The sequence below is a fragment of the Choristoneura fumiferana genome, chromosome 11 (genome assembly GCF_025370935.1).
Source record: "Choristoneura fumiferana chromosome 11, NRCan_CFum_1, whole genome shotgun sequence".
Classification (NCBI taxonomy): domain Eukaryota; kingdom Metazoa; phylum Arthropoda; class Insecta; order Lepidoptera; family Tortricidae; genus Choristoneura; species Choristoneura fumiferana.
Genome location: NC_133482.1, coordinates 7,538,196 through 7,610,284, shown reverse-complemented (window position 1 = coordinate 7,610,284; position 72,089 = coordinate 7,538,196). Strand labels below are relative to the sequence as shown.

General features: G+C 36.7%; 1 long non-coding RNA gene across 1 annotated transcript; it reads left to right on the top strand.

Annotated features, from left to right (window-relative positions):
• The first annotated feature begins 40,055 nt into the window (after window positions 1-40,055).
• Window positions 40,056-64,423, top strand: LOC141432649 (uncharacterized). Its single transcript, XR_012451847.1, has 3 exons — window positions 40,056-40,261; window positions 47,734-47,771; window positions 64,357-64,423. It is a non-coding gene; the product is annotated as an uncharacterized lncRNA (long non-coding RNA).
• Window positions 64,424-72,089: the final 7,666 nt, after the last annotated feature.

The following is a 72,089-nucleotide window of genomic DNA, read 5'->3' as shown; positions in this document are numbered from 1 at the left end:
GGAGTATAATGCTAATTACAAAAAATCAAATGTATAATATAATGTATGTATGTATAATCAAATGTGTAATGTAAATGTATTAAAATCATTTATTGAATCAGGCGTTACTTTGCGGAGGTCCATATCAATGAACTAAAATAATTTCCTTGCTTAATTTTCTTGCTTGGGTGAGCAAGGAAATTATTTTAGTTCATTAATTAACATCAGCTGAACTGAATGCTTGTTTGTCGGGTTTTAAATGTATTGGTTTTTCTCAAGTTTTTCGACGTTCTTTGTGGACCCTCTCAGCACGAAGTTTTGAAAGATAAAACTAATCCAAATCTAAATTCAAAGTATTATACATAAACACACTTTTGGCTGATTTTTTTAGATTTCGTAGGTATGATTCTTGATAGAGTCCACCCACGAACTTAGTTACCTGCATACTAGGAGCAGAAAGTACGATAATCAGCAGCAGAGGTTGAGGATGAGCTGTTCTAGAGCGCAAAATTTACATAATATGATTCTACTGCCAAGGTAATATTGTATATGTAGATCTTTTCGAGGTCGACAAGCTGTCATTAACTTCTGTGTGAAAAAAAAAACCACTGCTGAAGACGTAAGATATATTTACAAGTCCTAATTTTACGCTTAAAACCATTTGTTTTTTTACTTCAGCGGTTTAAGCTCGTAAAAATCACATAAATTTATTTTCACATCTAAAATAATAAGTAAGAATAAGGATAGGTAATATAAATGTACAAGTACAATACAACAGAGTTCAATTATATTTCTCATTTCCCTCAAACATCGATCTGGAGCAACGCGGATGGAATTTATTTTAAAAACTCATTTCTCGAAGTCACGTAAGTACCTAACACTATCTATATCTGACATGTCGGCACAGTAAGTCATATAGAGAATATAAATAGAAAACGACAGGATTAGCCTGGCAGGTCTCTTGCATAGTCAATGATGGAAAATGCAGTCTCATACGACATTTAATTTCATTTAGTTCGTACTTAATCTAATCAGAATTTAAAACAAACTCTGTTTTCCTCCACACTACATACCTTCATAAATATGTTTATAAATATCTTGGTCTAAATTTGAGTGCATGATAGACTTAAATCAAAAAAGAACTTAACCTATTCATTATTATACCTGACATTTTAGGACCTAAAATTTAGGTCGATACATCGCGTTTCATACAATTCCATATAAGTACTCGGATCAGAATTAAATTTGGAGCTAAATGGTCTGCATGAAACTTTGATCTAAAACTCGGCCAGCTAAAGACAATCGCTTGGCAAATGTGAGTAAATACACCATAAAGTAGATCTTCGCCAGAACAGCCAACAACTGTTTTGTAAAAGATTCACCTTATACATTCAAGTTTAGTGACTAAAGTTGACTAAACTTTAAAGTTATGAGTTTGTAGTCTTAGATCCGATTTCTGCTGAAAAGGTATGAGAGCTCTTTGTTAGGAATGACGTACCTACATACCCGGAGCATTAAGTTTCAAGTCTTAAGTGTCGTTAGAATGACTTTTACTTATACACTTTTAGGTTCTTTTAGATACTTTGTGATCTTTGGTTTTGATGGTTTTGTGGATTGCGATTGCATTGTTGACGACCGGATCGCCAAGTGGTTAGAGAACCTGACTACGAAGCTTGACGTCCCGGGTTCGATTCCCAGTCGGGGCAGATATTTGTATGAATAATACGAATGTTTGTTCTTGGGTCTTGGATGTTTAATATGTATTTATCTATTTAAGTATGTTTATCCGTTGCCTAGTGTTGAACTGAAGCGTCTTGTAGTTCTTCTAGTCTAGTAGATGACGCACGGTGGAGGTTTGCTGGAATTTAGAAGTCCTTTTTTGAATTTACATGCATTTAATACTTTAAACAGTAATACAAAAATATTTCGTGCATCCGATGCAGTTGACGGTATAAGATGATTGATGGGTGGGGGTCGCTGCTGTAATTTTCAACGTAATTCGCGAGGTGAGCGTGTGTGAGTGCTGCACACATACGCTACGCGTCAACACCTAGTATCCATAATACAAGGGTTGCTTAGTTCAGGACTAGGTCAATTGGTGTCAAGTGTCCCACGATATATTTAATATTATAATTATTATCGTACCAGTCTGTCCGTAAAGGCCGATTGTATCAGGTATGCAGCGTAACGTTATTTAACCAGACGTTGGTTTTAGTGCTGTGAAGCGACATTGCAATAAATTGTTATTTTGTTTTTTTTTTGCGAGGACTATACTTCGGGTTTTTTAGCATTAGAAAAAGGGTAAACAATCTTGACGAGTCTTTTATATTGAAAACCGTTTTAATACAAAAACAGTAACGTAAACTTATGATACCAAAAGCATGGAAATGATCATAGTGTCCTTGCTAAATTGTTACATATTTTCTGTGACTTTTTTTTCAAAAGCTTTTTCATCAAAAAAAGCGAGTGTAATGTATATTGCGTACAATAATTAGACACGAGGAAGCGGATCTGGCAACTGTCACGTCAGCAAGAGCGACAGTTCAAATAAAAACAAAATAGTAATTATGTCGATTCATTACCTACATGCTATTTTTTTTAAATAAAACATATGAGTGTGTTTCAGGACCATAACTAAATACCTTTAAAGTTTGTGGTTATAACTTATGGTAGCTAAACTGTTTTTTCTTTACCAAAAATATACGCAGTATTTGTTATGTAAGATCCACATTTTTTTCGAGCCGGAATCATTAATGAGGAGATGCAGTATAATAGTTCCATTTCCTATCTAATGAACAATATGGTTAAGGTCGCCTAGTACGCGTGGATTTACGAGGTCAACGGCCTTTGTTATGATGTAGAAAGGAGACATCGGATAAGATTATAAAAAATATCTATTACTTATAATATAATAATAAGTAACGCGGTAACGTTTCGTGTGTTCTGCCTGCCCCATTTCGGAATACAGGCGTGATCTTTGTGTGTGTGTGTGTGTGTGTGTGTGTGTGTGTGTGTGTGTGTGTGTGTGTGTGTGTGTGTGTGTGTAATAGGTATTCAGTATGGAGGTCCTCAGATTAAAAGCTAGAAGTATATATACCATCATCCCTGTACAAACTGGAAAGAAGTAAAACGTTTAAAGAATACGTTTTCAATACTCAGTGACTTATGATTTGAAATCTAATAGAAAATCAGTAAATAAGACTTAAACTTTGTGTTTTCGAAGCAGCAAAATATTGCCAGTTGGCTGTTTGTGAAATCGTAAATTGCTTATAAAGGGAAAGAAAAGAGCCACACGGCTACTTTGCTGTTGACGACGAATTACGATCCAAACACGCTCGTTTTGAGGGAACTTTCCACCTGTTTCGTGATTTAAGCTTGCATACCATAATAACGGTAGCCATTTTTCACGTCAAAGGCAAAGAATGAGGCATGTTTGTTTCGATCTATTGTAATGGTGCGCGTTAATAGTGATAAAACAGGGATTTAAATCTTAGTTCGGTAAAGTCGCGTGTTTACACGAAAAAATATATCACACTTATTATTTTTTTTGTGATTCTTCATTTAATGATATCTTCTATTAAAGTCTTTGTCATTAGGTAGAGCCTCAAGTCTGCATCTCACTCTTGCACATCCAGAAAGTTGATCATACATTATTATGGCAGATGGACGCAGTCTCAGTAAAATGTTAATTTATTTGTAACAAGACGTAAATGTACCTATGTTATCGGTAATAATGTTGATTAATTGTTAATCCAGGTTAAAAAATATCTGCGTGCCAAATTTCATCCACAGCCATTATTGAGTGATTAAGTAACAAACATTCGAAAATTCAAACATCCTTAAAAACTTACGATAATTACGATAGTATATTAAATAAAATAATACAATACAATACAATACACCAGAAATAGTAAGCGATACAGGAAACAGGTACACAGAGAAAATTACAAAGTAAGCAATAGGCGGCCTTATCGCTTAAGAGCGATCTCTTCCAGGCAACCTTTTTACAGAAAGACGGAATAATATTATTTAATTACTTTGTAGTTGAATACCAAATCTTGTAGTGGCACGCAAGAGTTGGTAGCTCGTTTGTCGTTCAGTGCATCCTTTACTGACCTACAAACCATAATCAACGGGATGTACTCAGAGATAAGAGAAAATGATGCGTATGCTTGCCGTGCAGGTGTTTACTACTATTGTGGCATTAGTCCTCCTCCATTAGATCTATCTATCTATCTGTGTGATTAGATTAGTTCTGTCCTTCGCACAGAATCGTGTACATTTCAGAGAGTTTGCTTATTTACGCCACGCTACCTCGTTTTCCGGTACGTACCGGATACACGCTGACCCGTTAGTTTTGCTTTGTCACTGAAATCTATAATTCCTCTTTCAAATAGTTAGTAGTAACACACACACACACACACACACACACATAAGAGCTAACACATATACCCACCTTTCAAACGTCGTAGAGACGACAAAGCAAACCACGTTGTCATAATCTTCAAACGTAAAAACATTGTCCTTAACATACTCAATAAAGTGAACATCAAAAGTTCTTTTTAGGATATTAAAACGTAAAAAGGTAATAAAAACAAAGTAACGTTAAAGGAACACGTTACTTTGACCCCAAATTAGGGTATCGCTGTCAGAATCACAAGCTACAAAGGACGAATTAAACCGGGATAAAAACATTTCTAGTTCCGTATCCAAATGGTGTTTAGGTATATTTTATACTTTAGGCTGCTATTTACTCATAAACTACTAATAATTCTCAAGCAAACTGAGCCGTTATAGTTTTCCTTGTAAGTTTAATATACTTACTACCATACTCGCTCGATATTAATGAAAATTTGCACTTTGAAGTTGAATATTTCGCAAAAAAATCACTGAATCTAAAAATCGTCTTAGCAAACCCTTAATGGTTTTAAGACCTATCCAACGATACCCCACACTATAGGGTTGGATGAGAAAAAAAAATCACCCCCACTTTACGTCTAATTTTTTTAAAGTTTTTTATTGTACCATATTGTCGGCATGGTTTACATATATATCCGTGCAAAAGTACAGTTTTCTAGCATTGATAGTCCCTGAGCAAAGACGCGGACGGACGGACAGACAGACAGACAGACATGGCGAAACTATAACGGTTCCGTTTTTGCTGTTTTGGCTCCGGAACCCTAAAATGTAGCAAAATTATAAAAGAAACTTAATCAGTTGGCGTAGCCTACGGCCGCTGCTGTGATATTTCTGAAACATCGAGCTTCAGTCATGAATATTTAAAACAATATAAATTTACAAAATAATAATATTCTAATTTGCCGTTGCTACATATAGCAGTAATATTTTTTCATATTTTAATTATAATTTTCAATGAGTAGAAACGCCAAAAACAGAAATGATAGTAATGGACGTTTTCCGTGGGGAGCTGAGAGATTTATCGGTGCTTAGTAACTCATTTGCCGAGAAGGCCCAAATAAAAAGCAACTCAACAGCTGGAAAAAATAATATTATTTCAGTAAATGTGAATCGCAGTTCGAGCCGGAGTATGACAAGTCGGTTCTGTGGTTTCAGAAAGAGGTTTAAAACACACTTAAAATTTTAATATGTTTCCCAATAATTTTCAATGTTTATTTATCTTACCACGAGCTTTGCGGTGAAGGAAAACATCGTGAGGAAACCTGCACAAACCTGCGAAGCAATTCAATGGTGCGTGTGAAGTTCCCAATCCGCACTGGGCCCGCGTGGGAACTATGGCCCAAGCCCTCTTGTTCTGAGAGGAGGCCTGAGCCCAGCAGTGGGACGTATATAGGCTGGGATGATGATGATGATGATTTATCTTAACACACAATTTCTTTCGAAAGTAAAGTTTCTTGAATATTGTAAAGCTTAATTATTATTTTTTTGGATACACAAGAAGAACATTCAAATTCTATATTTGTTTTGACACAGCTTTGTTTGTTTTACAAACTTTTTAGGGTTCCGTAGTCAACTAGGAACCCTTATAGTTTCGCCATGTCTGTCCGTCTGTCCGTCCGCGGGTAAGCTCAGAGACCGTTAGTACTAGAAAGCTGTAATTTGACATGAATATACATATCAGTCACGCCGACAAAGTGGTACAATAAAAAAAAAGTAAAAAATATTTTTTTGGATATCCCATAGAAAGTGGGGGTGATTTTTTTTTCTCTACTAACCCTTTATTTTGGGGTATCGTTGGATAGGTCTTTTAAAACCATTGAGGGGTTGATAAGACAATTTTTCTATTCAGTGATCTGTTTGCGAAATATTCAACTTTATAGTGCAAAAGTTCTAAAATCTAAACTTTTGAGTGGAAAAATTTAAAAAAAATTCAGAATGGTAGTAAATATATCAAATTTACAAGGAAAATTATAGCGGCTAAGATTGCTTGAGAATTATAAGTAGTTTAATAGTAAATAGCAGCCTAAGGTATAAATTATACCCAAGCTTGGAAGATTCAGTACCTACACAATACGAAATCCTTAGAAAAATATTATTAGATTTTTTCGTAATGACTACGGAACCCTATCCTGGGCGTGTACGACACGATCTTGGCCGGTTTTTTTTTACTTGCATCGAATGAAAATTATGTATGTGTACTACCCCTCGTTTTTAAGGGTCCGTCGTCAACTAGGAACCCTTATACATAGTTTCTCCATGTTTGTCCGTCCGTCTGTCTGTCTGTATATCAGTCACGCCATCAAAGTGATTAAAAAAAAATTAGTGTCTCCCATACGCGTACTAAAGTGGGGATGATTTTTTTTTCACTTCCAACCTATGTTGTATAGGTATTTGAAAATGAATAGGGGTTTGCATAAACTATTTTTTGATGAATTTCATATTTTCGGAGATATTCACTCCGAAAGTTCAAAAAAAATGTGTCCCTCTCAATATTTTTTGAACCACACGTCAATAAATTATTTACAGCTTAATTAGTTGAGTAGTTTTCAAGTTTTTGTAAAATATGATTTCTTAACTATGATTGTAATTTAACCGCCACTGCTTCGCACTGTTAAGATTTTTCCTGAGTTAATGGGTCGGGACGGTTATGCTAGATGTTAGGTCAAATAAATCTCTTTTTCAGTCTTGCGTTGGCAGTCTTTGGACTTTATCTAGTTGTCTTTCGTTCGTGGGTACTGACCGTTGAGTTGTCATGTGTTCTGGGAAATTGGGATTAAAACAAATTGTATTATGGGTAAAACTTTAGTTATTTTGGGAAAAAAAGAAAAAAATTCGTAGTTTCGTAATAGCTACTGAACCCTATCTTGGGCGTGTCCAACACGCTCTTGGCCAGTTTTTTTAAATTGACGTCATAAAAGAGGATTTCTCTATTTAGTCTGTAATTAGAGAATTACTTTTTTTTATTTGGAACGGTAAATATTTACAGTTTGGTAAATAGGTTTAAATAAATTTAAAGATAAAATTCCTCTTGAGGAAGCTCTTTTAAGTACTTTTTTGTGTACTAAATATTTTGTCCACCATTAGTTAGTCCACCGGCCTGTTTGCCTGCGTAACCCTGCAAAGCTCCCTAATGTGCGACGTAAACCCGCTCGCTGCTGGTTGCGAATTCTCTTCGACCCAACCAAATTATGTATATTTTAGATTAGGTACCATGATGAGAAATATTCATTTGAAAATTATACTTTGAAATGCTCATGTCTTGATGAAATTCTATTAACGCGTTTGGCGGAAAGAATAGGCAGGCATGAATTAGTCTACGACTATTGGATAAACTTAGGGTTTTCTTGTAACTAAGGCCAGCAACGCACCAGCAGCACAGTCCAATGGTACTACGGCATGGGTCTATAGTCTATAGCCTCCTAACGCCGTTAGTCCTTTATAAATAAATTATGGTAATTAAAACATCAAACTCTATCATAATATATCTCTAGCTTGAGGTCCCGGGTTCGATTCCCGGCCAGGGCAGATATTTGTATAAATAATACGAATGTTTGTTCTCGGGTCTTAGATGTTTAATATGTATTTAAGTATGTATTTATCTATATAAGTATGTTTATCCGTTTCCTAGTATCCACAGTGCAAGCTTTGCTTAGTTTGGGACTAGGTCAATTGGTGTCAAGTGTCCCATGGTTTTTTTTTTTGGTTTTTTTTTAATGACATAAAGTTTGATCTTCATAAATCATAAATTTGACTTGGGCGTTAGGAGTATAATGCTAATTAAATAATTAACATCAGCTGAACTGAATGCTTGTTTGTCGGGTTTTAAATGTATTGGTTTTTCTCAAGTTTTTCGACGTTCTTTGTGGACCCTCTCAGCACGAAGTTTTGAAAGATAAAACTAATCCAAATCTAAATTCAAAGTATTATATATAAACACACTTTTGGCTGATTTTTTTTAGATTTGGTAGGTATGATTCTTGATAGAGTCCACCCACGAACTTAGTTACCTGTATAGTAGGAGCAGAAAGTACGATAATCAGCAGCAGAGGTTGAGGATGAGCTGTTCTAGAGCGCAAAATTTACATAATATGATTCTACTGCCAAGGTAATATTGTATATGTAGATCTTTTCGAGGTCGACAAGCTGTCATTAACTTCTGTGTGAAAAAAAAACCACTGCTGAAGACGTAAGATATATTTACAAGTCCTAATTTTACGCTTAAAACCATTTGTTTTTTTACTTCAGCGGTTTAAGCTCGTAAAAATCACACAAATTTATTTTCACATCTAAAATAATAAGTAAGAATAAGGATAGGTAATATAAATGTACAAGTACAATACAACAGAGTTCAATTATATTTCTCATTTCGCTCAAACATCGATCTGGAGCAACGCGGATGGAATTTATTTTAAAAACTCATTTCTCGAAGTCACGTAAGTACCTAACACTATCTATATCTGACATGTCGGCACAGTAAGTCATATAGAGAATATAAATAGAAAACGACAGGATTAGCCTGGCAGGTCTCTTGCATAGTCAATGATGGAAAATGCAGTCTCATACGACATTTAATTTCATTTAGTTCGTACTTAATCTAATCAGAATTTAAAACAAACTCTGTTTTCCTCCACACTACATACCTTCATAAATATGTTTATAAATATCTTGGTCTAAATTTGAGTGCATGATAGACTTAAATCAAAAAAGAACTTAACCTATTCATTATTACCTTAACAACAATCAAATACTTGTACGACATTTTAGGACCTAAAATTTAGGTCGATACATCGCGTTTCATACAATTCCATATAAGTACTCGGATCAGAATTAAATTTGGAGCTAAATGGTCTGCATGAAACTTTGATCTAAAACTCGGCCAGCTAAAGACAATCGCTTGGCAAATGTGAGTAAATACACCATAAAGTAGATCTTCGCCAGAACAGCCAACAACTGTTTTGTAAAAGATTCACCTTATACATTCAAGTTTAGTGACTAAAGTTGACTAAACTTTAAAGTTATGAGTTTGTAGTCTTAGATCCGATTTCTGCTGAAAAGGTATGAGAGCTCTTTGTTAGGAATGACGTACCTACATACCCGGAGCATGAAGTTTCAAGTCTTAAGTGTCGTTAGAATGACTTTTACTTATACACTTTTAGGTTCTTTTAGATACTTTGTGATCTTTGGTTTTGATGGTTTTGTGGATTGCGATTGCATTGTTGACGACCGGATCGCCAAGTGGTTAGAGAACCTGACTACGAAGCTTGACGTCCCGGGTTCGATTCCCGGTCGGGGCAGATATTTGTATGAATAATACGAATGTTTGTTCTTGGGTCTTGGATGTTTAATATGTATTTATCTATTTAAGTATGTTTATCCGTTGCCTAGTGTTGAACTGAAGCGTCTTGTAGTTCTTCTAGTCTAGTAGATGACGCACGGTGGAGGTTTGCTGGAATTTAGAAGTCCTTTTTTGAATTTACATGCATTTAATACTTTAAACAGTAATACAAAAATATTTCGTGCATCCGATGCAGTTGACGGTATAAGATGATTGATGGGTGGGGGTCGCTGCTGTAATTTTCAACGTAATTCGCGAGGTGAGCGTGTGTGAGTGCTGCACACATACGCTACGCGTCAACACCTAGTATCCATAATACAAGGGTTGCTTAGTTCAGGACTAGGTCAATTGGTGTCAAGTGTCCCACGATATATTTAATATTATAATTATTATCGTACCAGTCTGTCCGTAAAGGCCGATTGTATCAGGTATGCAGCGTAACGTTATTTAACCAGACGTTGGTTTTAGTGCTGTGAAGCGACATTGCAATAAATTGTTTTTTTGTTTTTTTTTTTGCGAGGATTATACTTCGGGTTTTAGAAAAAGGGTAAACAATCTTGATGAGTCTTTTATATTGAAAAACGTTTTAACACAAAAACAGTAACATAAACTTATGATACCAAAAGCATGGAAATGATCATAGTGTCCTTGCTAAATTGTTACATATTTTCTGTGACTTTTTTTTCAAAAGTTTTTTCATCAAAAAAAGCGAGTGTAATGTATATTGCGTACAATAATTAGACACGAGGAAGCGGATCTGGCAACTGTCACGTCAGCAAGAGCGACAGTTCAAATAAAAACAAAATAGTAATTATGTCGATTCATTACCTACATGCTAATTTTTTTAAATAAAACATATGAGAGTGTGTGTTCAGGACCATAACTAAATACCTTTAAAGTTTGTGGTTATAACTTATGGTAGCTAAACTGTTTTTTCTTTACCAAAAATATACGCAGTATTTGTTATGTAAGATCCACATTTTTTTCGAGCCGGAATCATTAATGAGGAGATGCAGTATAGTTCCATTTCCTATCTAATGAACAATATGGTTAAGGTCGCCTAGTACGCGTGGATTTACGAGGTCAACGGCCTTTGTTATGATGTAGAAAGGAGACATCGGATAAGATTATAAAAAATATCTATTACTTATAATATAATAATAAGTAACGCGGTAACGTTTCGTGTGCTCTGCCTGCCCCATTTCGGAATACAGGCGTGATCTTGTGTGTGTGTGTGTGTGTGTGTGTGTGTGTGTGTGTGTGTGTGTGTGTGTGTGTGTGTGTGTGTGTAATAGGTATTCAGTATGGAGGTCCTCAGATTAAAAGCTAGAAGTATATACCATCATCCCTGTACAAACTGGAAAGAAGTAAAACGTTTAAAGAATACGTTTTCAATACTCAGTGACTTATGATTTGAAATCTAATAGAAAGTCAGTAAATAAGACTTAAACTTTGTGTTTTTGAAGCAGGAAAATATTGCCAGTTGGCTGTTTGTGAAATCGTAAATTGCTTATAAAGGGAAAGAAAAGAGCCACTCGGCTACTTTGTTGTTGACGACGAATTACGATCCAAACACGCTTGTTTGGAGGGAACTTTCCACCTGTTTCGTGATTTAAGCTTGCATACCATAATAACGGTAGCCATTTTTCACGTCAAAGGCAAAGAATGAGGCATGTTTGTTTCGATCTTCTTATTGTGATGGTGCGCGTTAATAGTGTTAAAAAACAGGGATTTAAATCTTAGTTCGATAAAGTCGCGTGTTTACACGAAAAAATATATCACACTTTTTTTTTGTGATTCTTCATTTAATGATATCTTCTATTAAAGTCTTTGTCATTAGGTAGAGCCTCAAGTCTGCATCTCACTCTTGCACATCCAGAAAGTTGATCATACATTATTATGGCAGATGGACGCAGTCTCAGTAAAATGTTAATTTATTTGTAACAAGACATAAATGTACCTATGTTATCGGTAATAATGTTGATTAATTGTTAATCCAGGTTAAAAAATATCTGCGTGCCAAATTTCATCCACAGCCATTATTGAGTGATTAAGTAACAAACATTCGAAAATTCAAACATCCTTAAAAACTTACGATAATTACGATAGTATATTAAATAAAATAATACAATACAATACAATACACCAGAAATAGTAAGCGATACAGGAAACAGGTACACAGAGAAAATTACAAAGTAAGCAATAGGCGGCCTTATCGCTTAAGAGCGATCTCTTCCAGGCAACCTTTTTACAGAAAGACGGAATAATATTATTTAATTACTTTGTAGTTGAATACCAAATCTTGTAGTGGCACGCAAGAGTTGGTAGCTCGTTTGTCGTTCAGTGCATCCTTTACTGACCTACAAACCATAATCAACGGGATGTACTCAGAGATAAGAGAAAATGATGCGTATGCCGTGCAGGTGTTTACTACTATTGTGGCATTAGTCCTCCTCCATTAGATCTATCTATCTATGTGTGTGATTAGATTAGTTCTGTCCTTCGCACAGAATCGTGTACATTTCAGAGAGTTTGCTTATTTACGCCACGCTACCTCGTTTTCCGGTACGTACCGGATACACGCTGACCCGTTAGTTTTGCTTTGTCACTGAAATCTATAATTCCTCTTTCAAATAGTTAGTAGTAACAGTAACACACACACACACACACACACACATAAGAGCTAACACATATACCCACCTTTCAAACGTCGTAGAGACGACAAAGCAAACCACGTTGTCATAATCTTCAAACGTAAAAACATTGTCCGTAACATACTCAATAAAGTGAACATCAAAAGTTCTTTTTAGGATATTAAAACGTAAAAAGGTAATAAAAACAAAGTAACGTTAAAGGAACACGTTACTTTGACCCCAAATTAGGGTATCGCTGTCAGAATCACAAGCTACAAAGGACGAATTAAACCGGGATAAAAACATTTCTAGTTCCGTATCCAAATGGTGGTTTAGGTATATTTTATACTTTAGGCTGCTTTTACTCATAAACTACTAATAATTCTCAAGCAAACTGAGCCGTTATAGTTTCCTTGTAAGTTTAATATACTTACTACCATACTCGCTCGATATTAATGAAAATTTGCACTTTAAAGTTGAATATTTCGCAAAAAATCACTGAATCTAAAATCGTCTTAGCAAACCCTTAATGGTTTTAAGACCTATCCAACGATACCCCACACTATAGGGTTGGATGAGAAAAAAAAATCACCCCCACTTTACGTCTAATTTTTTTAAAGTTTTTTATTGTACCATATTGTCGGCATGGTTTACATATATATCCGTGCAAAAGTACAGTTTTCTAGCATTGATAGTCCCTGAGCAAAGACGCGGACGGACGGACAGACAGACAGACAGACATGGTGAAACTATAACGGTTCCGTTTTGCTGTTTTGGCTCCGGAACCCTAAAAATGTAGCAAAATTATAAAAGAAACTTAATCAGTTGGCGTAGCCTACGGCCGCTGCTGTGATATTTCTGAACATCGAGCTTCAGTCATGAATATTTAAAACAATATAAATTTACAAAATAATAATATTCTAATTTTCCGTTGCTACGTATAGCAGTAATACAGTAGTTAATTATAATTTTCAATGAGTAGAAACGCCAAAAACAGAAATGATAGTAATGGACGTTTTCCGTGGGAGCTGAGAGATTTATCGGTGCTTAGTAACTCATTTGCCGAGAAGGCCCCAATAAAAAAGCAACTCAACAGCTGGAAAAAATAATATTATTTCAGTAAATGTGAATCGCAGTTCGAGCCGGAGTATGACAAGTCGGTTCTGTGGTTTCAGAAAGAGGTTTAAAACACACTTAAAATTTTAATATGTTTCTCAATAATTTTCAATGTTTATTTATCTTACACGAGCTTTGCGGTGAAGGAAAACATCGTGAGGAGCTACAACTGTTTTTTTCTTTACAAAAATATACGCAGTATTTGTTATGTAAGATCCACATTTTTTTCGAGCCGGAATCATTAATGAGGAGATGCAGTATATAGTCCATTTCCTATCTAATGAACAATATGGTTAAGGTCGCCTAGTACGCGTGGATTTACGAGGTCAACGGCCTTTGTTATGATGTAGAAAGGAGACATCGGATAAGATTATAAAAATATCTATTACTTATAATATAATAATAAGTAACGCGGTAACGTTTCGTGTGTTCTGCCTGCCCCATTTCGGAATACAGGCGTGATCTTTGTGTGTGTGTGTGTGTGTGTGTGTGTGTAATAGGTATTCAGTATGGAGGTCCTCAGATTAAAAGCTAGAAGTATATATACCATCATCCCTGTACAAACTGGAAAGAAGTAAAACGTTTAAAGAATACGTTTTCAATACTCAGTGACTTATGATTTGAAATCTAATAGAAAATCAGTAAATAAGACTTAAACTTTGTGTTTTCGAAGCAGCAAAATATTGCCAGTTGGCTGTTTGTGAAATCGTAAATTGCTTATAAAGGGAAAGAAAAGAGCCACTCGGCTACTTTGCTGTTGACGACGAATTACGATCCAAACACGCTCGTTTTGAGGGAACTTTCCACCTGTTTCGTGATTTAAGCTTGCATACCATAATAACGGTAGCCATTTTTCACGTCAAAGGCAAAGAATGAGGCATGTTTGTTTCGATCTATTGTGATGGTGCGCGTTAATAGTGTTAAAACAGGGATTTAAATCTTAGTTCGATAAAGTCGCGTGTTTACACGAAAAAATATATCACACTTATTATTTTTTTTGTGATTCTTCATTTAATGATATCTTCTATTAAAGTCTTTGTCATTAGGTAGAGCCTCAAGTCTGCATCTCACTCTTGCACATCCAGAAAGTTGATCATACATTATTATGGCAGATGGACGCAGTCTCAGTAAAATGTTAATTTATTTGTAACAAGACATAAATGTACCTATGTTATCGGTAATAATGTTGATTAATTGTTAATCCAGGTTAAAAAATATCTGCGTGCCAAATTTCATCCACAGCCATTATTGAGTGATTAAGTAACAAACATTCGAAAATTCAAACATCCTTAAAAACTTACGATAATTACGATAGTATATTAAATAAAATAATACAATACAATACAATACACCAGAAATAGTAAGCGATACAGGAAACAGGTACACAGAGAAAATTACAAAGTAAGCAATAGGCGGCCTTATCGCTTAAGAGCGATCTCTTCCAGGCAACCTTTTTACAGAAAGACGGAATAATATTATTTAATTACTTTGTAGTTGAATACCAAATCTTGTAGTGGCACGCAAGAGTTGGTAGCTCGTTTGTCGTTCAGTGCATCCTTTACTGACCTACAAACCATAATCAACGGGATGTACTCAGAGATAAGAGAAAATGATGCGTATGCTTGCCGTGCAGGTGTTTACTACTATTGTGGCATTAGTCCTCCTCCATTAGATCTATCTATCTATGTGTGTGATTAGATTAGTTCTGTCCTTCGCACAGAATCGTGTACATTTCAGAGAGTTTGCTTATTTACGCCACGCTACCTCGTTTTCCGGTACGTACCGGATACACGCTGACCCGTTAGTTTTGCTTTGTCACTGAAATCTATAATTCCTCTTTCAAATAGTTAGTAGTAACACACACACACACACACACACACACACACACACACATAAGAGCTAATACATATACCCACCTTTCAAACGTCGTAGAGACGACAAAGCAAACCACATTGTCATAATCTTCAAACGTAAAAACATTGTCCGTAACATACTCAATAAAGTGAACATCAAAAGTTCTTTTTAGGATATTAAAACGTAAAAAGGTAATAAAAACAAAGTAACGTTAAAGGAACACGTTACTTTGACCCCAAATTAGGGTATCGCTGTCAGAATCACAAGCTACAAAGGACGAATTAAACCGGGATAAAAACATTTCTAGTTCCGTATCCAAATGGTGCCGGTGGGATCTATATTTACTAACGCTCAGTGCATCTGTCTGTCTTTCACGGAGTTGTATACCTACTCTACAATGCAATGCATTGATCTTTATTGTTATTATGAACAGTTCAGAACAACAGTACATTAACAGAATTTATACGATAAGCAATGAGCAGTCTTATCTCTACAGAGCGGTCTCGTCCAGGCAAACTTTATAACATATATTGTCTTTATTACTTTTTGTGATACTACATACATTGAATATCATCACGGCTAATGAACTACTAATATTATTTCCACTTCTCATGCTCGTAAAGTTGGTATTTATGCTGGATCGAGGCGACATTAAATTTCATTTTATGCTCTAGTGCATAAAGTAAAATCTTCGTCTAAGACCAAGGTAATAAGGTGTCAACCGCCACAATAAAAAAAAACTAAGTATATATTTTTTTTTAGTAATTTTTATTTTATGTTAAACTAAAAACCAATCGAAGCCATCAAAGAAGTTAAGAAATTAGCTTCCAAGACCAAGATCATTCCTGCAAGTACGCCATCTTGACGCTGCTGTTCGACGCGGCGACACGGCGCTGCTTTTTTGAGTCGCAGGAAATTCAAAATAGGGTCCAGGTTTATCGCTGGAAGCGAGCGTCGAGCGACTTGCATGTGGCCGCACCTTTAAATAGGTACCTAAAGGAAACAGGAGATGCAACACGACGGCTTACACCCAGCCGGTAGTAGACTGCACTAATGAGCACTATCGATGTGAATGCCCGTCTTGTGTAGCATGTGACACGTTGTGCGGTGTGTGACACCGTGACTGAATATTGTTTTACTAGGGTATAGACAACCGATTCTTTAAGTTTCGGATTAATCTACGAGTATTTGATCGATTTCTGAAATAACACCTGAAAGAACACCGTTTGAAAATGGTGGAGGGTTGAAGGTTAGCTACGAATAGCTAGACGATACAGACGAAGAAGGAGACGGAGTAACGATATGTGCCCACTGTGTGCCGCCATAGCAACTCATTTCTTATTCGGCTGTCTAATTCTTTTACGTGGCGCCATTTAATTATATGCCAAGTAGGTAGGTATGCCAACGATTATGTACCTACACTAAGGGCCTGTTTCACTACTTGTCGACTAACTTTAAGTGTCAGATAAAACTAATGCCGTCTTTGTTTATTCGGACAAAACAAACAGAGACGGTATCACTGATATCCGTCACTTAAAGTTAGTCGACAAGTGGTGAAACAGGTCCTAACTGCGCGAAGACACTATGTGGGTACTAGGTATTTAACACACGCTTTCCTCACTCTCCGGGTTGGTTCTTAAATACTAATACTATTGTTATATTAAGGGCCTATTTCACCACTTGTCGACTAACTTTAAGTGTCAGTTAAAAGTAATGCCGTTTTTGTATATTCAGACAAAACAAATAGAGACGGCATCGCTGATATCCGTCACTTAAAAGTTAGTCGACTAGTGGTGAAACAGGCCCTAAGTGTTTGAAAATTGTTTCACAAAAGTTTAAATACTGATTTAAAATTGCATGAAGGATAAAATTTCTACAAATTTAATGTAGTGAATAATGTTTTGCCTTTGTAAGTATTTTTAACCGACTTCAAAAAAGGAGGAGGTTCTATGTTCCAATTTTTTTTTATGTATGTCAATTGTGGACCGATTTTCAAAATTATTTTTTTAATCGAAAAAGTATTCTTCTGAGGTAGTCTCATTGTCACCAAGTCAAGATCTGATGATGGAATCCTAGGGAAATCGAGGGCAAACCTCAAATTTTATAGGCACACCTATAGCGATTTTGTCATTTTTAGCATAAAAATGAGCATTTACATTCAGAAAGTATCATTTGGTAACCTGGACCTGATGAAGAAGACCGTGATGACTAATGGAACTCATCAAAGCTAAGTAATGCTCGCTCGTCTATAACGATCATGATTAATATACCTAGATAAGCGACTAAGAAGAAGCTTTAAGTTAATGATTCTTTCGAACTGATCTGATGCTGAAGCCAGAAGGTAGGCAACGGAACTCTGTTATAAAACAAAGCAACTAAGTCGTGTTTGGGCTTAATGGAATCGTTATGAGATGTACTTTGGCTACAAATCACTAAAAAGTGAGAAATAAAGAAAATTTTTAACAAAAAAGTAAAACCAACTCCAAAAAAATAATAAAATAACAAAAAATGGTACCGAACCGACTACAAAACCCTTGGAAATATTTTTGAGGCACCGAGTTCGAGCTAGTACGTACCTAGCAAAATATTTTCAAGGGTTTTGTAGTCGGTACCATTTTTTGTTATTTTTTTGGAGTCTGTTGTACTTTTTGTATTCTCAACTAGCTTACGTACTACTGAAGTTAACTGAAGCTAGTTGAGCAAGTAAGATAAATACGAACTTATCCGGACAAAATACGACGGCAAAATATTATTCAATAGTATCTTAATTTTCTAGTAGCAAACAAGAAAATTTTGGTAGCAGAGATATTTCTATTTTTTTAAATAATGCTACGAACCTTCGTTAAGTAACGTCTGAATAATCTCAATCAATTACTTAAATATCTTTAATTAGATTGTAGGTATTTTGATATTTAATTAGCTTTACGATCATGGAATAATATGGTAACAATACGGGGTGTTCCAAGAATACTATATAAATAATTGAAATTCATAGTCAGTGATTCGGTAAAAAATGTTACTGCTAGAGTTTAATTAAAACTGCAGGAGTGCAGTAAGTATTTATTATGAAGTATAGGCGAAGGAGGCCATGAGGAGGCTAGCTCTTTGAAGTTCTCCAGAACGTTGTCCAAATGAATAGCAGGGGCGTTTTACGATTTTAAAGGACTAATCCAAATACACATAGTAAAGTGGATTGTTTTTTTTTTTTGAATCTTTTTGTACTTTTTATTTCAATTCCAAATTTGGACTAGCAGTGGTGTAGCGGTATAGCACGCGGTACGGAATACCGAGGACCTGGGTTCGATTCCCAGTGCTGGTCTTATTTTTCTGGTTTTTCTGTGCATCTATATTTCAGTTTGTATTTTCAATTTATAGTAAAGTGGGTTTACTGACTGGAGGATTATCGATAGATTGTTTGAGATTAGTTCATAACAAAATGAACCAACCTCAAACAAGACTAACATCGAACAGACCTCTTGTCAATTTGTTGCCCAGGGTCGTGCGGCTCAGCCAGGTTGTTTAATCGAAAGTTTAAATACTCGTAAACTTGTACTACATAATTTCTAGTCCTAACTGACGGAAAACAATCCGGGATTTCGGGAGAATTCTCAAAGGATTACATCAATTACGTAGCATGAAAGTGCAAAGTCATGATTTTACACTTAACAGTTAAAATTAATTGTATGTGCACACAGGTGCATACCGAATTTCATTCAAAGCCATTCAGCCTGTTAAGTACCTATGAACTAACACACACACACACACACACACACACACACACACACACACACACACACAAACTTTCAAGGATATATCAGAACGCTTCCGCGTGTGAGTTGTACCTCCCGGCGGGTTCTTCAGTATTCGTTATTTGCCCGCGGAAGCCGGTGAACAAATTGTAATTTACTCCGCAGGCTAGCTTTCAACCACTTACACTTATAGCTCAATTATTTTTCGCCCAGAAATCCCCTAATTAAGGTTTATTTAGAAGTTCAAAAGTTTTGAGCGAATCGGTGAGAGTTGGTTTATTCTTGCACAACATAATGTAATTTGGTAGTTCAAATACTGAGGACGTGTAACGAAAATAATTTATTTTTTAACATGGGGGCCGCTTAGATGAGAAAATGTTTGTTAAAATCTTGAACATATTTTCTTTTTTTAGAACCACGATCCTCTGCTTAAAAGGCCAGAGGTCAAACCACTAGGCCACCTGCTTAGATAACCAATATTCAAAAAGTATACTCTGACAAATAAAATTATTCATAGCGATTTATTTACCGCTGCGTTTAATATCATAAATCGTCGAATGTGGGTTATCGGTACACAGCGCCCCTCAAACTGGTGGCGCAGCGATTTTAGATTCCGCCCTGACTCGGCGGGCGGGCGGCTTCAAACGCGAATTATGGGATTAGGAGCGTCGTTTTATTGGGATGTAAACAATATTGTAAACGTGAAGGAGCTTAAAACGTATTATCGATAGGCATTACCGAATGATATTAAGCCAACTTAAGGTACAGTCAAGTAAGATGCGGTCCAAGTTACAAAAATATGGTACCTATTTATACACGTCCTTCAGCCTTGTAAATATGTTTTTGGAACTTTGTCTGTATCGATGTCGGCGGCCGATCGTAAAATCCGCCAGATCACGAAATTCCTAGGCATATCGTGAAATTGCGCCATTTCATGAATTGGCTAAGAGACATTCGCCATATCATTCAAAACTCACCGTTTAACGATTTGCCTAGCGACGTTTAGGCAGATCATGAAATTCCTAGGCATATCATCAAACGCCGCCATATCGGTTCTGGCACTTCGCCAGCCGCTGCCACGGCACGCTCGGCTCGTGCGTTGTGGTCACAATTGATACTAACCACTCCTCGCTTCGCTCGTCGTACCTAAATTTTAATTTTTTTCGGCATATCACGATGTGCCCGGTATAGAGCTAGGAATATCGACGAATGCGTTGCTCTGATCGATCTGCCGTATTGTTTCTCAGGCACATCGTGGTAAGCCTGGCCAACTTTTAGGCATGTGATGAAATGGCGCCATTTCACGATATGCTTAGAAATTTCGTGATCTGGAGTATTTTACGATCAGCCGCCGACATCGACACCTTTGTTGTTGACTGTATTAACGGGTGGCTAAGCTGTCATCATCATCATCAGCCAGAGGACGCCCACTATTTACTAAACAAAGGCATCCACAATTAAAGATAACTCGCCATTTGCATCCACCGGTTGCACGCAGTTCTCAATGTCGCCAGTTCATCTAGTGGGAGGTCTGCCAACGCTTCGTCTTCCGGTTCGTGGTCGCCAATCGAGGACTTTTCTCTAAGATCTAGGCTAAGCTATATCAATGTACGTAATTTCAATGTTTTTGAGAGTTCCGTGTCTCAAAAGGAAAAACCGGCCAAGAGCGTGTCGGACACGCCCAAAATAGGGTTCCGTAGCCATTAAGAAAAAATTAAGTAATATTTTTCTAAGGATTTCGTATTTTATTAAATATAATGACCCTGATAACTCACGTCTTAAATTGAGTTTAGCTCGACATGTTTCGGGCTAATCCGTAGCCCTTCGTCTTCGGAGCAACGCGACTCAGCCGCTGCTGCAACACGCGCACTGCGCGCCGCCGCTCTGCTCGCGCGACTACCCGACGAAACTGACACCGGCACACAACTACCCGCGTTTTCATCATCATTACAACTGTCAAATGTAGGGTAGCACACAACACTAACAACATCGCTCTGTAAAGGTACGTTCACACACACCGATGACGCAGCACGAATTGATTCGCCGACGTATAAGCTAGCCCGTTACCTGTCGTCTGTGCTATTGGGGTTTACGTGGAAGTCGTCGAGTTTTATTAGAGATTCAAAACACTTCGTTGCCTTGTTGAATGATGTCCATATGCGTGAGGATGAACTGATGGTTAGCTTTGATGTTACTTCTCTTTTCACCAATGTGCCGGTAGACGAGACTTTAAAGATTATATCTGACCTATTATGTGTCACTGATTTACCTACCGCGTATATGGAGGGAATTGAGTTGTGTTTGAAGAGCGGCTATTTGGTTTGGCGCGGTGATTACTTTTTGCAAGTTGATGGAGTGGCCGTGGGTTCACCGATTGCTCCGGTCAGCGCCAATATTTTTATGGAGTGGTTGGAGGGAAGAGCTTTAAACAACGCTCCCGTTGTTCCCAGATATTGGTGGCGGTACGTGGATGACGTTTTTGCGATTGTGTCCAGGGATAGTTTGTCGCAGTTTTCTGACTACCTTAACACTTTGCACGATAAGGTTAAGTTCACGGTGGAGATTGAGAATGATGGGCAGTTGCCGTTTTTAGATGTTTTGGTTATGCGGGGACCCTGTAGTAAATTGGAAACTACAGTTTATCGTAAGCCAACTCATACGGATCGATACTTGAGAGCAGATTCACACCACCATCCTTGTCATTTGTCTTCTTTGCCTAGAACGTTGATAAATCGAGCCTTGAATATTTGTGATCCAAAATTTGTGGATCGTGAACTGAGTCACGTGAGACGGGTTTTGGAAAGCAATGGGTACAACTGGAGGCAGTGCAACCGTGTAGTGAACGTGTCGACTCGTCAAAGACCGGTGGGAGCTGAGAGGGTTCCGGTATATTTACCGTTTATAAAAGGGGTGACGGATAAAATCGAACACTTGTTACGCCGAAGATATAGCATCAAGTCGATTTTCCGTCCTCATATGCAGCTCAGACAGTTGGTACGTTCGCCGAAGGGTAAGGAGCCCCTGAGTGGTCCCGGGGTATATATGATTCCCTGTGCCTGTGGCAAGAGCTATATTGGAGAGACTGGACGAAACGTTTCCACAAGGGTATCGGAGCACATACGCAGTATGAGGAAACAGGACGACAAGGGGTCTGCTGTGGCCGAGCACTCAATGGACTCGGATTCGACGCACTATATCAGATTTGATAAGGTATCTGTACTTGCGAGAGAGAAATTTTTCATTCCGCGGAAAGTGCGTGAAGCCATCGAGATTAGTCGTCGGCCGAATTTCAACCGGGATAGTGGTTGGACGGTACCTCCGAGTTGGAAAACGGTGTTAAATACTCGTGCTGCGTCATCGGTGTGTGTGAACGTACCTTTACAGAGCGATGTTGTTAGTGTTGTGTGCAACCCTACATGTGACAGTTGTAATGATGATGAAAACGCGGGTAGTTGTGTGCCGGTGTCAGTTTCGTCGGGGAGTCGCGTGAGCAGAGCGGCGGCGCGCAGTGCGCGTGTTGCAGCAGCCGCTGAATCGCGTTGCTCCGAAGACGAAGGGCTACGGATTAGCCCGAAACATGTCGAGCTAAACTCGATTTAAGACGTGAGTTATCCGGGTCATTATATTTAATGTGAGTGAGTCTCACGGTAGTTTCATGTTCAAGATTTCGTATTTTATACGGAATCTTCCAAGTTTAGGTATATTTTATACCTTAGGCTGCTATTTACTCTTAAACTACTAATAATTCTCAAGCAAACTTAGCCGTTATAGTTTTCCTTGAAAGTTAGACATACTTACTACAATCCTGATTTTTTTAAAAAAATTCCACCCACCAGTTTAGATTTTAGAGGGGGGGACGCTCGATTTTAATGAAAATTTGCACTTTAAAGTTGAATATTTCGCAAACAAATCACTGAATCGAAAAAGCAAACCCCTAATAGTTTTAAAAGACCTATCCATCCAACGATATCCCACACTATAGGGCCCCAACTAAAAAAAAACCACCCCCACTTTACGTCTATGGGTGGTACCATATATTTTTTTTAAATTTTTTATTGTACCTACTATTTTGTCAGCATAGTTTACATATACGAGTATATCCGTTCATTTTTCTCGCACAAACTACCCACAAATATTTTACAAAATTTAACCGTCACTTAAAAAAGTTTGTACAATATCACTTCTACGGGTACGTATTATAATGTATAAATTTAATATACATATCGGTTGAAATACATACAGTTGAAATACCGAAAATTGAAAAATATAATGCTCCTATTCAGGGTAGTTAAGGCGCTTCACGCCTGGACAAAACTCTGACCTAACCTAATCTATAAGATACCGACTGATCGGAATCGGTATTGTCTAACAAGACCTTGCATTTTAAACTAAAGTCTAATCATTAATTGAATAGAAACTTTAGGTTCGACGACGAGCGTAGCGAGGAGGAGCGTGTTAGGTTCAACTATGACCAAAACAAGCATGAGCCGAGCGAGCGAAGCGAGCGTGCCGCGGCAGCGGCCGGCTATTGCCAGAAGTGTAATATATGCATTTTTCTTTGTGAAAATTCAGTGTCTAGTATGTATTTCAACCATTATAGAAAACATACTGTTTATATTTTGAACGTATACATTATGAAAATATGCATTTTGTGCTATATGACTAAGAACCATTATGCGTTGTAACCATTATATATTTTGATCACTATGCATTTCAAGCTTATGCGTTTAGAACTTATGTCACATAACTTTATATATTTTGATGCATTATATTTTATAATTTTCGGTATTTCAACTGTGTGTATTTCAACCGATATGTATTTTAATTTTATACATTATAATTCGTACCCCACTTGATCTTGATGCCCACATTTGCCTATCACCGAATTCCGTACAGAAGGGAGCTTATACTCGTATCGACCAACCCGATTTTAATTTCTATATTTCTTTATTTTTTTAATTAACCAGATTAATAATTTTAATTTTAAAAAGTAGTCATGATTAAATCCCGATATTTATAACTTATACTCGGAAGTGCGATCATTATAAGAACGTATTTTCTGAAATTTTCCCAGAGGCAAGAGCGTGACAATTTTCGGAAATGGAATTGTACATAATACGATTTATATCGATATCTTTGGAGGTGTTTTAAATATTACATTAGCATTAGTTGATATAGGAGTAAGGAAGTGTGTGACCAGCACGCGAAATTTGTAACAAACTTCCCATACGTCCAGTTAGATAACGCCGACCCAAATTCTACCCACAATTCGCGCTGTCGCGTGCCACAAATTCAATAAGTTAACTGGAAGAAATCGCCTCTCGCTGCTCAGGGGACAGTGCAAACAGAGCTTTACGAGATTACAGCTACAGTGAAAAAGATGGAGTTTCGAGTAGAGCGGAAATTGCGAAATATGTGCACAACGTGCGTCTAACGGCGTAAAGTCTGTGCCTGAAGTGGGCGACGGCGCTGCTGGAAAAATAAAAGTTTATTTTTAGAGGAACATTGCTTTAACAACATGCATTACCTGAGCGTGCTTGTAGGTTACAATACAATAGAAAAATTTACTAAAGTATACCGACTTTAATATCAAAATAACGAATGAAGGAGAATTTAAACATTTTCATACATACCTAACAATTATGAAGTTCAAGAATTTTACGTTAGAATATTCGTAGGAAGCTTTAACAAAATGACACAGTCCAATTTTATTGTAATAAATATGTATAATATAGTTTGAAAAGGTTTATTTAACTTTATTTTATACTGAATTTAAAAGGAAAACTATCACAGCCTAGTATTATAGTAAGGGTTTACAAGTTAACGAATAATAGTCGGTCAAAACTTATAATAATAGTGATAATTTGCCGAATATTAGTACGAATCGTACTCGTGGTCGGACACGCACTTGGTCGATTATTTTTCCTTTTAATCTATATGCTATTTAAAGCTATTTAAGACGTAGGTAGGTAAGTAGGTACATCTGTATTTAACAGGTCCCTTAGGTTCGTGATTGAAGACTCATACCAACATGATACTCCTACGATTTCAACACCTACACGATTACCCGTACGCATTTAAGGTTAAGTGATTCGACATCACGCCTGTATTCCCAAATGGGGTAGGCAGAGCACACGAAACGTTACCGCTTCGGAGCCATTTTTAGCAATTATAGGTTTTAAGTTTGACAAAAACGGTACAATAGTGACAGGTTGCTAGCCTGTCGCCTACGGTATACCTTAACCTATATCCTCAGTCGCCTCTTACGAAATCCACGGAAGAAATGGAGAGGTGTTATTCTAACCCGACACCACACGGGTAATAATACAGTGTAGTTCATTATTTAAAAAGATGGAAATGCCTGACCGTACGAAGGTATCTTTTGTTTGTTTCCTAGATAATTAAGTATGGCAAATTATATGGAGAAGAAAAGTATCAAACCATATGCATAAATTTATTCCATATCGTACCACAGAGTACAAGTATGTTTAGTTTCTAAAAAGCGATCTGAACGAATGACTAACATATTATAGGTAAGTAGTGACATTTTCCTATAAAATTACTAATCAAAGAACAGCAGATTAATAGCCGATCGAATTTGAAGTTTATTAATTGATATATCTATACTGAGCGGCAAAAAATGTAGTGGGCATTTTGTGCCGCTGAGTATACATTGAAAGCGATGAATGAAAAGTCACAAGTATCAACAAGTTCCCGTCTCTATTAATAACACTAGCATAAAATATGGTTTGGGACGTACCATTTTTCAGTGCAAAGAAAGCTAGCATCAGTCTAAGTTCACGTTTGCTTTTCGCTCTTCCGCTCGCCGCCAAATATCTCTGACTCTTTGCAACTCTGCTGCAAAACTTCCCGCGGCTACCGACGGCGTAACTTTGCAAATTGGATGGGTCGGTCGAAACGAGCATAGCTATTCTTCTGTTTTACTCCACGACTTTCAAATACCTCTGTCTGCCCTCTTGTTTTTCTTATGTCTACCATTCGGCTTATTCTCAAGATGGTGACATTACTTGTACTTGTTTTTAAACAATGTTTTTCGTCGAGCCACACCAAAGTCCAATGTGGCAGAAGGCGAGCTTGCCATATACTGTAAAGTTGTTGACAGCGAATCGTAAATAATATAAATATTGCAATTAACGCCTTGGGGTTGAACCTGAGAACTTGTAATCACAATTCGAGTACAATTGTAATAGTGGGCGTACTTTTTGTCTAGGTGCAAACTATTTACAATAGGCAGGCACGCACCCACCGACACGCACTGGTTGGAAGGACTCATCATCTCAGCCTATATACGTCCCACTGCTGGGCACAGGCCTCCTCTCAGATCAAGAGGGCTTGGGCCATAGTTTCCACGCGGGCCCAGTGCGGATTGGGAACTTCGCACGCACCATTGAATCGCTTCGCAGGTTTGTGCAGGTTTCCTCACGATGTTTTCCTTCACCGCAAAGCTCGTGGTAAATTTCAAATGTAATTCCGCACATGAATTTCGAAAAACTCAGAGGTGCGAGCCGGGGTTCGAACCCACGACCCTCTGCTTGAGAGGCGATAGGTCAAACCACTAGGCCACCACGGCTTGGACGGACTGAAACCTGTGAATTAGTGGAACGGGGAAGACGGCTCTTCCTCGAAAACGGAATGCGTAGCTGCCTGAGGGGCTATTACGAAACTCGCACATCGAAGTTCGTATCGCACCGTCCCTTTCACTCGCGTATTAAATGACGTACGCGTCAGCGGGACGGCAACATACGAAGTTCGAGTTTTGCACTTCGTGGTATAGGGCCAGGTCTTTAGACCAGACAAGTTAATTCTCTAGTTGCTATTATTCGCTGTGGTAAGGTTAGAAGGTTACAGATATTTCCACACATACCTAGCCGGAAACCGTCGTTTGCTCGTTTCCCCGCCCGTTCACGTCTCGTCGGATTAACCATCCTTAATTCCGCGAATGCTCAAACGCAAATCGCGCGTTTCCGCACAAAGATGTCTTTCATCTGCCGGCTAAATTGAAAGCGCTGTAATGGAAAAAGTCAACTCAAATCCTGATATTCCACAGTGACGTACCTACGTATTGGGGATTTGTATGCGAAATATTTACGTTTCGAGAAAACACAAGTAAGGCATGTTGTTATTTAAGTCAATGTAGGTAGGTACCTACCTTACTCGTTGTTTGACAAAATTTTATCGTGTCGGACAAAATTTTGAATGAAATGAATTATATAAATTATTAAAAGAAGTTTCATTTCAATGCAGCTATAAGAACAACGTATAAAGGCACTTCAGCTGTATTCCTATTAATTAGATAGTTTATTGAGAAGTATCTACTCTCTATACGACTTCGCCAGTTATTTTTCTTGATTCAGGCGCTACTTTGTGGAGGTCCATTTCAATCTCTCTATCTTCTTAAAATCTTCTTATCTTATTACTCCGCTATCATAGCTAGGGCAAGCAAACTGAAAGCAGAGGAAGCGTTTTTATGTCGTTTTTCGTCATTATCGTCACAACAAATGCGAAATTATATGCAATTATTTTTTATATTAATACCGATGCAGATGTTGATATTTGAAGGAAGTTGTTAGGACTGTTCCTTTTACTGTAGTAGCCAATAATTGTGAGACAATCGTGTCGTTGGACCCGTGCATTCAAAATGCTTGAATATTTTACAGGTTTTCTAAAAACGTGACCTGCTTGGTGTGTTCCGGAAACAAATTCTTCATACATACCTACTAGGTCGGCTCGGCTATCTTAATTTTTCTGTGGATATCCGCGTTTTAGATCTTATCACGAAGAGAAATCCCAAGTAGTTTAGCCATCGCGCTGGCTCGTCTCTGAGCTTTTCCATTAGGATTACGTTGAGTGGTCAAATTCACTTTCGTCCTATTATTGATAGGAAATAAAAAATGTAGTGCACTCGTTTGAGTTATTGATACTTATTTTACAGCTAATGTTTTGCTAAGAAAAAATAATGTGGCTCAAAATCTCTTTCTAAACAGTAAATGTCTACGGTCTCTCTCGGTAGTATTTCTTTCTCTGTCTAATTTTGAATTTCAATAAACCTTTATAAATCTGTTATAATGTAAAGGTAGCTTAAAATTGTTTTTCTGTTCGACAACATACATTGTAAGGCTTTTATTGATAAAATAAATAATAACTCTCCTACGGGCAGTCGGATAAAAAATGGTTAAACACCGCATTATATAAGATTAAGGTACTTACGTTTTTTTTAACATAAAACTGACCGTGATTGACCCCTATCTCACCAGATGTAAAGTGCAGATGAGGCCAAAGGTGTTCTCACTGTCATTGGTTCAGCAACAGCCTGTTCACTCTAGCCTTTAACTCAATGTACAGTCAAATACAAAAATATGTATCTATTCGAAGTACTCAAAAATATGTTCATCATCATCATCATCCCAGCCTATATACGTCCCACTGCAGGGCACAGGCCTCCCCTCAGAATGAGAGGGCTTGGGCCATAGTTCCCACGCGGGCCCAGTGCGGATTGGGAACTTCACACACACCATTGAATTGCTTCGCAGGTTTGTGCAGGTTTCCTTACGATATTTTCCTTCACCGCAAAGCTCGTGGTAAATTTCAAATGTAACTCCGCATATGTATTAAAAAAATATGTTACCACGGCCTTATTACGTCGGAATAACAGTCTGTGGTGTGTGGTATGTAGATATTCTTGAAGTCCATATTTTTACACTCGAATGTACGCTTGTTTACTTGTTACACAATTCCCGTACCTAATGACAGTACCCGGGTACACACACCAAATGGATACGAGCCATTATCGATTTCACATAATAAATTAATACCCATAAATACCAGAATGAGATGAATGTGCGTTTGTTTATCCCAGTGGAACTGCCAAGAATGTATCCGGTTATATTGACGGCCCATTTCGGGTAAAGTAGCATGAACGGGGCGCGCTTAGCGGCAGGCGCTTTGACGACTACTAAGATGACTGTCATATCTGCTTTACTTATTATACGAACGTATATCTAGCATATCTAGTTTTGGCGCAGTTAGGTACGCTATGCGTTTTATTATTATTTATTTAAATGAACTGTTGAAGTGGCAACTGGCGGGCCACATCAATATAAAAAATATTCAATAAAAATATTATCAATTTATTTGTTTCTGGCAACTATGCCCATGCGATTTCAAATAGCCTGTCGCTAATCTGACGCTTAGGTCTTTACTAGACTCTAAATAGAAAACCGAAAGATCTTTGGTCGACACTCTTCGTGACGTAACGTAACTGGGAAACGTAAACTACGTCCTGGGTACAGCTTGACGTAGCAGATGACTCACTCCGGTTAGCGCGAAGCCGCACTGATTCTAACTACCCAGTGGTCTTCCTTCATTGTACCGTGATGAAATCCTTCTCTTTAATTGGTGTCATCCTCGTTTACTCAATTAATGCACCTTGATGGGGCCAGGCTTTATACTACGAAGTGAAAAACTCAAACTTCGTATCTTGCCGTCCCGCTGACGCTAATATTATTTAATACGAGAGTGAGAGGGACGGTATGATACGAACTTCGATTTTCGGATTTCGTAGTTTATTAACTGTCACGCATTTAATTGAAAACAAAGGCTATTAAGGGGCCTTGTGCAAGGTCCGCCCGGATTGCTACCACCATCTTGCTCGCTAATCCTGCCGTGAAACAGCAGTGCTTGCACTGTTGTGTTTCGGCGTGGAGAGTAAGACAGCCGGTGAAATTACTGGCACTTGAGGTATCCCATCTTAGGCCTCTAGGTTGGCAACGCATCTGCAATACCCCTGGTGTTGCAGATGTTTATGGGCGGTGGTGATTTCTTACCATCAGGAGACCCACTTGCTCGTTTGCCATCCAGTCGAATAAAAAAAAAATCACATTTTTGAAAAATACCAGTCTAAATAAGTGAAAATGTGTTTATTGCCACGAGTATTTTCGACTTAGACTTTGCGACTTTGCGATTTCTTAACTCGTATTTAATATTCAGCAGAATTACCTCTACAGCTCACTGCAAACTACGCACAGTATAACACAGAGCCCGTATAAACAGCAAACGATGGTGTCACAGTTTTATATTACTGCAGTGACAACACGCCTCATACACAAATTGATGCTCATACTTACAGCTCTCCGCTTTCCGTTCACGTAGTGGAGCGTAGCGTAACCGTAAATGAGCTGTTGTGTCACAATAAGTCGCTGTTTTATTGTACACCCCGTTTCCGCTGAGTGACGATGTTCGACATACTTTGGTTACTGCCATATTTTTCAGCGGGAGAAGATGCGTAGAGTGTAGAAATCTAATAATTAGGGTTCCGTATCTACCTGAAGGGAAAAAACCAGCCAAGTGTGTGTCAGGCCAGCAACAGTGTAGGGTTCCGTACTCATCATCCACCATGATATCAGCCGTGACGTCCAATATTGAACATAGACCTCCCGGCCTCCCCCAAGGTTCTGGACTAATGTGCGGCAAATATTCAATATTATAGGTAGTGCAAGGCAAGTGAATGATTACACACACACACCTACATGAATAACTGATATCACAAAAGAAGAATGAATGAAATGAATGAGTAAATGTCAAAATCTCGCTTTTATTACATGACAGGCTCTTGTGTAATGTAAGTGATCTTATTAAATGATATATTGTAACGGATAACTCACGTCTTGCAAGCCATCGATTTAACTTGTTGAGTGGTGCAAACTAATTTTTTGGCATGCTTATTTTTGCGGGACCCTCGGTGTGCGAGTTTGACTATCTTATTTTAATTCAATCACACTTTATACCAAGGCGAGGGCAGAGTTAAATGAACTTAAAGAATGCAACAAAGTACCGCTGGCTTGCACGAGGTAGCTTAAAGTAGTCTAGCTCTCAGTTCTCGTACTAGATACGAAGTTTTTTTTAGTTTTAATCCATCTCAGTATACCTATACCATAAAATGTAGGGATCGTTAAAATCGCAGCGGATTTAGGAACGCTGTCCCCATAAAGTACAGTAAATAAACTACAAACTTCGCATCCAAACATTAAAACAAATTGAACCCAAGCCCCACTATTCCAATAAAACACAAGGGAACGCGGGGTCTAAGGACTATCGACGTGTCTCTTAAAAAGTACCTTTACTTTTTTCTTTTTATTGAATCAACGTCTGAAAACAGTGTTAGTGAAGCGGTGACCTCGTTCCCGACTGATTTTGTTGGGGAGACACTTTACGTCAAATTGAAACCATTAAGGGAAAACGTGTCTCTCAGAGGGGTTAAGTAAGCTTGCTCTATTGACGGAATCATCGATTTCTTTGTATCCCTGCTCATACACATTCATTTTTCGTCTTTTGTTACAATGTTGAGTTAGCCGAGATTTTAGACAATATTAAGTTTTTTTTAAATAGGTAAATACATGTAAGTATGTAAAACTTAACTACGTTGTGCTCGATTGAGTACAAAATTATTTTGAATTGAAAAGTACCGTACACAAGGTAAGGTAGGTACCAAATAAAATAAGAATTATTTCAACAGCTTAAATGTTTGTGCCTATATCTGTGCTCAAATTTTCACGTAATTAAGTAGGCATTCGTAAAAAAAAGATTTAACATACACTGTTATGCCAATGATACTTTTTATTGCATTGTTATTGGATTTATTAGCCAAATTCGGTCAAATCCGATTTCTATGATTTGATGACATTGCCAGCTACTTAACTAACCTAATTAGTCAGCTTTACCTTCTAAAGGTCTCTAACCACTACATCGTATCATGCCATGCCCGTAATAGGAACGGTTCAGGAGCGCATACATATAGTACACGACGCGCGACGGCGACGGTGGTTAGGTTACAAAACGTACTAGTGGGCAGTCTCTTAAAATCTCGCAAATCGACCGATGAGTACGCAAGGCCATAAAATAGTACGCCGTGCGCCATGCGTACTATTGCGTACCCATCTGGCAACGCTGGTCACTTCTTGCTTGTCTATGGTTTTAAATTTTTATTTTTTATTTTCTTCGTCTGACTGGGGCAAAGGAACTGGCTCATGCATACATGTTTATTTAACGTTTGGACTCCACAGAAAACCAGCGTTACTGCACATAACGTGCGGCAACACATGCTGAGTGGAGACCCTTTTTGGTATCCTGCCGTGTCACCAAGTACCATAGTTTTAGTGCTAGTTTTAGTCTTAGTTTTAGGTGGTACTTATGGAGCCAAATAAACCTTTCTTGCTTTCTTCTTACTTTTCAATACAAAGAATATATTTTTAACTGACACGTTGCTATTACGGTCATGGTATGATACGGTGTAATGGGTAGAGACCTTAAAACGAATAAAAATGATTTAAAAGGTCACAAAGATATATTTTTTCCAATTTTAACTGAAAGCTCAATCCCAGGACATCCATCTACCTTAATCTGAAAATGGCTTTTTACCAACTTACCGTATTCAGCGTGTTCTTGATTAATGACCTGTTCGTTTAACAATACTTTGTGTCCAGCCGACCAGACCTCAGCGACCTTGGCAACCTTCCTCCAACCTTTCCACAAAAGTATAAAGACGTATTGAAGTCTGCTAATATATAGCAAAAGTTCTCCACCATATGTTCAACAAATATTTTCAGTTCGTTTCATTTGTTTGCCCCAGAGGTTTAGGTTATTGAAATTCTTAAGATGTTTCACAGTGAAACGAGATTTTTACGTTGCTATGTTGTATTATAAAATTTCTGGAAACCTGACTCTAATTTGATTGAGTCAAACATGACTTCTAACATTACATTCCAAGAATTTTAGACTATATACAACATGTTGTATATAATCAAAGTCAAGAAAATTTAAACTTTACAAGTACACCTCAATGTAAGCTACCTTTTATTTGTTTAACATAAACATAGATGTAAATATATGGTAACGACAAGTTGTTTCCACTTGGAAAATAAGTGTAATGCATACCTCTAATGGATTACATAATGTTTTAGTGAGTCAAGTGAAGTTACAATGTACTGTCTCTAAGTTAACACGGTGATGCGGCAACGTGGGAGGCATTTAAACAAAGAAAAATCGGAAAAAATTCGAGACTGCTGTTTGTGTAGAAAAAAGGTGACGGTTGCAATACAGAAAATTGCCATAAAGGATGAAAATTTTAATCTTCGATAGTAATGCAAATATCACAAATCACAGGCTGTGTTTTCTTCGTATATGCGAGTAGATCAATCGAAGCAGAGAAATCTGTTCACTACACTAAGAATATGCAAATTAACTATTTTAGTAGATGGAGAACTCTACAATATTCTCTCTGTCTATTTCGCAGTATCCTTTACCTGTGGTTTCATATGCATAAAACTAGTAAATTAAGTCTAGGAGAATGGGGATTCCGGGATTTCACAAGAATTCCCGTGGGAATTCCCAAAAAATACAATAATGGATTTCATTAACGTTGCATAAAAACAGCCGCGTCAATTTTCATGTCTCTAATTATAGCGATTGGAATTTTGAGATCTGATCCTGATCCTGTCGGAATATCGGGACAAAAGTAACCTATGTGTTAATCTAGACCTCCATATCAAATTTCATCCAAATTTAGCGTGAAACACGAACGTAATTTTTTTGTTACTAACAAACATACACGTAGGTACACACACACGAGCACATACAAACTTTCACATTGAAATAACATTAGCAGTATAGTAGAATTACTGCTTTGGATAGAAAGCTGGGAAATCGTATAAGTACTTTATATGAGTATAGGGTATATCTACGCGTATAAAAATAAGTCTTTATAGCAATGCAGTCGAATTTCTATTCTGATTTATTTCTACCGTAAAACTCTTGAAAATAAATGAGTGCACATTTGAAACGTCGTATTCAGTCGTCAGTCATTTTTATCAGGACCTTTCGACTTTGCAGATAAAGTTCAAACCGGAAACTTTTTACTTAGTCAATGTGACCTATTGAAACTGGTCCCGGGAATCATTAAAGACGTTTTAGTTGATTGTCCGATTCGACGGGATCGATTGATTCCCATTGGCGTCCGTTCCCCGCTAAAACGTCTCTGGCTATAACAATATTTAGTAACGACCTACATTTTATTGGAAAAAGCTCCGTAAATTCTATTCGAACTGATATTAAACTCTGAATGTGCTATCCAATCCAAACATTGCCCTATTTAGTTCTGAAAAGTAACTAGTACAGTACAAGGTTTTTATTTGAAACCCGAAAAACGTAAAAACAACTAAGGTAAACGTACGAGTGCTCGTCGCTGTCCCAATAGTTGCCGTCTTTAACTTTATGTCATTAGCAATAGAGGTGACAGCTGGGTGTCAGCCATTGACCATTAACGTGTCGAGCATTCGTACGTTTACCTTAATTTACCTTCAAGCAGTAGGTTGATGAAAATTTGCATGAAAATATGCATGAAGGTGTCTTGATCTTGACGCGTGTTCGAACCTAAAATCATATTTCCCTTTCACTCATTTGAGACAAATAAGAGCAAGAGAGTGATGTGATTTTGGGTTCTACTTTTTACAAGACAATGAAATGAAATCAAAAGAAATGGTATGAAATTAATAAATGAAGTGAAATATGTAAAATAAATTGAATAACAAGCTTACCTACCTTTAATCTTAAATTAACTTGCTATTGCTTAGCGATGGCTTACTTTTGTATTTCGGTTGTCCTGGTGCTTTCCTGGTGTATCAAGTCGTTACTGTTACATTTGGCGTTGGCCAGATGCCATAAGCAGCCATTAATCAAATTGACGTAAGTTACACACAGTCAAAATTACGCGCGGTAAAAAAATATTACTCAAAAAAATATTAAATAGAAATATAAACGTATTCCGTGGCTACGGCTACGATGCTACGGCTCGTAGCACATGCGTAGCAACAGCTACGTGCTCATAATAAATATAGATATAAAAATATCGTAGAGTCGAAGTACGGGGTATATATATTTGTGTTAAAAAATGCCAAATATAATTCAATCTTATGGCAATGGTATAAAGACTTTGACACGGAAAAACTTTAAAAGTTACATAATGTACCTAAACACTGTAAGTGTTTTTTGACAAAGATTTTTTCATGTTTTATGACAATATTTACGATTATCGTAAATAGACTCTATATTATCATACTAGCTTTTGCCCGCGGCTCCGCCCACGTGGTATTCGGTTATCGCGCGTTGTCCTTCAGGAACTGTGCATTTTTCCGGGATAAAAAGTAGCCTATGTCACTCTCGGGCCCATAAACTATCTCTAAGCCAAACACGTCGACAAACAAACACTACTTTCGCATTTATAATATTAGTATGGATTTAAATTTCGTACACATGCTTTCAAAATCTTTTATAGACCATCTTTGGTTCATAATTTATTGTCATTTATTGCAATCAAACAGCATTACGAAAAAGTATTACTCATGTGATTTCGTTTCGCTTTATTGAATTTTAAATAAGCAGATGATGCAGAATCCTTCGGCTACTTACCTGAAAGCACGAAGTACTTATGACAGGAGATGGGCAGTCATATCATAGGCCATGACGCCATCGGGCAAGGAGAAAGTTGTGTGCGAGTTTCGGATGTATGTGATGGCTTTATTTTGATAAGTATATAAGTTTGCAGGCATGTAAGCATGGTAGTCATTTGTAGTAAAATCATATATCATTATATTCTATCAAAACTATCACATAACTATATATTTTTGTTGCAATAAGGTTTTATAATATGAGCCCCTCCTCTATCACGAATTAAATTCATTGTCCACCGTGAACCTGCCTTGTGAATAGAGTAGAAGTTAGAAATATAAATATATTCATAAATTATTATTTTTTGGACTGAAATAAATAATTACTGGATTTTAAAAGTCACAAAACAAGAAGTTTGTTTAAGTGATAGGGAATTAGGGGTAAAAAGATGATGGTGATTTAAAAATAATCCTGTATACCTCAGCCGCCACGAAACGCAGCAGAAAAAATGTAGTAAATATAGGCACCATCAGCCAAATAAGTGGTCTATCAATTTTTAAACAAGTTCCTATCAAATGGATATGTCGCTAAAGTCGAACTTTGAAGTTGACAGACACGTCTATTGGCATTATTGTTTTATGACATGCAAACGATTATCAACTTTAGGGTGGTAGACCATATATTTGGCTGATGGTACCTATATAGATAAGCTAAACTCAACTCTCATCGTAGTGTTTTGTGCCTTTAGGTATTCTAAATTTCAATTTCCCGCTATTAAAGGTTCAAGTTGTAGGGAGGGCACGGACAACTGGATTACGCCAAATTGGGTTCGTCTCGTTCGTTGCGATATATTCGCTACTGGCTGGTAGTACTGGCGGGATTTTTTATTCGTTTGATGTAATGCTGATTCTTTTGTGGCAGAATAGAAAATAGCGCTAGTATAGAGTAGAAATATAACGAGGGCGCCACTTTCTTTATAATTATTGTTATAATACCTAATAAAAATATATAACAACTCTCAAAAACTGGTTGGAGGCTACATTTATAAACGGACTGAACGAAATTCAGTGAGTATTTTTAATGTTTTTTTTTTAATAAAGTGAAAATCGCAGAAGTTTTATTTAGTTCTAAGAGAAACGAAGTATTATTTGTGAAGCGGGTTATAATAAAATAAAATAATTAAATTAAAATGAAACTTAACATACAGCGGAATATGTGTGATCTAAATATTATTCACATACTTTGACAGAAACTGTTTGTCTGAAAATATTATAGTTATAAATAAATATTTTTTTTCTCTCCGGTGTGGCCAAATGCCATTAAAAATGCGTGTTGGCGCAGGTTCGATAATAACGTAGTCGACGCAGACTTGGTTTTTAACAGCGTGTATATTAAATGAAATATTACAAAAATTTGGAAAATTGTATGAAAAATTAGAAGAGGAAGCGAGTGATGGCGAGCTAGCTTCTTGGCCGAATGACATGGAGCCGCGGCGCGCGCGACTGCCTCGAGTTGCGCTGGTGTGTGTGAGATGCTGTCCGCACTCACACATACACGGCGTCAACAATGCGACGCGATCACATGTATGTGCTAAAACAAATAGTAATAACATGCCGAAGATTGTTGTTCAATCAAGAATGTTAACTACATTTCATAGTACCATTAGCGAGCTTAGTGTTCCATACCATCCACTGCGAAGGAAAGCCGATTAAGATCGTTTAAGTAGTTATAGAGCTTATGATGAAATGCCACGGAACGGTATCAAAAACGAAGTAAATGGCATAGATACTTCAGACGTTGAGATTATTTAAATACGTTTTACCTATTTTTTTAATAACATTAGAAAAACCAGAACAGTATACATTATAAAATTCCATAACATTACACCCCTGAAAATGGATCAAAAACTCACAATAAGTATTTAATACATACTACATTAGTATTGCTACATTCTGCGAATGTTTTTTTATCGGGAATCCAAATATTTTTGTAAAAATTTCATATTTCAATAGCAGTTTTCTACCGACTACATTTTGTTAGTCACTGCCGTGCCCGGTTTAAAAAAAAACCGGCCAAGTGCGAGTCGCACTCGCGCACGAAGCACGAAAAAAAAAAAACTTTTGTTATATGGGAGCCCCCTTAAATATTTATTTTATTTTACAGTTAACTGTTTTACGCCGCTGATCACCAGAAGAAACTAGGCATATTTAATCTAAATTATTTTCACTATTAGTTATTTTGTTAGTTCTTAACTTTCCATAATCCTAGTGCTCCAAATGATGCACCGAACCATAAATATTTAGCTTTAATTTGGCATCACACGACTGAACTTCATTAAACTAATAAACATATCCCAGCGATCGTATATACCGGACATATATTATCCAACAGGCAAGCTAGCGGGCGATATTTCAAATATTTTCCAGTACCATAAATATGGATGATCTGTCTGCTGAGGCCACGACAACTGCCACGCAGGCTGCACCGCGCGTCGTAAATTTCAAATAACTGCGGTGAAACATAAAATTTGTTATCTGTCCCACATATTGCTTGTATTGATTCTTAAGATATTTCTGAAAATTCTTTCCTTCCTTCGCCGCAATAAAAATGAATTGCGTGAAATCATGGAGATTAATCGTATCGATCATTTAAAATTCGTAACGCATCTTTCTCATCAGTACGAGTATGTAGGTGACTCAATAAGTTATGTGATAAAGAAAAAGTATTCAACATATTCGTAAATATTTATTTTGGCGTTTTTCAAACTTATCTCCATGATATTCTATGCAAAGTTCCAATCTTGTACTTCAAAACACTTTTGCCAGTCTTTATCGGACAGGTCAGAAATCGCTACTTCCCTTGAGGCTACTTCTCTGCACTTTGAAAAACGAAAGTGAAGATTTGAGTAACAAAAACCTGAGTGAACACTGTGAACCAAATCAGAGCTCTTGTGAATGAGTTAGGACTTAATACAAGATTTGACAATAAACGCTTTCTTCTAAGGAACGGTACGTATATAGTGAATGAGTCGTTATAACAGTCTGCAGCATCAATATCTGAAACCATGATATCTTAGGACGTGTCACAGTACGCTCCGCTTTGCAAGTAACTGTTACCTCTACAAGCACTGCTATAAATAGTCAAAGATAAATTGTTCATGATTAAGACATCATTTCACAGATAAACGATATAGGAGAAGCTTTAAGTTAATGATTTTTTCGAACTGATCTGATGCTGGAGCCGGAAGCTAGGCAATGGGACCTGTTATAAAACAACGTAACTAAGCCGTGTTTGGGCTTAATGGGATCGTTATTAGATGAACTTTGGCTACAAATCACTAAAAAGTGAGAAATAAAGATATTTTTAAATAATAAAGTAGGTAAAACATAGTCCAAAAAAAATTTTAACAAAGAATGGAACCGACTACAAAAATCTTGAAATAATTTTCTCGGTACTAGCTTGAAGTCGGTACCTCAGCACTACCCGGCAGGAGTGATTGAAGCCCAAATATAGCATGTAAGTGAGGTAGACGAATATAGTTCCACTCCTGCTGGCTCGTGCTGAGTGACCGACTTCAAGATAGTTCCTAGAAAATTATTGTCAAGGTTTTTGTAGTCGGTTCCATCTTTTCGCATTAATTTTTCCCTCTCCTGCAAACCAGTGAAATCCATCCATACTAATATTATAAATGCGAAAGTGTGTGTGTTTGTGTGTATGTTTGTCCGTCTTTCACGTCGAAACGAAGCGACGGATCGACGTGATTTTTGGTATAGAGATAGTTTATGGGCTAGAGAGTGACATAGGCTACTTGTTATCCCGAAAAAATGCACAGTTGCCGAGGGAACAGCACGCGAAAACCGAATTCTACGTGGGCGAAGCCGCGGGTAAAAGCTAGTGATATTAATAATATGCACAGCTTGTGACTTTCAAACCAAATAGCAGTACCTACCAATACCTACTGTGTAAACAAACAGTGGTTATCTAATAATATTGCAGCGCGTTTCATATTCGATGCAGTGCGATATTTTAAAACGCTCCGGTAAGCATTTCTTTCAAAAGATTTTCATGATATTTCCACGCGTAAACTCCTAAGTGGTTTTCGGTTCCCATTCACATACGAGCAGTCCGAGTAGGTTTAAATTGATGAAACATTCCAACCAACAAAATATGACTCGCAAAAATGAAACTCATAAATCGAAGCGAAATATTTCGCCGGTATTCAGAGTATTGCGCACAACTACAGAGCGAATAGTAGAAAGGAAAGGTATAAAAGCTTTACCCTTTCTAAAAACACGTAAATAGAAGAGCGGAGCGTTCCGTTCGGTTCGAATGGTGGCGGCACACATGCGCACCTACGCCGCGCTACATACGTGGAATAAACGACGTGAAATGGGAAAAAAGTTAAATATGTATGAGTGCGGGTAAATATAAAAATCGGTATATAACGCGGTTTATATAATATAGGTGGAGGAGAGCGCGGCTCTCTCGCCTCAGTCGCGCGCGGTCCCTGTAGCCGCGCGCTCCTCGCAGCCTCCCGCCTCCAAATGTTCTTAGTTCCAGCGCGTGTTCCATGCAGTTTCTTCAAAAGTGTTTCCCTCCACCAAACTTTGACAAAACATTTACAAAAATTGTTGGAGAAGTGGTTCGGTGCGGTAAATAATAAAGTCTAAAACTTTCTACTCATTGACACTTGCGCGGAAGTTTGTGAAACTTGACAGGTAAGTGTTGAAGAAAGTTGCGAGAGAAATCAACAAAGATTTGCCTTCTAACAGATGCGATGCTGGCTTTTCAAATTTGTATCTAAAAGTTTTATTCTTCATTATAATTGTTTGTTAAATAATGTTCCACTTGAAACATATTTCGGTATTATAACTTAGTTACCTTCAATTATCGAGTTCATTAATTCGATTTGTTAACTTAGCAGAGAAAAATATCGCCCAAAGTTTCCCTTAGCGTAGTTTTAAGACACGGAGCGGTAAGTTATGTTCTTAATAGCAAAGAATCTTCTCACAATGTTTCTGAACTAAAACAATGACGGGAAGTAAAGCTAAAATTGTTTTCAAGATTAAAATTTTACTTTTCTTATTTCAAGCTTAAAATAGCTTTCAAACATGATTTTCACTGAGGGCAAAACTTTTTACTACATATTCTAAATGTATACTTACATAGATGTAGTAAAAGGGAGTACGGGAAAGGAAAAAAGTAGTTCGTAAATCAAAGGTTACGGATTGTTACAGTTTTTGTTTACCTCAAGTAATCATAGAGCTGCAGTCCATTATGTGACTTTTGATTTACAGACTATCGTTTCTCTTGGAAAAGAGTCCGTCTTATTTACCCCATTACCTATACCTATATTTTTCTGCAAACGGAACAAGAAATCACAACAACTATGTACACCGTTTTTTTTCATACATTTTATGACTTGGGGCTTAGACACAATAAATCAAGTTAGTATTTTGTAGACAGTCCATTCAGCAAAATTTGATCAGTGCTCATGTTCGATTTCGCTACTATTATAAACGTCAGTGTTTGCCTAGGATACGGTCGTTCATCACTGCTCACGTTGCTATTCGCAAGGTGTTATTTGTAGACAAACAAAGGTGGTATCCATTTTCGGAACTTACTTCATTGTCACTTAGTTTTAGGGTTCCGTAATCCGCATCTTAAAAAAAAACCCTTATAGAATTTTGCTATAGGTACTTATGTCTGTGAGTGCGTACATGCGTCGGTCTGTGACCATTATTTTCTCAGAAACGGGTAGAGGTATCGAGTTTAAAATATGAAATATTTAGTTTAATTACGATTGTTAAAAAAATATATTTAATTTGTTTTTCATAGAAAAATCATGGTAACATTTACAATTCTGAAATGAAGAAGAAGTAAAGCCAAAAGTAAAGAAAAAAATGCAAAAAAATCTGAAATACATTTTGAGTCAGAATAATAGGTAATAATTTCACTTTTTATTCTGTCAAATGAAAGAATACCATCACCTGATGCGGCACTGTTCATCTATAATTTTTAATCTATTTATCTATCTTTTTTTTTCTGAGTACTCAGAAGTCCGTACAGATTATTAACCTCACATGAGCTCAACTTACACTTGGTGAGGTTATTTTAATTAAATGTCGTACCTATAAAATTTGATTTCAGTTAGTTCTGTACTATAAAAAGTACCTTTTTAAATTTTCCGTATATAGATTAATCTTATTTTATATAAAGCAAGCGTTAAGCTAAATAATTAAAATCGATTACACACACGAACTATCTAATTACCAAAGTAAACAATCTACTCGCAATTTACTTTAGAACTTCACTTAATTATGCCAAAGGAACTTGAGACATTGTTTCCAAACTTCAGACGTAATACATCTTCCTCGTTTGAATAAACCGAGTTAAGCATGTTATGAAGCAACTGTCTGCAAGCAGGTTGCAAGAACAGGCATTATCGATCGCTACCGAAATAAATCAGTCTCGTCTGGCAGAAGATAGTCTCAGATCTCAGTCCATCCTCCGGGTGGCAATTAATCAGCTGTTATTATTTCCGTACTATGTATATACCGCAACACATTGAAACAATTTGTTTTCCCGTGCGCAAATTTCGCCTGACAGTTAAATTAGTCCAGGCCCGCAAATAAATGAAACTCGGAGTCCCCGCGAATAATAGGCTCGGCTATTTCATTACACGTTCGTAAATACAACGGCGGGAATAAGTGTGTCGTTTTAAGTGCCCGAAAAGCTCAGGGCGAGCGGGCATTAAAACATAATTCGGACGTTAAATTTTATGAGTTTTTATTTTGGAGTTTTTCGTAATTTTGTGAGATTTGCATAAGACTTTTACATGCTTTGTCCGAAGTTTGTCCGAGAATTTCGTATATTTCGTTGCGGTGTTGCTGTAGATTTATAGAAACCAAACTTATTATATATTCCCGCTTAAAAACCATAACTTACTAACTTATCTTACTAATATTTATAAATGTGAAAGTTTGAGACGATGTTTGGATGTTTGTTACTCAATCACGTCTAAACCGCTGAACCGATTAAGGTGAAATTCGGTATACAGTAGTACAAGTCCAGGGGAAGGACATAGAATCCTAGTTTTTATCCCGGAAAATTGCATAGTTCCCGCGGGATAGCAATAAACGGATTCTACGTGAGCGGAGTCGCGGGCAACAGTTAGTTAATGAATAATTTAAACCAATATTGACGTCTTCGATATTTTAATTAGAATTAAGTTTAGACCGTATACTAAAAAAATGCAATTTATTAAATGACTTCCTAAAGCATGCATTATAAAGAACCTATTTTCCTTCTGTCCATTCCTAATATTGAACAGACTGTAGATAAATAGATTAAGAAAAGAAATACAATATAAATTAAAGTAACGTTAAACAGGCACTGGTTTGCGAAGTTGTCATTAATTTCGTTGCTGACATTTACTGACTAATTCTAGAGATGATAAAGAGGCACGCACACAGTTCAGTCGACAAACCACTAAGGAAAACCTTGTGCGGCGGAGACTAATGCGACGGCCAAAGGCCGTGTTGCTTATTTAATCTTTTCTCTCATAACATGACCAAGTTAAAACTAGACGAGATCCCATCTTAAAGACAAGGTCACGTTTGTACCTACTAAGTATTCTTTGTCTAAGTACTATTAATTGTACTTTTATTAGGGTTCTTATACTAAAGGCTATACTAAATGCTTTTTGTCACAAACTTCATTTTAAAACAAGTGTTTTTTAGCAGAATGTAATTTTTGTTGACTATACCTGCCTTATCATCCAAAATACACATCCGTAGCAAGTTTCAAGTTGAAGTCATTAACCGTTGCGAAGTTCCCTCCTGCGGAGACGGTGCTGGCTGGGCTACTAGATTTTTACTACCAGATTATTTATCAAATTTACATTAGTATGCCAAATTATATTAAATACTAAGAAGAGGTCGAAAAATGGTTGGTAAATTTTGAAAAGACGACTGACAAACTCACAAATAACAAAATAAAACATGATAAAAATTAAAGAAAAACTCCAAACGACAAACGTGGTTTTTCCTTACGGTGATACGGAATCCATGGTCTACGGATTCTGCAGTACTATTTAACATGCGGATTATTTTGAATGCAAATCCCATGATATATTAGTAAGTGCGAAAAAAAACGTGTTTTTTTCCAGTAATTTCCTAACCGCATAATACTTATAAATAAATATCACGAGACAATTCACACCAATTGACCTAGTCCCAAAGTAAGCTTAGCAAAGCTTGTGTTATGGGTACTAAGCAACGGATAAATATAATTATATAGTTAGATACATACTTAAATATATATTAGACACCCAAGACCCGAGACCAAACATTCTTATTTTTCATAGAAGTATCTGCCCCGACGCGGGAATTGAACCCGGGACCTCAAGCTTCGTAGTCAGGTTCTCTAACCACTAGGCCATCTGGTCGTCTAAGGGGCTGTTTCACCATCCATTGATTAGCGTTAACCGACGGTTAAATGTGATGCCGTCTCCGTCTATTCGAACAAAACAAATAGAGACGGCATCACACCTAACCGCCAGTTAACACTAATCAGTGGATGGTGAAACAGCCCCTAAATATAATATCTAATGTTATATGTAATATCTAATCAATTTATTTTCTAACTCGGATTATCCATAAGTAGACCAGTAGCTGTAGTTAATAAACAATACGTATAAATTGTGGTGAAATTCTAATTTCCAGTACTTAAAATATTGTAATACTTACAGAGAGTTTCCCCAAGCGATTCTTTTTAATATTAATATTTAACGGCTGATAATTCTACGGTGAAATATTCAATATCGGAATTGAAATCTGAAGCGGAATGGTTCTAATGACCCGTTCAAAAAGTTAATGCTTGCGATACGAGAACTTTTTGAGAAAACCTTTTCAAGGTTTTTAACACAAATTCGGCCGATTTCAAATTAGACTTTGGCTGGTCCTTCAAAAAATCGTTTTGCCCCTTTTATTTGCTTGATTCAAAGTTGTAATGGCGTATAGTTTTTCCTTAGATAAATAAAAAAGTGTTAAAAAGCTTTAACTCTTCTCTTTCTTTAAAAAGTAGCCTACCAGTTTCTCAAAAGGCCGGTAACGCATCTATGATAACCCTCGTGTTGCGGGTGTCCATGGGCGGCGGTGACTGCTTTCCACCAGGTGATTTCCCTCATTTCCCTTATTTCTCTCCCTCCTCATTCTCTGCCCCCTTTTATATAAAAAAAAACTATTGCTCATTCTTCTCATCAAGAAGGAAATACAGTATTTTTCTTCTTTCAATCATCTCATATGACTAAAAACGCAAAAAATTGCTATTTTAACTGAGATTTACTTTTTCCACATGATTCTATTAGAGCAACCGTAGCCCCAATAGGACTGGATCTGTTTACATTTAATTATAACCGTATGCAGAGCTCTGTCCGCAATAATTTCGAGAAGAATTCAATCTTTTTGGACCCAATTATACGGCACGTCATTGATAACAAAAAACCGGGCAAGTGCGAGTCGTACTCACGCACCGAGTGTTCCGTACCCATTTATAGATATGTTAGTAAACGGGAATTGTGTCTTGAAGATATTTCTCGCATTTTCCGAGTGATTTAATATATCCAGTGTATGCAGAGCCCTACTCTTAAGCTAAATGTACGCAGTGTGGGGTCAGATTATACTTACCTATTGGTTATTGATATTTACAGACAGACATGAAAAATCAAGATTTTCAGACTTTTCTAGTTGGTTGTTTTATAATAGCTACCTACATACCAAATTTCAAGATTCTGAGTTCACGGGAAGTACCCTGTAGGTTTTGATTCCCTTGCGAGTTTCGAGAATTTGCGGAAATTGGCAGCATAAACGGCTGCATCTTTTGATTGCTTTGGCTTAGAATTCATTTTTTCACAGCTCCAAGGGACAGTAGACCTCAGTATTTGATATAAATTTCAGCTTGATACTTAAACGCGTTCCCGAGAAAAAGGCTTTTGACAGACAGACAGACAGACACACGGACAAAAAGTGATCCTATTTATAAGGGTTCCGTTTTTTCCTTTTGAGGTACGGAACCCTAAAAACCAGCTTAGAGTGAGTTGGACTCGCACACGAAGGGTTCCGTACCATTAAGATTGGTTTTTGGAGTCTTTTTGTATTTTTTATTCAAACTCCAAATTTTTGTTACTTTTACGGTCATCCCGCAAAATCCATATCGAAAATACAAACTGAAATATAGATACACAGAAAAACCAGAAAAAGAGACAAGCGCTGGGAATCGAACCCAGGTCCTCAGCATTCCGTGCCGCGTGCCATACCCCTACACCACCACTGGACAGGAGTACAGACACGAATTTCTCCTATGCATCACATATCTCAGCTTGTTTGTTTCTTATTTAGTCACTTAAGCAGCGGCACTAGCGACATCTATGTTGTAGCCCTCATCGAGAAACTTTAAAAACCCCATTGGAACTAACCGCTCACCCGGACAAGAGATGTCGCTATTAAGCAATCAAATTAAGATTGGTTGGTTGGTTGAGTGACTAACTAAGAAACAAACAAGCTGAGATATGTGTGCCTAGGAGAAAGTCGTGTCTGTACTCCTGTCCAGTTGTGGTGTAGGGTTATGGCACGCAGCACGGAATGCTCTCTTTTTCTGGTTTTTCTGTGTATCAATATTTCAGTTTGTATTTTCGATTCCGCACCATTATCTATAACATTAGACATTAGCAAAAATATCAAGTTTGCTGTATGAGAGTCCCCCTTAAATATTTATTTTATTCTGTTTTTAGTATTTGTTCTTATAGCGGCCACAATAATACATAATCTGTGAAAATTTCAAGTGCCTAGCTATTACGGCTAAAGATATAGAGCCCTGTGGCAGACGGACGGACAGACAGAGAGACAGTGAAGTCTCAGTAACTTTCATTGGCACCCTTTGGGTACGGAACCCTAAAAAGGTTCTGGAATATTCGTTATTTGCTTTAGTTTATTCTAATAAAATTAATCATTATACATTTTTAATAAGAAATACAACTATAATAAACAGTAAGGTTGGAAATGATTCTCAATCGCTAATAACATTCGATTTTTTTAGGGTTCCGTAGTCAACTAGGAACCCTTATAGTTTCGCCATGTCTGTCCGTCTGTCTATCTGTCTGTCCTCGGATAAGCTCAGAGACCGTTCATAATAGAATTTGACATGAATATACAAAAAAGTAAAAAAAAATGTTTTTAGTGTAGGTTAGGTTAGGTTAGACGTAAAGTGGGGGTGATTTTTTTTCTCGTCTAACGCTATATTGTGTGTCTCGTCTAACCCTATATTGGATAGGTCTTTTAAAACCATTGGGGGGTTGCTAAGACAATTTTTCTATTCAGTCATCTGTTTGCGAAATATTTAACTTTAAAGTGCAAATTTTCATTGAAATCGAGCGTCCCGGGCCCCCTCTAAAATCTAAACTGTTGGGTGGAAAAGTTTGATAAAATTAAATGGTAGTAAATATATCAAATTTACAAGGAAAATTATAGCGGCTAAGATTGCTTGAGAATTATTAGTAGTTTAAGAGTAAATAGCAGCCTAAGGTATAAAATATACCTAAACTTAGAAGATTCAGTACACACACAATACGAAATCTTTAGAAAAATAATATTTGATTTTTTCGTAATGGCTACGGAACCCTATCCTAGGCGTGTACGACATCCTCTTGGCCGGTTTTTTATAATATCCGCAGTTGTACTATATTACGTAAATACATTATAATGTATGTATTAAAGTATTATTTTAATTGATATCTACCTCGGCTCGTAGGAGCGTTACATGCACGGTGTTAATAATTAAGCTACGTATATCTTACTGTGTTTTGTCTGTATCTATCTGTAATTTTAATAATATTGTATCATATAGACCGCACCGCATACGTTTAAATATTGACGTGACAGCAAATAACGATCCCTAAAGCCGCCTTATCCCTCAGGATTAGGCAGGATCCATCATCAGCCGAGAAGTATATAATATAGTTGGGACACTTCTGGCAATAGTTCACAACTAATATGTAACTTAGAAAGACATTACGATATACTTACGGCTGTATTCCTGAGGGATTTGAAGTTCATATATTTGATATAGAGTTGCCTGTTTTCTTTCCAAGATTATTTACTTCAATCTAGTAAACTTTTTTCTTTTCTTGCAGATTGAAAATGGTGCCAGTTCTTTTGCTTGCAGTCTATGGTAAGCATATTTAGACTTTAGAACTTAAATGTGTAGTTGGAATGATGTAACTGGTTACTGAATGGAATGATGTAACTGGCTGTAACGCACTTTGTAATTTTAACTTGTTTTACTAAGGGAGTGCAAAATTGCAACATTCGAAAGGGTGGCCTAATGGCAGATAATATGTAACTATATTCTTAAGACTAGCCTTGGCAGTATTTGCGCAGAGGTATTAGGTACAATACCTAGTTTAAAACTATCATCGCTGACACCTAAACTTGCAGTTCCAAACATTATTGACTAACAGTCTCTGACAAACTTTTCAATTTTCCAAGTATTCCTTGATACACAAATTTCTCTCATCTTAATGAAATTAACCTTAGATATCTTAATGCTACGTAGACATTCCATTTGCCTGCTGCAGTGCTATTCGCTGAATTTAGAACAGTTTGACTGATATTCAATAAGCTACTGAATCTCTTAGCAGTTGGTATTATGAAGTAAGTGTGATCGAGCTTCTGACAGTCAAAAATATGCGTATTGAGTTGTAGGCATGCAAAAGGCATTAATCTCGAAATAACTGACCATTGTTTTGCGATATAATAATATTTTAAGAGTAGGTATCGCAAGTATCATTCCTTATTATAAGACTCTTAATGTTCTCTCACAATAATTTGAAGTGTTTTTCCCTGTTTCCGAAAGGTCGTAATGATGATGCGAAATTGAATTTTCCTTAGGCCGGATCTTTTTTACCCGATTGACTTTCTTATTAGACAATAACTCGTACTAATTACGCTATTACACTGTAATTTGTGACAAAATTTGCATACTATTAGGAATTTTACTATCCGCGAAAGACTTATTCTTCCCTCAAGATAAAGGTATCTTTTTCGTTAGGGTACATACATTATCGGCTTAGCTATTATTCGCTGCAATAACGCAAAAAGTACATTGTGTCTTAAAAGTAATCTGAGATACTTCATGGTCGGGCAAAGTTGAATAAACAACCCTAGGAGAGTTTTCTCCGTAATTTTTGATTCAAATGTGTTGAAAAAAAGGTTGAAAACGTTTTGCAGGGGTGTTTATTGTTCGTTCAGTCTAACTTCTCTAATCAGCTGTATAAATAAATTCATTTAAAACATAATGCAATGGTCCCACATTTGAAAACCGGGATTATGTTTTATTGTTTCCAGCACATAAACAACGACGTAACGAATGAAGGAACAAAGCGATTTCAATGTGTTTTGTTTCATTTAAAAGCAAGCTGTTAAGTCCTTGCCTAGGTAATTATAATTAACATTTTCGGTGTCAACAGAAACTTTATTCATTGTTTAAAAATGTTTTGATTAAAATAAACGTGAGATAAACGGTGGCTTAGGAGTTTAAAAAACCAGCCAAGAGCGTGTCGGACACGTCCAAAATAGGGTTCCGTAGCCATTACGTAAAAATTAAGTAATATTTTTCTAAGTAATATCTTCCAAGTTTAGGTATATTTTATACCTTAGGCGGCTATTTACTCTTAAACTACTAATAATTCTCAAGCAAACTTAGCCGTTATAGTTTTCCTTGAAAGTTACTTACCTTACTTAATACCATCCTGATTTTTTTTTTTTTTAAATTTTCCACCCAGGCTTAGATTTTAGAGGGGGGGGGGACGCTCGATTTTCATGAAAGTTTGCACTTTAAAGTTGATTATTTCGCAAACAAATGACTGAATCGAAAAATCGTCTTAGCAAACCCCTAATGGTTTTAAATGACCTATCCAACTACACACTATAGGGTTGGCTGAGAAAAAAAAACACCCTCACTTTACATCTATGGTAGGTACCCTAAAAATTTTTTTATTACATTTTTTTATTGTACATATATATCCGTGCCGACGGAGAGACATACAGACAGACAGACATGGCGAAACTATAAGGGTTTCGTTTTTGCTATTTTGGCTCCGGAACTCTAAAAATTGCGGTCATTTAGAATTTTAAGGATATTAGGATGTCAACGGCAGAGGGGTCTTGACGCCCGGGGCAATTATTTTATTGCGGCTCCCGGCCAGTTAATGACACAGGTCAATTAACCCATACCCGGTAATGTTCATCACTTTGCATATTCGTGGCTATTCTAATGGCAATATTCTGGGTGTAATTGTAGAAGGGTCGCTGTGCTACGTTGTAGGTTTTTAGAGAGTTGTGTGTTTTGAAGATACGAACGAATATGAGTTAGCGGGTTAGTTTTGGATATAAAATTGAGTTAAATAATATACAGAGTGGTTGTTAAATTAGGCAACGAAATTATGTTTTAAGTACACATTATTCTTATCTAAATGTTTTCCGTTATGCAGCATTTAGAAATTTTAATAGCGTTAACCGTACGTTAAGTTAAATAACCTTAGTACCTACCTATGTTATGTAGTTATGTTTCTAAAAAAAAACTAACTAACTGATTCACTGACTGTCATCAATCCCCAGCTCAAATCAATGGAAATAGAAAGGTAAATTTTTTTTTAACGCTCAATTTTGTAACGGGAGTGAAGCCGCTATTCTTGTTAGTATGACGGCACTATAGGAGTCACACTATAATTGCCATAAAGAAAAAGATAAGAAATATAGATAGGTAGGTTAAATGGAGAGAAATATTAAAATATGATAGAGCAATTCTCCACAAATATAGCTTACTTAACGTCGAGCAGACCAACTAGATAAAAAGGGAATCCTCACGAATGAATAGAATTTTACATTGATGGCAGAGGCTTTGATAAAAAAGGGATGAAAAGAAAACTGGTATAATCCGCCGTTTGCCAGAGGCAATGTTGATCGAGTCACCTTGTTTCCGAGCGGGCTAATTGTTTGCAGTCTTTGACAAGCACGTCTGGACGCTGGATGTGACTATCAGACAAATCTATAGGTACTTAACGGTTCTATAATTTTTTCCCAAATGATTAATTTTCCGTCTGTTTCATAATATGGGCGAACGTTTTGTTTTTAAACTGAAAGTAGGTACTTTAGCATTGTTATAAAACTAACCTAAACTAATAGGAGTAATAGGGTACCAAAGGATAGTCCTGAAAAAAAAAACCGTTCGACTTTATGAAACACTTGGGCAATTAATCATTTGGGTAAAATATTTTCAGCAAAAATCCAGGATCCTAGGTATCTATAACTGTAGTATTATATATCTAATCTATAACTACCTGTCCAATCTAATCGGTGCAGCTCGAAAAAATAACAACATTTTATATAAATGTAATATTTTCTATTGCTACATTTAATATAAGTTGATTTATTCAAGAAGTAAATTTTATAGGATTATTATGAATTATATTTAGCATGCATTGTTTGCAATGCAATATTATGGCTAGGTTACGTCACCAAAAGTGTGGGTATTTCTGGTCTATGTTGTCGGGTGGCAAGTAGTAGATGCCAAATAATGGTGATGTCAATTCTAGCTATTTTGGACACATACCCTCTTTATTATAGAGGGGCTCCAGTTAGTTTAACGAGATGCCTCCCGTTGCGCCACGTTGAGGGCACCAAGCACGACAAAGCCTACTAGGGATAAAGCTGATGGGAGGAAACTCTAAGTGTGTGAGTGCAAGGTGTGAAGAGGTAAAAGTAAAAAATGGGGGAAGTGAGTTTTTGTTAGAAATAAACAATGAAACAAGTTGATATATAAAAGTGGTGGTTAAAGGTTTCATTGCATTTTTTTGCAATGTTGGTATACATTCTCATAATCATGTTGCTGCTAATACTGATATATATCAAATCAGCCCACATCCACCTACTGCTGGGTAAAGGCCTCTTCATTTTCACGCCACTTTGCCCGGTCCTGTGCTAGTCTCATCCACAGGTTAATACTGATAAAGTAAAATAAAATAATAATATCTCTTCAACGAGTTTACCAAGACAATTAAAACTTACCTAACATTTCTATTACTTGACTATCAAGCCGTGGTGGCCGAGTGGTTTCACCTATCACCTCTCAAGCAGAGGGTCGTGGGTTCAAACCCCGGCCCGCACCTCTGAGTGTTTCGAAATTCATGTGCGGAATTACATTTGAAATTTACCACGAGATTTGCGGTGAAGGAAAACATCGTGAGGGAGCCTGCACAAACCTGCGAAGCAATTCAATGGTGCGTGTGAAGTTCTCAATCCGCACTGGGCCCGCATGGGAACTATGGTTTAAGCCCTGTTCTGAGAGGAGGCCCTGTGCCCAGCAGTGGGACGTATATAGACTGGGATGGGAAATCCCTACTTTATATATTATTTAATATTATAAATTCGAAAGTAACTCTGTCTGTCTGTTACGCTTTCACTAAACCAATTTTGATGAAATTTGGTATATAGGTATTTTGAGCCCCAAGGATCAACATAGGATACCTTTTATTCAGGTAGAGGGCGCCACCGCGCGATAACCTAGGTCCGCGCAGACGAAGTCGCGGGCATAAGCTTGTATCAAAATAAATTAAACTATTACCTGATTTTTTAAACTACTTTAGTTTTACAAAAAAATAAATACTTAATAAAGTTATGGTTATTCAGAATGTGAGATACGTCATATACCTAATACATTATAGTCTTCTTAATCAACAGAGCACTTGTGGATTAATTTTACGAGCTGAAATTCAAGTTTTCAAGCGATTTATTTGAATAACGACACAGTTACGGCCACACCGAGCCTATAGAATGTACGGCACTTCAGCCTTTCTGTTTTATTTGCTCCTAAATTTCATTTGCACATTCGCAAAATTACAAAGCGTATTTTTCGTGAGAATTTTGCTAGTCCTGAAATGAAATTAAGTTTCGCCGGCTCGTGTGTTTTGTACATATTTTTCTGGGTTCAAGTGAAATATTTGAATAATGCGCTATTTTTATTCACAGCCATGATCATCGGTCAAGCGTGCCGAGTGTACATAGATACGTCAGTTTCCTATTATTTCCTTCTCCATAAATCGAAAAATATGATTTATTTGCAACGTAAACAGATGACAAATTGGGTGGGCTCTGGTTCCGTGTCTTTTTCCGCCTAAACGCTTCGCCATTATTTGTTCATTTGTTTCGCGCTCCCATCTTCCAGGCAGCTGGTCGGCGGAAGTAGCTAATGAGTTTCCAAGCACGTATGTTTGTTCGTTACTACATGCTATCAGAGATAAACTGTTTTTTCGCCCAGTTGTTAATTGGTAGCAATTCCGAAAAGATCTTGAGAAGAAATAAGTTTTACTCCGGGCCGCAGATACTTTTCTGTTGCCCAAAAATTAACCAGCCTGTTTGAAAATGGGGTATTTGTAAGTTTTTAGGTTTTATGAACAAATTGTGTTAAGTAGGTATAATGCCGAAAAGATGTTTTAATATTCATCTCGTGACATTATAATTTATATAGTTCTCCGTCCTACAGTTGCTTGCAAAAGTTACGTCTCACTTTGTCTGAATTACGTGCGCGTCAAATACTTTGTACGTAGCTCATGCTGTAATAAATGGACGGATTCGGTGCTCGGCCGCCTAATGGAAAGAAATGTTAGTCGCTTAGCGCCGGCACAAGCCGGTTCATTTCATATGCCTATATTAACTCACTTTATAGAGCAAACTAGAGTTCCATTATTTGAACAAACGTTAAAGAAATGGATCCTGAAAAATGTTACAAGCAGAAAAGTAATTTCAACAAAAACATCTGACTGTATTTAAATTCAATGGAATTGGACAATCTCTTAGACACTTAGCCATCTTGTAAGAAAAAATAAACTTAGATTTAGCTGTTCAATCTGGACTCAGTTGCTTTATAAAGTACAAGAAAATAGTATTAGCGAAATTTTAAGGTTCTATAGATTGAAGAATGTTCCTTAGAAGTCCCAAATATTTTGATACTTACTACTAAATTGAGCTTAACACTTAATCAAAATTATTTTTTTCAGCAAGTGGTCATAGACATCGAATTGTCTAACTCTTACGGATGTAAGCTAACTCCTCTTTTTAGACTGCTTCTGCGAGAAAGAAAAGTTTTTTTCTAGTAGTCAAATTATTGTAATGCTGTGTAATATGATTAAAATTTCCTTCAATGTGTAAAAGGGACTAGTTATAAAGAGTGTTGCAAGCGTCTTCACTTTTACGTCGCACTAGTCTTCTTAATTGAAGCTCATGAAGACATTCGACATAGTCGTTGCCCGTCGTAAAAACTAATTATCTGAGACGTTTTATGACAACTTACACGTGTTTTACTCCCTCTTATAGTTTACATGATGATAATAAAGCGATCTTTTCGGAAGAAAGAATAGATCACTATGTACATACCTATAGTTAGCTTTTAATACCAGAGGGTTTTTTTTAAGACTAAACGCATTTTGTTTATTTATTTTAGAACGAGCCTTTATTTGCTCCTGATTATTCATATTATTCATATTAGATCTCATTACCGTACCGTTGCACAAAAACACGTTCGCATCAAATATCATGTCTCTAATTATATACGGTTAAACTTTGTTATTTAAGCCTGATCCTGTGAGAGTATCTAGATAAAAGGTATTATATGTTTTATTCCAAATGTTCTAGCTATATACAAAATTTCATTCCTTCAGCGGCTTTAGCAAGAAAGCTAACTTTGGGGGCGGCCTATTCACTGAATAAATGATTTGAATTTGAATTAAAGAGTAAGAAATACACGGACGCTTTTATAATATTACGATACTTAAAAATTGGCACTTGTTGTGACTAATTTGTTTTGTGTCCTTTGAATCGTTTGGTAAAACACTATGTAATGGGGATATATGATTCAGCTACATTGCGGACGTTACGACATCCGCGAGGAGCGAAGATAGATTCAAATAATAAACGGTACTTATTAAATAGGAGGTACTTATTTATTTAAGATAGAAGGAACGTGTACAAAAATTAGTTTATAATACTACAAAGATGTAGCCGTAATTTAAACATTTCTATTTCACAAAGCAACACATTAAAAAGACGCAGGTCAAATGAAAAAGTCTCGACTTTCGTTGTAATGTTACTGTGTCAAATGAGCAGAGCAAACATTTTGACATTAAATAAATAAAATCAGAGTCCAGACAACACATAACATTTTAAAACACAATCAAAAACATACGCTGAAAAATCCAAGCCTACAAAACCCGTTAGCGTTCAAAGCAAAACGACTAACAGCGTTTCCTACAAAATATCAGAACATGTTGCGTAAATAAATTTCGTTTTGAATGCGTCATAAATAAAACGTCGCGAAGAAATTACTTCGGCAACAACACGTCGCTTAGTCGCGGTATCAGACGGAGTGATTTACATAATGAGGCTTTCGTTTTTACCCCGAGCTCGCGTTTGTCTGCGTTTTGAAAAGTTTGAGATTGTCTATTTGCAGTTCCACATGGTTATGTATGTATGAATTTTGAACTCTAGTTTTTATTGAGGACCAATGGATTTGCTAGAAAGTCTGGTTTTAGCACCAGATAGACGTCGTTGGAGCAATTTCGAATACTTGGGACCCCAAGTTCGTGAACTGGATCGAACAACAACAATATGAGCGAATCAAGAGTACGCGAACGATAACAGATCATTTTGGTACAAATGTCTAAATATAGGTACAAACTCAAAAACTCAAAGTCAAACTCATTTATTTGCTTTGAAACAACACAAAATACAGAATCAAACCCTGTAAGGGCACTTAATTATTAAATTATCCTTAAACTTATGAGCGAATGGTTCGAAATGCCTCATTATCAAAATGTACAACGGTCAAAAAGTATGTAAATGTAAACAATTGGATGCCACAAAAACCTAAGAGCCTAAATACATGATAGAAAAAACAAATAGAAGATAAATGGTCAAGATCTCAAAATAATCAATGGGTTCCCTTGTCAAATTGTACAAAACTCAAAAAGTATATTAATGTCAACATGTTTGTCGGGCGAACGACAAAACATTTAGTCAATAGCGTTTTGCACATTTTGGCCCCAGAGAATTTAGTCAATAGCGTCTGTCCTGAAAACTTCCAGACACAAAGATATCTGGACCATAGTCAAAGCTGCCTTGGAAACATTTTGAGTAAAAGTGCATGTTGGCCGTACCATGTTTTGTCCCTAAAATATTCAGACAAATTGACCTGGTGACAAACATTTTGTACTTTTTGACAGTGTTACATCTCAACATTCTATGCATTTTGGCATTGGTACCAAAATTACCTGTTACCACGCGAACTTGTTTGTATCCCTTTCTATATGGCACAATAAAAACGTGTTATATATTTCTTAATTTACATTGAAGGAGCATTTAACAGATCAAATGAAGGTAGTTAATTTCACTAGTGGCTCAACTCTTAGTGTTTAAAAGACAATAAACTGTTTGCGTTATCTATCGAAGTTGACGGAAATAAAATAAAGGTAGATATTCTTTACTATCATCCGTTAAAAAACAATAAAAAAAAACAGCTTCAGCTTATATGCGAACATCAGACACTAAACGTTCTGACATCCTTTAAGAGTATTCTAAGGATAACTAATGAAGTTCATTGGGGGGCCATTCATTAAAAATTATATTTGCTGTCGCGAATAGAGTTTGGTAGTTGATGTTTAGCTTCTAAGAGATAAAAAAATATCCGCATAGAATTACATGCAGTCCGGATCTAACAATTGATGACCCTTGCTCTATTCTATCTTGCTCTGTCTGTTATGGCTTTTAATTTGCTGATCACTTATGGGTAGGTAGGTACCAACACATCCAGATTTTTAACTTTTACTTACGTACTTGTAAGTTAAGATTCTGTCAAAATAACCATTGTTTGTTTTTATCTACCACTTTAACATTTTTCTTAGTCAGAGCCATCTCTGACAATGAAAAATGTTAAAGTGGTAGATAAAGTGGTGGTGGTGGTTTTGTCCATACAAATTATTCCCAATTTTTCTCAGGACAGGTTTCTAACTTTTATGAATAAAAAAGTAAATCATGAGTTATGCTAGTAGGGTTCCGGAGCCAAAATGGCAAAAACGGAACCCTTATAGTTTCGCCATGTCTGTCTGTTTGTCTCTGTCTGTCTGTCTGTCCGTCCGCCGCTTTGCTCAGGGACTAGCAATGCTAGAAAGCTGTAATTTTGCAAGGATATATAAGTAAAGTATGCCGACAAAATGGTACAATTAAAAATTCAAAAAACATTTTTTTAGGGTACCTATAGACGTAAAGTGGGGTTGATAATGTTTTTCTCATCCAACCTTGTAGTGTGGGGTAACGTTGGATAGATCTTTTAAAACCGTTAGGGGTTTGCTAAGACGATTTTTCGATTCAGTGATTTGTTTGCGAAATATTCAACTTTAAAGTGCAAATTTTCATTAAAATCGAGCGTCCTCCCCCCTCTGAAATCTAAACAGATGGTTGGAAAAATTTGAAAAAATTCAGGATGGTAGTAAGTATATCAAACTTTCAAGGAAAAGTATAACGGCTAACTTTGCTTGAGAATTATTAGTAGTTTATGAGTAAATAGCAGCCTAAGGTATAAAATATACCTAAACTTGGAAGATTCCGTATAAAATACGAAATCCTTAGAAAAATATTACTTAATTTTTTCATAATGGCTACGGAACCCTATTTTGGGCGTGTCCGACACGCTCTTGGCTGGTTTTTATTTTTCATATACTTCAAACTCATTCAAAAGACAAAGCCTTCTGGTGCAAGACCAACGCCTCCATTATACCAGTCTGGGATCTTTTGAATTTAGAATGACGACAAAGTTGGCGACCCGTTTTTATTTTTCATAAGGTTTCTTATCAACCTGCTTTTTCCATCTGCGGCCCCTAAGGACAAGTTCGTCATGTCTTAGAGTTGCTCATATGACATTCGGTCTAATAATATATAGAGGTTCCTTTTATATAAACAAGGTTTTTCGGACTCTCAAGGGTTTCGGTGTTATTTTTTCATACAGAATTACGAAATGAATTATGACTGTGTCCCAGAGCAAGTTACGGGCACATTAGTAAACCTTATGCTTTTATACAATTGAAATACAACGTAAGGGACATCGTCTATTGCCGGAAACAAATGTGTGAAGGAAAAAACGCCATTACTTTTAAGTATTGCAAACCCCTGTGCGATATTTATCTATTTTTATTACCGGTCGGTTACAAATCTAAAGCAGTTGAAAATAGTTGAGCGGATTACAAGCTACGAGCACATGCACAAGTTTTTATTTTATTTACAATGCCGATTTTAATTAAACACAATTCGCACTTAATTTTTTCACTTTTTTTTCTTTATACTTTAATGGCCTTATTATAAACTTATAAGTAAGTAGTTGTATATTTTATACAACAATGTACATATATTCGAGTTTTCAAAATGTTGTATCTACTTACTCATACGTGTGCAAATATTAGTGTAGGTACCTATTTACATACTATAACTTTATATTTATGAGCGTTAAACTTGTTCAAATAGGTAAATTTGTTTTTTCTCTTCTGTACCCATTTAGTACTTAATTACAACAACTTGCTAAAGTTTTAATTCTAATACTATTAGTTCATTTGTTAGAAAAGCAAAAGCTCTGAAAGAACCACTATTCAACTAGTCGGCGCTTAAGAGGGTGTGTAAGTTTTTATTAGCGAGGGAGCAAGTTTACGGAGGTTCTTTTATTAACTGAAAGTAATTAAAGGGGCGCGTGCAATGAGGACAGCCTTAAGCCTTTTAAGCCGTGAATAAGGCACTTCAGTAGCTTCCTAATCCACCTGAATTTAGGTGTTTGTGTTTCGTACCAATTTTGTGAATTTAACATGTTTTTTGTGTAGTAAACCTGTAAACGGCACAAAACTAGAACCCAAAATCATTATCATCTTTTGCTCACATTTGTCTCAATAGAGCGAAAGGGAAATATGATTTTGAGTTCTACTTTCGTACTGTCTACAGAACTTAAGTACTTAATATTTCGTTTATTGCATAAGTTATTACTATACATGAGCTCCTATGAGCTACCTACCTATGAGTGACAGAAATATACTTAGGGAATGAATAATATTATGTAGAAGTTTACTTCATAAAAACATCATTATTTCAATAACCGTTGATATATTATTTCATCGTCACTAAATAATAAGCAAAAAGAAAAGCGCAAGGCAAAAAGTCGGCATAATTTTTAGGGTTCCGTAGTTTAAATATTCGATGTAATCAGAGATATAGAGGCGCTTTTTATTTAAGTCGGCATGATGTAAACAGATGACCGCGGTTCAAGCCCCCGTTTCCTGGGTGGCGCGGGGGCAACAAAAGATGCTCGTTTCCTCGTCGGAGCGCCAGGGCGCCGCGGGGGCCGGGGCGCGGGCCGCAGCCCTACAATGGAGGCATTGTTTGTGCCCGGTGACAGGAAAAACTCCGACCTCCGTGTTTCTCTGCATTTTTTATTCCTTTCTTTCACTATACGCTTTTTTTGCCTCTCTAAGCTAGCTCTTTGACTGCGGCTGCAGGAAATCATAGTTGTTGTGATATTTTATAGCTAACGAGTAACTCGCGCGGTGACCACGGGAGAGCTAGAAACAAAGGAGTTTGACTCGCCGTTTTGCTTCATTTGTTCTGCTATTTATTCCTTTGTTACAGCGCATTACTATATGCCGGTAAATTTCAATGTTTCATAAAAGTGCGCCGGGACACGTTGCCCGGAGCGATGAAATACTGGCTTAGCCGGCGGACGGCTGTATATCCGCCGGAAGTGGACCGCCCCCCCCTCCCGTCGCCCCCTTCCGACCTTTCGGGGACTACTCTCGCTATTCCTTATTTACTCGGTTTTAAGGTTCCGCAATAAAATGGGCAAAACTAAGTGGCGGCAAACTTCAACCACGGCCTCTTATCGTTTCAGAGATAATTATAGCTGTCTCTATGTCGACTTTAAATAAACATGGTCTTTCTTTCAAGGAGACCTTTGTTGATGTCGTTGAAATAAAAACACAATATTTTATGTGAGTTAGTCAGACGGGGTTTTTATCTACGGCCACATTCTGCTAGAAGTGTACCTATGTACATATTTATTTTGAAGCGCCTAACATTATTACAGTAATCTTGTCCTTGTTCGCAAAGCTACCCTATATATCTATCTAGACGTGACTTTCATGAGTTATGACTTTTGTATTATATTACATCTTACTTGCTCAATTTATCACTTAACATTACTTATTTTCACTTTTCTTAAAACTTTAATCTTAAACATCTGTATACTTTCATTACGTTAAAATTTCTTTAGTTTGGGCTTGTTTGTCATTTTGACAAGATGGTGATGGTAACAAACGGTCTCAACGCATACTTACAGCCAAGTTTGTAATCTGAAAAACAAACGGGCGCTTAAATATGACATTAAATCAGATGAAACATTTTCACCATTAGGCCCGGCTCACACTTTCCCGGCAATTTCTTATCAGCCGGCACCATTCGCACATCACACTCGATCTCATCCTCCAAATTGAGGATATTGAATACAGTCCGTACGTGTTTGTGTCCAACGCCGCCGTTGTTTGGCGTCTTGCTTTCCCCTATTTAATTTCACATCGCACCTTTATAAATTTCGGGTTATTACCTGGAAAATATGAAGGGTTGACGGCTTTTATTATGCCGTAGAAAATCTGTGACGCTGATTTTTTGGTAAGCCCGTGTGCAAGTGTGAGTTTTATGAGTTTAGTGGGTCGCCGACGGCTCTTTAGTAAAATTTATAAGTCAAAAATACGTGTACAACACACACATACTATACGTGTACTACATAGAACACTTACCTACGTACGTGTAGCCTATACATACCTATAATATGTGAGTTTATAGCAGCGATGAGGACGACGTTTATAAGTACAAAACAATGAAAATAATTTTTATTTTCGAATTTTGAATGTTTATCCACTTGTAACGAATTAGTAATCGGTAGCCCTAACGTGAGTTCAAGTATAGTACAGGATTTTTTTAATAGCTTGTATCTATTGGGCTTTTACTACTCCTGCCGGCTTGTGCTGAGACACCGACTTCAAACGGGTAGAAAAATATGTTCATGTTTTTCTTTGTTTTGTTTGATTTCTAACGCTTTTCTGTGTATTATTTAAGGTATCTAAAAAAGTACTGGTCAGATCTTGAACAAATTATAATTTGACTAGATACTTGAGAAGCACCAGCTTTCAAATAGAAAAAGAATTATCAAAATCAGTCCACTAAGAAAAGGTTCTGAGATAACACATAAAAATATACATTGAAATTGAGAACCTCCTCCTTTTTTTGAAGTCGGTGAAAATGGGGAATAAATGAATTTAACAACCCGCTGTGTTTAAAAAAAAGTGAGAAATACAGTTAAAAAAATAACAAGTCTAATAGAAAAAATATGTTAAGTAAATGTAAACTCAAAAAGTACTGAACCGATTTTAAAAATGTTTTCACCTTTGACAAGCTCTATTATTATCAGCGAGTATCTAATAAGCTATATTTTATATCGGCATCGTTCAAAAATTGCTACGTGACGCAGACAAAATTGCGAGCAACATAATTTTTCCATATAAAGTCAGACTTCAACATACAAACCGCAAACAATGGACTCAAAGGGGAATAATACATTATTTAGAACCAATAAAGTTGCAATAAGTGTGTGAGAACCATTTCAATCAGCCCTGCATACAGGAGCGGGTCTGCGACTAGAATAACTTTGGAGGTCATCTCGCGATCTTTAGTACTTTTGCACCGACTGAGGTATGAATATTTTTCTACTTTAGGGGAATTTTTGTAGCATTAGGTACAGTCAAGGGCAAAGATATTGACACGGCCAAAGTTACAAAAATATGTATACCTACACGACTTTATGCACTTAACATTAAGGCCGTGTATACATATTTTTGCAATTTTGGCCGTGTCGATATCTTTGCCCTTGACTGTACCTGGTTGAAACCGCAGGTTCAGGGTGGTGCAGGCCGCTTCCAAACGAAGCAACTGGAGTCTATGTCCAACGGCTGATACGATGGTAACGATAATGGACTATTACAGTATTGGTTATTAATCGTCCTCTGTTAGCACTTACCAAATTAATTGGCAAGTATCGACGTTTTCAACTACGTCCTCCTTTTGTCTTCTGTTACTCGAATATCGAGGCAAATATGCTTTTTAAGTTATTTTACGGTGACGACAGGCTTTGTACCCGCTTTCAATTAGCGCTCGGAGTAGCCCAGGTATTGCAAAGGCTTCAAAGCGGCTAACAAACAAAACACTGCAAAATTTATGAACCTTTAAATTACAAAGAACATTTTTCCAGAATTTTGTACGTGTATAAATAAAATTTAGGAATACCTTTTTCCTCGTTTCGTCTGGAATATTAAGAGCACTTGTGCGTGTGTTTGTTAGGTACTCCCGCTAAAATGACTAGACGGATTTGGATGAAGTTTTTATGCCAGAAAGCTGGATCTCTGGAATAGCACTTTGGCTATTTTTTATCTTGATATTCCAACGGGATCGGAATAAAATCCCTAAAATCTCAAGCGCCAGGTTTAGAGACATGAAGTTAACAAGTACATTTTTATGCAATGTTAATGATGACCACTGTGTACTTTTTGGCAATTTCTGCGGGTTTGTTGCGAAATCCTGAAATTCTACTTGAAATTCCTGATTTCACAGGGTACAATATAGGGTATAATTATTTCAATACACATTAATAATTTTAATATGACAGTTATCAGCTGAGATAGGGGTTAATCACGGTCAGTTTAATGTAATGTATGTGTTTAATGTGTTGTATATATACCTATGTGATGCTGTATCTGTTTGCTTTGTTCATATAAAAAAAATCTTACAAAATGTTACCTAGCTTTAAAAACTATAAAACAAACAATAAATTAAAAGTTAAATAAAAGATTGTTAAAATAAATTAAACTACAAAATATTCTCCTACTAAAAAGTATATTTTTATTGTATAGGAGCTACCTACTATACTTTACTCAACAACAAAATCATCGCCACACGCGGTGGTGTATCCGGCGGAAGTCCCACCGTCGGGCTCCCCACTACTCTCAGCCCCCCTTTTTCTATAGCGTATCCTTTCTTGAATTGAGCTTGCTTTTATGCTGATACCTACTTTGATCCAATCATATGTATAAATGGGTAAGATATATCAATATATTTAGGTATCAATCTTTAATTATATTGAAAACTTGAAATTAATTTGTTCAGAACACGTTCAGAATCTAGGTGAGGATCGAATACAGTAAGTAGGTATTCTTTTTATAAACCAGGTGACATTTTTTTTTATTCGATCTTTCAATTTTTATCCATTCGAAAATTTTGCATTTTATAATGAAAAAATTCAGGATGCTAGTAAGTATATTAAAATTACAAGGAAAACCTTAACAGTTAAGTTTTCTTGAGAATTATTAGTAGTTTAAAGACTAAAGAGCATCTTAAGGCATAGAATATACCTAAACTCGGATTATTCCGTACAAAATGCGAAATCCTTAGAAAAATATTACTTAATTTTTTCGTAATGGCTACGGAACCCTATTTCGGGCGTGTCAGACATGGTCTTGGCCGGTTTTCAACTTACTACTACATGTAAGAAGGAAATGTCTGTTTTCTACCTTGTACATAATTAATTATACTATACATAAGTACTCCGCATGTAACGCTATCACTAATTACAAACATTCTGGCTCTATGAAACCGAGTATAATTACCACTTGTATGCGCGGAACTGACACCCACGCACACGAAATGTACCTACAGCCCCTACAGGAAGAATTTTGCTCACACATTCTTACCGTAGCGTTACATCTCGATGTCAAGAGCGTGTTTGTTTAGGTACATACCTTCTTATTTTAAGTTTTTTTTCTTTGTTTACACAATTTAAGAAATGTACAATAGCTATTTGACATCCAATTGACATGCATTTCATGGGCTATCAGATTTGTGACGTCACATGTTAGCTAACTCAATCTTATATCTACCTTTAAACGAGCAATTATTGTATATTTATTTATTTTGGGGATGAACAATCTATCTAGTTCGGTCCAAGTTTTAGTCCGAGCGAAGCTCGGTCACTCAGGTAAATTATTTAATAGTTACTAAAATGTAATTTAACAGGGAATTGGAAAACTTGTTCTCTATTAGAGCTGCCTATCGTGATGGATTAACATATTTTTCTCTTTTGAGTTTGATGTTTTAAACCACGTTAGGGGGATATGCTGGCTGCGCCACTAGAGATGTGCGAAATAGCTCAACGATGGTAAGGGAAAATCCACCGTCGCGCAATGCAAAGCCTTCTTGAATCTACCTATTTTTTCAGTAGTGCAGTAAAATTATGAATGGTAACTTGCTATTCGCTTCGAATGTCGACTCGCTTTTGTTTATATTGAAGCAAAGATTTAGTGAAGATTTCAGATGGTTAATTCATATTTCCTGGACTGAAGTTAAGCTCTTTCAAGTCCTGCAAAGGTTTACAAATGCGACACCATAGGTACGTTCTAGTTCTACCCTAATTCGAAACAACAAGCGCTAACGGCACAGAATGAGTGATATACCAAGAAAAAAGTGGACGAGTGCGTGTGTAAGTACAAAGCTGCAGCGTGTACCTCCGAGTCCTCATCTCATGCCCACGTCAATAATTGGAGCCGTTGTTCATGTGTTTTTTTCTTTTGCAGGCGTGCTCTCTGCGGGGCCGCATTGTTCGAGCGCGAGTCGTCCCCCTACGCCACCCCACGTAAAACGGTTCGTATTTTTCATTGTTGCTTTAAAGCCTTATAGGTTTTGCTTTATTTATGCCCTTTATAACTCTCCGTGAAAGATAAATGCCCTGAAGGTGATGTTCTGTTTTTGTCATGGCTGTTTTTTCCGAGTGAAAATTTTAAGTTTACGCTTGATGAAGTTCTATTAATACCTAAGCATTCATAACGACAAAGAATAGAAATGGAAGATACCTTATATTTTATGCAGTGTTTTTTAATCCCTGCTTTTGTTGTATTTTTGAAGAATTACTCTTAAGTCCATTTGAGTTTATGTATTGGTTCAAAAATGAAACGATTTCGTGTTTCAAGCTAAACTTTGTTATTGTTGACGAAAGCCAACTGATAACACAACAATTTAATATTACGTCGCAATCCCCCCATAATTTTCAATGAAAACCAAAGTAACATGTCATAAGCTAAAATCATTGCCCAAAATCGCACGATTGCAGCAGTCAAACATACTAACGCAAACTTAACGGGTTTAGTTTCAGCTCGTTTAATCAAACTATTATCGCGTTGGGTTTCAATCAGCATATAACACAAAGTCAGTAAATAACACGACCGTAAGCTGCGTAACGCATAAATTTAATTTGCGTTTGCTTTGTACTTGATATGGCGAATTGTCCGCGCGTCATTATCATGTGAAGTACTGTTTACTCAAGTGAGAAAATGCGAGTAGAAATACATTGCGCGGTTGCAGGGCTACCGAGTTTCAAGTGATCGATTGAGCGGCGCAATGGTCTGATACTTGTATAATTTTTCTCGTCCAAACAGGGCTTTAGCTAACGTGTGCTCGTGTGCTGATAGAGACAGCGGGGAATGGACGACATGGACGTATGTCCGGTCCACGCCGCTCTGGCTTATCTTTTATTTCCGCTAATACCCGGCTAATACAGATGGTTTCGACTGGCTTACAGGCGATAGGCGTTAGTGGATGCTTTCTGTTCCAGTAATAAAATACTATCGGCATTATATGTATTATATTTCTTTTTATGTTCAGGTGGAAACCTTTTGTTAATAACTGAAAGGAAAATTAAGAGTTTTTATGAAGTAAAAACTTTAACCAGCTTTTTTAAGAAACAGTTTACACATTCTAAATGTTAACTGATTTTAACCAAAGAATTTCTATTAATGTTGTCAGAAAACACAAAAGCTAGGTTTGTATGTTTCGTATAAAAAAGAACTATAGTATGTAAAAACCGGCCAAGAGCATGTTGGACAAGCCCGAAATAGGGTTCCGTAGCAACAAGGAAAAAAATTAGTAATATTTTTCTAAAGATTTCGTATTTTGTACGGAATAAGTATTCCAAGTTTAGGTATATGTATTTTATACCTTAGGCTGCTCCTGCTACTCTTAAACTACTAATAATTCTCAAGAAAAGTTAACCGTTGTAGTTTTCTTTGTAAGTTGGATATACTTACTAGCACCCTGAATTTTTTCAAATTTTTCCACCCACTGGTTTAGATATTAGGGGGGGGGGGGCACTTTGCAAACAAAACACTGAATCGAAAAATCGTTTTAGCACCCCCTAATGGTTTTAAAATAACTATCCAACGACACTACAAGGTTGGATGAGAAAAAAAGTCACCCCCACTTTTCGTCAATCGGAGGTGCTCTAAAAAAATGTTTTTTTGATTTCTTATTGTACTATTTTGTCGGCATAGTTTATATACTCGTATATATTCGTGCAAAATTACAGCTTAATAGCATTGATAGTCCCTGAGCAAAGCCGCGGACGGACAGACAGACAGACATGGCGAAACTATAAGGGTTCCGTTTTTGCCATTTTGACTTCGGAACCCTAAAAACCTAGCTGGGGTGTTGATTGATGATATAAATTAAAAAATATTAAGGTGGATTGAAATTTTTACCACCTTTCGTATGAAAATACTAAATATTGTAGTAGACTAAACACTCAATCGTCTTAAATCTAAATGGACGTCTGTACCTAGCAGCCGAATGCAAATGACTGGAAATAAGGCATATTAATACTATCAATGAAATACTACACCAACAATGATACATACACCTAAAGAACTTTCTATGTGTATTTAAAGTCCGTACTATACCTATTCGCCGTCTGGCGGGGCCTCAAACGCGTAGCTAGACCTTCAATGTGCTACGCGAAAATTGAGTTATATAGATAATGATTGTCTTATTACTTTGACGTAACAACATACAGGTAACAAGGTTAAATAAGAAACAATGTTTATTTGCAGAGACCAGACTTTTGTTACAGTTAGTAAGTACATCATCATCATCATCATCCCAGCCTATATACGTCCCACTGCTGGGCGCAGGCCTCCTCTTAGAATGAGAGGGCTTGGGCAGTAGTTCCCACGCTGACCCAGTGCGGATTAGGAACTTCACACGCACCGTTGAATTGCTTCGCAGGTTTGTGCAGGTTTCCTCACGATGTTTTCCTTCACCGTAGAGCTCGTGGTAAATACTTAGTAAGTACATACTTATTGTAGCAAATCAATAGGTATACTACCATCGAACATCGATAAGGTTTTTTACAAACTTGTATTTAATTTTACTACTTACCTCGTGTATGTTGGATGACAATGTAAGTACAGTGAACAAGAATGCAGTTAGCAAAAAAAATATTTTTTTACCTGTCGAACGCCCTGCGCGCCACAGTGGCGCGTATCTAATTACCGTGATTAGTCAATTGTTGTAAATTACCCAAAAAAGTCGTTGGTCGCGCGATGGGTTAATAAAACTAACTACGCCTTGCATCAAAATTTAAATTTTCTTTAAAAAAAAACCGTGGTAGTTCCCTAAAACTACGTCGTGAATTTCATTAACGATGCATAATAAATCTCGTGCCAAATTTTATGTCTCTAATCCTAACGGTCGTAATTACACCCACTAAGTTTACATAAGAAAAAAAATTATAATATCGTTAATTTTTCTTAAATTATCTTATTTTTAGGGCAACTTTGCATTATTTTCTATCAACATATTCTACAAAGTACCTACTTATTAGAATTCTAATAAGTAGGTACTTTGTAGAATAGTATAAAAAAGGTGGATGAAATCAGTACAGTCACTCTCAATCTATGGTGTGACCAAGGGAAATAGGAATCCATTTTTATATACTTAAGTAGATAATGCTGACTGGACCCGAAAGTTACAACTGAAATAATTATAAGGTCAAGTTATATTAAAAGCCACGTTTGTAACAGGTATTTCTAATAAAACAAAATCCAATTAGCTTTAGCACAATGCACCAGAGTTAATTCGTCTCTGATTATAAAATCCGTGTAAACATTTTTAATTCCGTAAAACGGGCGTTTACTCACAAACTCGAGTAGTTATATAAACAGCTCGCTTTGAAACTCAAGCACCTTGAAGTTATGATTACGTTCACGGAATCAACATTGTGATATACATATGGCGCTTAAAATATACTCATATATACGAGTAAATATACATTCAGAGGTTCTACTGTCTCTCGCTTTACATATGCAACGTGTCTTTAAATTATTCCGGAATATTTCATTTTGGTTGAGTTTCTCGTAGTTCGGCTCACCCCTCTAAATGTTTTCCTGAGTTTTTAATTGTGGTTGATAAATGTTTTCATACATCGACGTTCAAAGTGTACCGCGACTACCGCGTCAAAAGGGTGACTACATTTTGAATCAAAAATTTTGTTAAAAAAAACATGTACTTTCAGGGGGTATTTAGTCAAGCTGACCTTCTTTCTTCTTTCTTTCTTCTCTGAATTATTGTATCATTATCTTGCTAGCGCGTGTTAGCCATATCGCGCAAGCTAAGCAATCCTGTGTCGCTACAAGTGAGATGTTTGTATTTCAGTATACTGAGCGGCAAAAAATCTGGCCCTCAAACTTATGCAGTAATAGGTAATTTTGTATGTAGAGTGGGCCAAATATTATGCCGCTGAGTATAGGTATGTAGTGGCAAATGTCAAACCACGAGTTCGAAGTTAATGTCACTCTGAATTGTTATTCTCGTAGCCCCCACAATCAAATTATATAGTGAATGCAGTGTAAACAAAAATCAAATAAAAATCTTAATTTAGGTGTTTACCACTCTATATCAATTAAAAATAAATCTCTCAATACTACATTCCCCTATGATGTCTTGATGGTTACTGAGACTGACTGAATACTGACAAATATGAACGTTTATGTTTCGGTACCCATGCCCAGCAATTCTGGTTTTGTTGGAAATCGTAACATTTCAAGTTGAAAAGTTTTTCCCTAATGTGGGAAAAGGTCATCTTGTATTAGTCACCAAAGTTCTTCTGTACTTTTAACGAGGACGTAAGACGGCGAGTTAAAAATCAAAGTCAAAGTCAAAAAATATCTTTATACAATTTAGGCTTTAACAAGCACCCATGAATGTCAAAAAAAATCTACCACCGGTTCGGAAAAACCTCTGTTGAGACGAATCCGGCAAGAAACTCAGCGAGGTATTAAACAGATTTACAATATTATTAAATGATATGTATAAGTACATCACAAGTATTTAACACAACTTTATTTTTAACACAGTAGGTTCGCTATTTGAAGGGATCGCTAATGCGGATCGGAATTATTTCCAAATATCCCTGTCCATGATATAATCATTAACTTTATAATACGCCTTAGATATTAATGTCTTCTTGACAATAGATCTGAATTTTGTATCTGTTTCATTTATAATATTTTTTGGAATTTTATTATAAAAACGTATGCAATTTCCCAGAAACGACTTTTTGGTTTTAGCCAGTCTGTAAGATGGAACTTTAAGCTTCCCTGTGTTTCTAGTAACCTTTGGCTTATCGACATTAGTGGGAAAATCAAATATGCTCTTCCTTACATACATGATTATTTCAAAAACATAAAGCGACGGCAGGGTTAGGATACCTGTTTCCTTAAAAAAAGATCTTAAAGATTCACGCGTCTTCAAATTATAAATTGCTCTAACTGCTCTCTTTTGTAAGTTAAAAATTGACTCAATGTCTGCAGCAGATCCCCATAAAATAAGGCCGAACGAAATAATGCTATTAAAGTAAGCAAAATACACCAACCGTGCCGTCGCCACATCGGTTAGCTGCCGTATTTTCCAAACTGCAAAAGCAGCAGAGCTCAATCTACCCGCGATTGCTGTGACGTGAGGTCCTCACTGTAGTTTAGAATCGAGCGTTATTCCTAAAAATACTGTTGATTTTACAAATTCAATAGTTTGACCATTTAACTTTATATTAGAAACTGAATTCGAGTTAGATGAATTTATCAACGAAAATAGGTCTCATCACAGGAGTGCTAGCTGTTGCCTGCGACTTCGTCTGAGAAAAAAAATATTATTGCGCGTATTGGTTGGGTACCTTACCTAAGCGCAAAAGCGTAACAAACAAACATTTTCGCATAATAGTGTTAGTAAAGATGTAGCTATAGAGATAGAGGTTAATTAGATGACGATCATAATTGTGGGCGAAAGATCAATATATCTCCTTATCTCAAAATGAGGAGAATGGCGTAAGTCGTTATACATAAATGCTTATTAAAAGATTAAGCGTCTGCGTATCGTATACGCCCACGCGTTTATAAATAAGTCCGCACCCGTCGTATAAACGTTCTTAAATTTAACCCTTACGTGCTTATTAAATAATTAAACGTACGACTAAAACAGCAGGATTAACAACAAAAGGAAAATAACGGTCAAATGTAAATGTCATATGGCGGCTCGACCCTCAGAAATCCATATCCGTCTCACCCTTGTCACACCTTTTCATACCGTCGCGCACCTCAAAATCTTGAAATTGAATTTTTATGTAGGTATCGTGTCTATAGTACTCGAGCTTTATTATGACCCGAGCGAAATGGAATCCTACTTTTGGGTGTAAAAGGGATTTCTCTACTGTATACTTAGATTAAAGATGTTTGTACTGCTAAGATTTATGCTGATAGAATTTTGTGAAAGAATGAAGGAAAATGAGCATGTGTGTAGGTACGAGTACGTGAAAACCTTTGTATTATGGCTATAAAATAGAGTGCTAACGTTTGTTCGGTACTCAAACTCAATAAATGGAACCATTACCTAAAAATAACGTAAGTACTATAATGTTCCTGAACGTTATTGGTTACTTTACCGTAGTTATCTTGCTAGTAAAAAAGCTAAATGACATAATACTATCATACATAGTTATTTAAGCTTATCGGGACGATCTTGTAAAAGTTTCAAAGCGTTTATAAATAGTAAATAGACATGTAGTTCTAAACCGCTTACAGAACTATTCCGAAATTCAATTTTTTGTTTTGCTGGGTTGACTAGTTACGGTATTTAATTAATTATTTATTGACTGGCATATTTTTTGGGCAGGTTTTGCTCGGGACCATCAAATGACATGTGTTCGCATACGTGAAGCGTAATTAGTACAAAAAGCGAAATAAAAACTCACCCAATTTTTTAAAAACACTAATTCTGGCGTGCCGAATAGGTATGTAAAGGCAGCAGAGTGAGTCAAAACAAAGAACAGAAAAACCATTACGAATATCCGAGTTTGAAATTCAAAATTCATGCATTTTTTCCGTTTGTTTGTTTTCAACTGAATTCCAATTAATACTTTTATGATTGGGGTAATTTTACACGAAAAGTTCCGGTTTTTATGCGGGGTCATGGTGTGGGCCGGGGTATGCCCGAATGATGTGGAAAAATAATGATCATTTCGGTTACATGTTGTTTCTTCATACTTCGCCATTAAATTGCGAATATAAAAATCTAATGTTCAAAACTTATGAATGTTTGAAGATCAATTATTTTTGTAGGTAGTTTGTGTATTTTGCGTCCTTCGCTTTTACCCCTAAAGTTTAATTAAGGCGCCCACTTCAATGGATTCACACTCGAATGTAACCACTAGTTTTGTTTAGATGGGCAGAATGTAAACATTTGAGAGACCGGTTAACGTTTTAGTGGGTACTGTAGTGGACGGACGGTCCACTATCCTAATAATACTCCATTAAATTAAGAAAAACACTTCTTTATGATATTTTCATGTGTATTTCCAAATAACTCGCTACGTTAGCAGCTCAGATATACAAGTCTTCTGTTTAACACCCTTGCGTCCGTTCAATATTATTATTCAAAAATGGAACTATGCTGCCAGAATTAAATGAACGTAAGCAAGAAGTTAGTACAGTACATTCTATAAGCATATTGGTTTTCGGGTGCTCTTTAAGCATTAATGGGACGATTCATGCTGACAGGCAGCGTATCCCAGGGTTTTAGTTTAGATTAAGGACAAGATCAAACATATTCAACTACAAATTCTCTATTTAAACGAAATTGTATAGAGTTGCATAACGTTATTTCCTGTTAAGCATTGCCTTAACCTTTTTAACGCACAAGTGCAAAATATGCTGTGCGATAGGAGAATCGACTACGTATTGATGTTGCGGGTTAGCTATAAATATGGCACTGACACCCAACTCCTGAGTCGGGTATTATGTACGAATCGGCACAGCTGGATGCCGGGTAAATAAATGCGTGTGCTCATATACATTAATATGTTTGTGTATGCGGCGCGGCGTCGCGGTGTGTGATAAATTGGAATAAGTTTGCCATTACTCGCCGTCCATCTATCATCACTGCCAATAACAGGACTAAACATGGTACATGCTGGCCGTTGGAAATTTAA